This window comes from Neomonachus schauinslandi, chromosome 5, assembly GCF_002201575.2.
Source record: "Neomonachus schauinslandi chromosome 5, ASM220157v2, whole genome shotgun sequence".
Classification (NCBI taxonomy): Eukaryota; Metazoa; Chordata; class Mammalia; order Carnivora; family Phocidae; genus Neomonachus; species Neomonachus schauinslandi.
This window is the reverse complement of record NC_058407.1, coordinates 41070884-41142773: the sequence shown is the minus strand read 5'-3', so window position 1 is coordinate 41142773 and position 71890 is coordinate 41070884. Positions and strand designations below refer to the sequence as shown.

Genomic DNA, 71890 nt, shown 5'->3' with positions numbered 1-71890 from the left:
AGAGAGACACAGCGAGAGAGGGAACACAAGCAGGGGGAGTGGAAGAGGGAGAAGCAGGCCCCCCCGCAGAGCAGGGAGCCCGATGCGGGGCTTGATCCGAGGACCCTGGGACCATGACCCGAGCCGAAAGCAGATGCTTAACGACTGAGCCACCCAGGCACCCCCTTAGCTGGATGTTCTTGCTGATCTTCTGGGGGAGTGGCCTGTTGTATTGATTCTCAGTTTCTTTGCCTGAGCAGAATTGCACGGCCCTTGCTAGAGGGATCAGGCTAAGTAAGCTGCTCCAGATTGCTCTCTGTGGCTTTCATTCCCTGAAGGGTTTCTGCCACTTTAGAGGATGAGAATGAAAATTGTGGCTCCCTGTTCTCCAGCCCCGGAGCTGAAAGGTAGTGGCCCCCACCATTCAGTGTGCCGTCAGGGAAAAGCAGTGAATCACTTTTTTCTCCCTGGTTTCTGTCCATACTCTGTGATCACCCAGCCTGTGACCAAGTGTTTTTATCTTAGGCACATGACCCCGATTCGAGTCTCCAAACTCTGCAGACTCCTGCAGTGTGCACCTAAGCTGCTCCTCCCAGGTGGATGGAGGAGGGTCTCACCCCTGCTTGCTGGGCCCCTGCTGGGAGTGGTCACCTGATTTTGCAGCAGTTTATGGTTTATGGCAACACCGAGCTGAAACCTCACTCCTTGGCTCGTTGACTACAGCTGGCTTCCCCACTCTGAATCTTGGGAGCTCTGCAGCACTCAGACACCCCCGTTCTTTCTGTGACTCCGGGGATCCTGAGACCACACTGTCCCACCTAGGATTCTGCCCTCTTTCACCACCTGAGCACCTTTCAAGCAGGAATGTCCCTCACCCGAGCAGACGTCTAAACATTCTGATTTTGTGCTCCACTGCTCTATCACTTTCTGGTAGCTGGCTGATGGAAGCCCCCCCACCTGCCCCGCCATGGTTTATCTTCCAATATATTGCCTCAGATTCATTTCTCCACACCTCCTACCTTGCAAAAAAAAAAAGTCACTTTTCTATTTGTAGAATTGCAGCAATTCTTTTCTTAGATCTCAGGTTGAGCTCACAAGTGTTCAAATTGATTTGATAGCTATATAACTGAATTCCAGGGACCAGATGAAACTAGGGTCCTCTCCACCTCCACCATCTTCCTCCAAGTCTATAAATTAGAATTTAAATTATAACATTTTTCTGTGACTATAAGGCTTTAGTTATCTATGCTTTTTAGTACACAGTTGATTAAAAAACACAAATATATTACAAATGTTGATCAATAATTATTAAACATTATAAAGTAGTGCTTTATTTGGAAATCTGCATCTTAGATGGGGCTTTAAAAAATCAGTTCACTTATTTATGATGAAAATTCATTATTGCTAGAATAAGAAAATGATCAGCATCAATACTACAGGTATTTATCATTTTTTTCCCCCAGTTGTAAGCCTCAAGAAACTTCATACACAGAAATAAGTAATGAGGCTGGGAGAAATTTTATTAGGCATTGTAACCCAATTCTTTAACTGATTTCTGAGTTACTTGCCAAATGACAGTTTGTTCTATCTATCTATCTATCTATCTATCTATCTATCTATCTATCTATCATCTATCTACCTATTATCTATCATCTATCTATCTATCATCTATCTATCTATCTATCTATCTATCTATCTATCTATCTATCTATCTATCTATTTAGAATCAGTGACAACTGGCTTAGTTTTGCTTCAGTGGTGTTGACAGTGAAAGAATTGGAAGCTCCCTGACCTGAAAAAGGATTTGGTACCCAGTCATTAGAATTATTTACTTTCTCAGCACAGATACCAATATTTAAAATAATCTCTGTGATGGACTTCCTATAGATTTTATACTTCAACCAGTGCACCTTTGTAATCTTTAGGTGGAACGTTAACTCTTCTTCTTTAATGGGAGAAAGGGCTTAGAAAGAGGAGGTGGGAACAGAGTATTATAAAAACACAACACAACGTAACGCTTCATACCAGAGTAACAGTTGGCCACAGATTACCAAGGCTATCAAGTTTATCAGTTTTAGAAATTACCAAGATTATCAGTTATGATGATTTAAAAATGAATACAAATGGAATTTGAAGATGGAAGGGAAGTTGACTCCCTTAAAAATTATTTGCATATATTCCTATCCCTTGAAAACTCATTACACATCCCAGTTTGAAATCACTGGTTTATCCCAAAATCCACTCTGTGATGATGCTTGCCTGAAGTCTGATACCAAATTGGGCTGTGGCAGTAGGGGCTGAGGTGGGCATAGTTAAGTTTTCAAAGGTGCTGAATTAATAGTTTAAATAACTCTTTCTTATTTTGTTTAGTCTTCTGCATTAAAAAGAAAGAGAGAGAGAAATGGTGTTGTGAGATGTTAATACTGATTTTGAAAGCCCATGCTATGGCGACTCCTCATTTATTATGTTTTTTTAAATTGTGACAGGATAGCCTAAATTAAGCTAATTAACCCCAAATCTCAGCGATTTGGGTACAAGTTTTATTTATGCTCACGCAGCATGGTCATTGCAGGTTGGCTATAGCTCTGTTCCTTGCTTAAACTGTGACAGCACAACTCCTCCTTGAGACATGTGGTTTCTTGGCAGAGGGAGAAACAGACCTAGAAAACCATGAGCAGTCTCTTAAAACTTTTGCTCCAAAGGGACCCTCATCACTTCCTTCTATATTTCTTTGGAAAAGTAAGTGTATAACCTCTGCTGAGTCCAACACGGAAAGGATATACAAACTTCCTCCAGGAAGGGGCAGCAGATATCCTGACTGGTGTTATCACCTCCTGCACCTGTGAAAACCCCAAATCCAAGAACCACTGACTTATAGTAAAGAAATGGTGATCATTTTCTAAAATTATTATATTAAAATATAAATATATAAAATATAAAAATACTTATTTTAGTTTTAAAATTATAAAATATTTCCAACATACAGAAAAGTAGATATTAACATAGTAAAAACAGGAGTACTTCTATTCTAAATTACCAACTGTTAACATTTGCTGTATTGACTTCAGATCCCCTTGTTAAAAAAGAAATAGGGGCGCCTGGTGGCTCAGTTGGTTAAGTGCTGACTTTTGGTTTAGACTCAGGTCATGATCTCAGGGTTGTGAGATGAAGCCCTGCGTTGGGCCCAACTCTTGGTATGGAATCTGCTTGAGATTCTCTCCCTCTCCCTCTGCTACTCCCCGCCTCGCATGCACGCTCTCTTGCTCTGTCTCTAAAATAAATAAATAAGTAGAATCTTTTTTAAAGATTTTATGTATTTATTTGACAGAGAGCACAAGCAGGGGGAGAGGCAGGCAGAGGGAGAGGGAGAAGCAGGCTCCCTGCTGAGCAAGGAACCCCATGCCGGACTTGATCCCAGGACCCTGGGATCATGACCTGAGCTGAAGGCAGATGCTTAACCGACTGAGCCAACCAGGCGCCCCTAGAATCTTTTTTAAAAGAAGAAACGAAACATTGTAGATGAAGTTGAAGTACACCACCAACCCCATATCATTCCGCTTTTAAACCCCTACCTTCTAAGAAGTAACTATCCTGATGCAAGAGTATATTTTTTGCGTCTATTCTTTTATATATTTATTACAAAAGTGCTTTAAAAATATACATAATGAGGGTTGCCTGGGTGGCTCAGTCGTTGAGCGTCTGCCTTCGGCTCAGGTCATAATCCCGGGGTCCTGGGATCGAGCCCCGCATCGGGCTCCCTGCTCGGCGGGAAGCCTGCTTCTCCCTCTCCCACTCCCCCTGCTTGTGTTCCTGCCCTTGCTATCTCTCTCTCTCAAATAAAATAAATAAAATCTTAAAAAAATATATATATATACATAATGTAAAATGTACATGTCTTTTACATTTTACTTTTTCCACTCAATATTATATATTTTAGATGTATCCCTGTTGATGCGTGCAGATCTAGTTATTTCATTGAAAGTATCCAGTAGTAGTATGTGATATGAATAGATTACTATCCACGTTGTTGGAACTTTGCTTATAGCTTTTTGTTGTTACAAAAATGGAACGAGAAACACCTTTATGTGTGTTTCTTTGTATAAGAGAAAAGTTTCTCTAAGATTTATGTCCTCAAAATGATTGAAACACTTCACTAGAGTGACCTTGCAGGGTTGAAAGAGCTAATTGCTTTTGCATACCAAGTTGAAGCTTTATGGATGGCAGCTCCGAAGGACAGACTTAACACGACATGAGGCCCAGTGTTACCTGAAACCATCTGGGCAGAGAGTCAGAGACAGCCTGACAAGACTTTTCTGGGCCTCTGAGACATGCACAAAGCAGTGGAAGACCATTGCCCTAGAAAACTAACAGTTTTCCTTGGGGTTGGAAGTGGTGTGTTGAATGTCGGTCTGAGAACCAGGGTTGGTTGGATGGGTGTGGTTGGATGAGGAAGATCCAGTAGGAGATACCAGGGAGGTAGAAGTGGGTCTAAGGAAGTCACAGTGGATGTCAACAGTGATAGAAGGGACCACAGAGCAGAAGGAAAAATGTACATCTCCGCTGATGTCAGTTTGAACAGATGAGGACTGAGAAGCAGTTTGTCCTTCCCCAAGCCGTGATGCCGTGTGGCTGCAGGGAGACAGGGAGGACCGTGGTGAAATTGCTCTTGCAGGCTGCATCTACTTCCTGCTTGTTACATTCTAGCAGACGCCCAATTTTGTTCAAGTGTCAACCCCGCCCCTGCCCAGCCCATGTGCTTCAGTTGCAGGGATAGGTCTAAACGGAATAAAGGTAATCCTGCACCCCATGCTAATAATTGGTCTAGAAATGGACATGTTAGGCAATTTGGGCCAATAATGAGGAGGGATTTTCTGGAGGATCTCTGCAAAATTTCTTTCTTACTCCTCTGGAAGGCATTTCAAAGATTTGTTTCTTCTCTTCCTCTGAACTTGGTTTGTGTGGAACTGTAATTGCTATAGTCTGATAAAACTGGCATATGGAATAAAGAACAAAAGGGATCAGAGTGAAAATGAGCTGGAGTTGTCCTGCCTCTATACTTCCACGGATGTAAGCACCAGGGCCCCTTGTTGTTGAAGCCAGTCTGAAATATGTGTTTTGTTTTTTTAAACATTTTATTTATTTATTTGTCAGAGAGAGAGAGAGAGAGAGAGAGAGAGAGAGAGAGCACAAGTAGGGGGAGGGGCAGAAGGAGAAGCAGGCTCCCCGCTGAGCAGGGAGCCTGACGCGGGACTCGATCCCAGGACCCTGAGATCATGACCTGAGGTGAAGGCAGACGCTTAACCGACTGAGCCACCCAGGCGTCCCTGAAATATGTTTTTAAATACTTGCCACTGAAAGTACTGCTTCTAGAGAGTGGTAGGAAGTGTGTGGTGGGGGAAGGGGACTGAATTGACTGATATTATTCTGAAATTCACTGAAATTAATTTGTGCCACAAAGAATGAAGGCTTAAAATAGAAATTAATTTCAGTCACAGAATTTATACAAGCAGTCCTTGCTTTGCACAGTTCTGATATGCACACATGTCAGTTACCATGGTTTAGTTAAATAACACCGGTCCCCCTGCCCAATAGCACAGCTCAAGTTTCAGTTACTATAATATGATATATTAACCTCGAGTAATTGCATAAAGTACAAACTTGGCTGCTTCAGCCCACAAATCACTACATAAAAACCAGATGCCCAATGTCTAGTGTCATTCCTTTCAAAGTTTGTTGTTCACACAGAGTCTCTCTGTTCACGCAGACAGCAAAGCGTAATCATAGTGTGTCTTTTTCCCAATTATAGAACACATGACATTTTAATAAAATGAATACTCAAAACAGAGAGTTTGTCAGCAAAGATGAAAGTGAGGCAAAGAAACAAAAAGTGATAACGCTTGAACTGAAATTTGAATCGGATGTCCACATAGTTAGGAAGAAATAGTGGGCAGTGTTGATGTTGACGCTGCCACCAACTGAGAGACGCTGGATATGCAGTTAGAGGCACTTAATGAAGGTAAGCTCATCAGCATAAGTGATGATTATGGTGAAAAGGCTGAAGATGGTCCAGATAAAGTGCTGCCTGCAAAAACTGTACATTAAATGAACGCTTGGAGATATTTTATGGAATTAAAAGTACAAAGGGGGAGCTTGGGTGGCTCAGTCGGTTGGGTGTCTGCCTTCAGTTCAGGTCATGATCCCAGGGTCCTGGGATCGAGCCCCGCATCAGGCTCCCTGCTCGGTGGGGAGTCTGATTCTCCCTCTGCCTGCCGCTCCCCCTGCTTGTGTGCACTCTCTCTCTCTCAAATAAGCAAATAAAATCTTTTAAAACAACAACAACAACAAACTTTTGTTTCTTGTACTCACCATTTTCTTGTTGCGGTTGCACTTGAAGCTACCCCGCTCACAGGGTGTCCTATTATGTACTCTTAAGCTTGATTCACCTGCTCATTGAGCATGATGCTAGGCTATAGATAAGAAAAACTTAATTTCTGCTTTGGAGGGTCTCACAGTGTGGTGGAGGAAACCAACTCATTCTTCCTGAGGGACATTTGAACTGGATTTTGGAAGATGCATGTGCAACAGCCCAATAGAGAAAGAGAAGTGAGAATGGGAGTTGGGTCTTTTAGGAAGAGAGGATGGCTGGGGCAAAGGCATGGATGCAAAAAGGAATATGAGGAAAGTGGGCACAGAGAGTGACATGATGGATAGAAGTGGGTGGAAGAGAAGGAGGGAGGAATGGTGAAACAAAACTGCTGGAGTTTGTGTAGAAATTAGGAAACATTCTAGGTATTTCCAGCAGAAAGTTTTTAATACAGGGTATTTGGTGCTTATAAAATCACTGGAAGTCAGGGAAAACAGACGTGTTCAGATTATGTCACCACAGCTGCTACCCAGAGGTTGGGCGGATGCTGTTTTCCCCCATGGTTGGGAACATGAAACCATGGCCAGTATTACAGCTGGCACATGGTCTTGGACTAGACAGGAGCATCAAGTATGGTTGCTGCAGAATCTGTGCTTGAGGAAGAATAGCCCCAGCTGCTCTGCTCTCTACCAAGTCCTGCATGAGAGTATATTATAACTGACAGGATCACAGCTGGAACCTGGTAGCAAGCGGATGTGAGAAATGTAGTTCCCAGGCTTTCAGAACCTGTGATAAAGAACCTGGAAGAGGAGTAGAAGTGAACGTGAGGGTCAATAGACCATTTCTAGCATAGCTGTGTGGGCAAGCTGGGGCCAGACTGTGAAGGGACTAGAAAGCCACCCTAAAAGGGTCAGGAAAATGCTGCATGGGATGCTCTTGAAAGCTCAGAAGCAGAGTTACAACAATTCAATTTATTTTATAAGCATTGGTGGCATGGTAGAGGCCATTCTTTTAAACTAAAAAAGAGGGGCCCCTGGGTGGCTCAGTTAGTTGAGTATCTGACTACTGATTTCGCTCAGGTCATGGTCTCAGGGTTGTGGGATCGAGACCCGCATTGGGCCCCGTGCTTGGCTCAGAGTCTGCTTGGGATTCTCCCCCTCCCCCTTTAGCCCCCCCTCTGTCACTCCCCCTGCGTGTGCTTTCTCTCTCTCTCTCAAATAAATAAAATCTAAAAAATAAATAATAAACTAAAAAAAGAAAAAACACAACAAGCTATACTACAATTATGTACTCAACAACTCTTCGGTACCTAGAACCATGCAATGAAAAAGCCTTCAAAGGTATTTTTTTTTTTTCTTTGTAATAATTTGTGGTAACTCATCCTCCAGTGCTCTTTCCCATTTTTTATTGGTTGCACATTTTGTGGAAGACACTGTGAATACAGATATAAATAATCTATGGTCTCTGACTTTAAGAAGCTAATATTGATCCCTTCTCTTTTCAGTGAAGACTAAGAAAGTTTTAGAGAGTTTGGTAGATTAATTTATTGCTTCTCAAAGTAACTTTTGCCAAACTATAGTTTTGTACATTACTCTAAGAGAAAAACAAAAAACAAAAAACGGTCCCACTATCAAACCAGTTTAAAAGTTTTGTATAGGGTGCCCGGGTGGCTCAGTCGTTAAGCATCTGCCTTCGGCTCAGGTCATGATCCCAGGGTCCTGGGATCGAGCCCCGCATCAGGCTCCCTGCTCAGCGGGAAGCCTGCTTCTCCCTCTCCCACTCCCCCTGCTTGTGTTCTCTCTCTCTGTCAAATAAATAAATAAAATCTTTAAAAAAAAAAAAAGTTTTGTATATATACTCTGTTTTTTGAGCCCCAATGCGGGGCTCAATGCGGGGCTCGATGCGGGGCTCAATCCCAGGACACTGGGATCATGACCTGAGCTGAAGGCAGACGCTTAACAACTGAGCCACCCGGGCGCCCCTATATATTCTATTTCTTCTTGCAAATTTAAGTCTAATAAATCCTGTAGTAAAAATAAGTTAACGGTTTCATTTTGTTTAATTGGGACCACCCACTTTTATTTGACTCCATATCTATTAAGAGTTGAGTTCTTCAGGGCATAGTTGGGGAAAGACTGGATGCTTGTACTGAAGAGGCAGGTCAACGGAAGACTACCAGCAGGCTATTTACAAAATGGGATGGAAAGAAGAAAACTATTTTAGCTTTATTATTTCTTAATTTCTTCAGCATTTTCAGGTCCGAAAGTACATTGACCTGATCAAACTGATCTAAACACAAATGATAGCTGTCAGATATTACTTTTATGAGATAGTAAGTGCTTAACAATCATCTAGGAAAATGCAAATCTTGGACAATGGAAGTTTATAACTATTGTGACAGGATGTTAAAGAGCTTGTCTGTAGCACCAAATTCCAAAGAATCGATAGAGCAGGTTTTGCAAATAAGTTACACAACTATTGAATCCCTTCACCATAAGCCTCGAAGGGTGGAGCAAATGGAAATAAAAATGGATTTTGTGATTTCTTTGGAGGATTATGCTGTGGCTCCACACCTCTGCCTCCCTAGAACCATGAAGGGAAGGTGGGGAGTGTTGTTGCTTGCCTTTCACTCTTTTCTGGGGTCTGACTCTGGGGTTTGACTCTGGCTGATGTAGAGGTTGCGGGTGAGCCAGCAGCTCCGGCAGCAAAAGGGAGATGCTGCTATGAGTTTGGCTGGGGCTTCTCTCCAAGAATCAGGGCAAAGGACACAGCAGGTGGGCTAATGGCAGACAGAGCCAGCCTGGGATTGTTGTAAATCCCGCCCAAGAGCCTGTGTGGAATGGACTGCAGGAAAGCCAGAGACAGAAGAATAGTAGCTGGAGGAAAATGTATTGCCTGCATCACAGGAAGTTCAGGCAAATGTCTCCACGCTTTGACCTTGCTGGGGTTAGAAATCTAGGCAAGCACGCCGAGGAAGGGGAAATGCTCAGTAGAAACAAAGATCCATCCATGCCCTCCTTGCTCAGCTTGAGCCCCAGGTGCAGAAGTTTTAAATGCTCATTTGCATAATAAATTGAGACTGTCTTTGTAACTTAAAGTGTAGAATTTCTGTTATTGACAGTAACTAGAGAAGTCACAGCACCTGACCTAAAGTTCATACAGGGGCGAATGGGTTACCCCTGTTGACCAGGCCTAAAAGGAACACCAGGAGACAAAATTGCTTTCATGATTACCTCATGAGTCCTGCTTGTTCAGTGTACTTACACCATTAAAGACCGACAAGGAGGGGCGGATGGGAGAAGATATTGGTAGATGCCTGTAATAACAGCATGACCCCGTATTATAATATACCGCTAAAGGTATGCTAGTGAGATCCTAATACTGGTGGTTGTGTAGAAGCAGATTTATCCTGAGTTATCTCATACAGCTGGCCCTTGAATGACATGGGTTTGGACGGTGCAGGTCCACTTACATGGACTTTTTTCGATATATACAGTACTGTAAATGTATTTTCTCTTATGATTTTCTTAACATTTTCTTTAGATTTATTGTAAGAATACAATATACAGTACTTATATAAAATGCGTTGTTATTGGTAGAGCTTCAGGTCAACAGTAGGCTATTAGAAGTTATGTTTTTGGGGAGTCAGTTATGCTGGACTTTTCCTGCACAGGGGTCGGCGCCCCTTAAACCCCGTGATGTTCAAAGGTCAACTGTATATGCCTTGTGAGAAGGGAGGCTATGGACTGGGACAGGAAGTGATGTGTTGGAAGGAAGAGGTCACGGTAAGATGATTGGCGAGAGCTGAATTAAACAGCCCTAGCGAAAGGGCAAGCCCTGTTGTACGGGGTCCTATAGCTCCTCTGTTCACCGTTTTGGGGGCTGCTGAGTTCCCAGACTGGGTTTGATGCTGGATTTCAAAGCTAGTGCTTTCCCTAGCACCTCACAATTTAGCGGGAGGAACCAACACCAACGTAACCTAAATGACTCTGCAAGTATAACAAAAGTAGGGAAAATCAGATGATGTCTGTTTGGAGGTTAATTTGAAAGTGAGGGTTAACGATAGAATTTGGCTCTGAACTAAGGGTAGGCATTTGCTAGAATGAGAAGCATTTAACCTTGCAGATGTCATGAAAAGTTGGGGAAGTGGTCTCCATTCACCTGTGATTCTTAGAAGTGGATAAGCCTCAGAATCATCCGGAAGCTCCGAACCTGAGATGCTGACTCAGTAGAAATCAGAAGCTCCAGAGCATCGTCTTCCTACCCTTTCAAGCTCCTGTGTAATTCAGACACATTAAGTTTTGGTGTTTGGGAACTACCGGGAGGTCTCAATAAAAAGATCTGGTTTGGGTTTATGAGGGCCTGGTTTGCTATGCTGCAACTGTTAAAGGTTTTGCTGAAATTGGTACACATGGCCTACCAACAAATACAACCAACATCCCTTGTGAAATGAATTAATTTTTATTGCTATTTTATAAAGCTTAATATCTTTCTAAAAGAAAAAAAAATCAGTTTACATGTAGTAAAGTTACAAGTAGATAGCTATAGATAATATAGCCATGAGAAAAAAGGGCAGAGCTAAATAGTATGAAGACAAAAGCAGTAAGCAGCAATAAAATTAATACCTACAAAAAACTAGCAGTGCAATAAGATTAGCTGAAAGCAGCTTTACATTGAAAAAAAAAAGGTATTTAAATACAGAAATAGCACCTTACAAAAAAGAATTGAGAAATATGTAAACTTGGTAGGTAGATTCAAGTATAAAAGTTATACTCCCAACTCTTGTACCAGAATGAAAGGGTTTCACAAACCCTGGACAGTGTAGGGCACACACACGTCCCTCAGTGCCAACGCAAAGCTGAATTTCCTTAGCAGGATCCCCAACAATTATTTCTGTCTGTTACTAAGTTATACAATGATAGACTCAAGATTGCCATTACTTCTTCACTACCCCGAATACGCAAGTCTAGCTTAGCAGCTTTACTACCATCAGTTGCTCTATCAGAAGCATACGGTTTTCCTGACAGAAACAACCCCTGCATTATTTTATTTTTATCTTTTTACACATCACAAAGCCACATTAAAAAGTGGGTACTGAATACAAAAGGAATTGGTTCTGTTTTCTTTTCTGTTGCTGAGTATGGTCACAGAGTCATAAAATTCTGATTTATGGGGTTGCTTCTTAACACCCCTCAAGAACTGTGGATTCTCTGAGGTTTATATGGTCATATCATGAACAGAGTGAAAAAAAAAAAAAAAAGGATAGCAAAGAAGTTAAAGTAGTAAGTGGCAAGCATCCAAAAACAGTGTGGGGAAAATCAGATTGTGATTTCATCTAAATGTAGACCTCTCAAGTGAAAATATTTTGTGGAAGTTTTTAGGCATGGTGGATTTAAACATGCACGTACCCTGTGCGGATAAGGATGCTGTGTGTCCTATACTTTCACTGAAAAAGGCATATTTTTGTTTCAAGGTGAACTCCTCATATTAACTCTGGGTAACCATTACTGGGAGGTTGTTGATGATTAGAACCATAATTTTATCTGTTTAACACTAGAAAAGATTGTAAAAAAAAAAATAAAAGAAAAAAATGCCATCTTGTAAACTTTAAAAGTTTAGCGTTGATAAAAATTTTATATAATAACAAATTTATTTAATCAGGCTACCTACCTCAAGTTTTCAAAAATCTTGTGGGGGTAATAAGGCTAATAGTATCCTGTAGTTAATATAAAGCTACTTTACTCAGACTCCCAGAGTCTCTTAAATTAATATTTTTATTTCATATAACATTTTATTGGGTCCAAAAATAAAAATAAAATAGAATCGTACACCAAGATTCCAGATCTAAGACAGAAGCTTAAAAAAGAAAGGAATGAAGAAAGGAAGGAGGAAAGGAAAAAAGGGAGAGAGGAAGGCATTTGCTGGAAGAGACAAGAATGAGGTACATCAATAAATCTAGGAATACAAAGAGCTAGTTTGGCTACTTACTGAAATCCTAAAGCAATATTGTTTAACAAAGGGGTATTGCATAATAGTTTCCAGAATTGTACTCATGCTAGAACAATGAATCCCTGCACTCACCGTTCTTATTTTTCAGAAACGCTCCGAAAAATAACTGGTTTGAATACTCTTGGATACTGAACATAATGCGTTCGTTTTCCCTCTTACCCTTCCACAAATAAAGAAAAAAGCCAAAGGAAAAAATAAAATGATCACCTATCAGAACTGTATCAATTTCTACATCATTACTCTTCAGAATTCTACCAAAAGGTCCCATCCAGGTTCCAATTTTCCATATAATCAATCACTTGCTACCATCCTGATTTATTCAATAAGACAGCAATTCTTTGAAGGCATCCATACCTGATACTCTACAGTTAACGTTTAAATAAAAAAATCCACGGGGCACATACTGAAGGAAACTGCACAGGGTAGGATTTTTACAAATGAACAGTAAAACCTCATTGTTCACACAGGTCAGCTCTTAGGCAGCTAGCATGCATCTTGCTTCTCATGCCCAGACAGGCTCAGCACAGTTCATTATAGCAAGTGGGCCATTCACAGTTATTTTGGTCGTAACATTCGGTCATGCATACATATTTATCCACATTATTAGTAGGTTGTAAAGTAAGTGCAGGGCAAATTAGAGGAAAAAAGCACAAACATTCAAGTCGTCATACCCTGAAAAACATGTATTTTGCTGTAGTTGTAAACTTTTTGCACTAAATCCCATTTCAGGAACAAAATAAATAATACCATAGGATTCACAACTGGAGTCGGCTTCCTGATGAAGCCTAAGGAAGCAGTAGCTTTTTTAAACTGCAGAAAAGAAGTTTCTCTCACCACAGATCTAGACTCAGGGCGAGGGGGAAAAACCTGCCAAGAATGCTCACCCTAGTTAAGTGCTAGACAGCTCCCCCAGTAGAAAAACCACAAGGCTCCAGTAGCCTGTTCAGATCGACTTCCAGCAATAAGAGGATTCTTGAATCAAAACCACAAGTCAGTCGGTGCTTTCACTGTGACACCACGCACAGAGTCTGGACTCTAACTGATATTAAATGCACAATTAATAACAATTGCTTTCAGGAAAATAGATGATTCATGATGATGGGAAGTTAACATTAGAACTGGTAGGTGAAAGAGAGAGGACGATGTGTGCAGATGACGATCTGCGTCCCGCTTTGCATTCAGCATCAGGGCATCACCTGGGACGGGGAAAGTCAGGTGGGTGGCCCCCCACCCCAGCCCGGCACGGCGGCAGGTTAGTCAGCCTCGCTGCTGGGGATTTCCAGTCTCCTCTGCGCTGAGCTGGTGTTTCGTGTCGGATTCCTTTCTCTTCTCCTAAGGACGGGGTCTCCGAGGCTGCCAGGTGTCTTGAAAAATGTCTCACGATGTGTGCATCGGATGCTCTTGGGGGTCCCAGGAACGGGGGACTAAAAGAGCAAGTAAAAACAGAAGTGAAGTCAAACTGTTCTCGGTCTCCGAACTAAGCCCTTTCTTGACCTCTGTCAGTATGATCTTGATGCAGGCGTTCTCCTTCTTTCCGCTTTTCTGTCCCACTCATCTGCTCTATCTCCTCTCCAACAATTCTCACAACTGGAAATTCACTTCTTTGTTTTGTGTGCAGAAAGGCAGCCTAGTGAAGAGGTTGGGAGCGTGGCACTGGCACATCTAGCTGGGTGACCTTGGGCAGGCTACTTAACCACGCTGTCCCTCGGTGTTTTCATCCATACAATGCGGGTGACAAAGTGACGACTTTCACAGGGCTGCACCAATTAGAAAAGGTAGTATTTATAGAGCACGGTGGACTACGCAAGCAGTAAGTATGTGCGTCCTGGCTCTTTTGTTTACTTGCAACTATGTATCTTCTTGTGTTAAATGTTGCATATTGATCTCCTTAATGTGCCCTAAAAGAGCAGGGACCATTATTCTGTTTACTGTCCTATCTTCACTGCCTGCATGAGTGCCTGGCACATAACTGGTGATCGGAAAGCATGTCACATTATCATCACCTTAGTTTAAAAACTAGCATGTTTAATTTCATCATCTAGCAAACTTGTGAGCCTCTGACTAACTTGTCTAAAATATTTTTGGCCACAACGCAAAACTCTTTCTCCATGAGAGAAAGTAACCACTCTGAACAATGCCTGAGGCATAAGAGGAAATCAACACATGCTTACTGACTGAACTACAAATGGGAGTTTGGGGGAAATATAGTACTGATTAGTTAATATTGATTATAAAATTCATATATGTACATTCGTGTGTTTGAGTATGTGTGTGTGTGTGAATATATATATATATATACATATATATATATATATATACTCTCCTAAACATTGCATTTTGAGAAATGACAGATGCTAGGAATCTTTGCGTTAGTGTCCAGACTTCTGTTTCCCTGTACAATGAAAATTCAGGGTGCTCTCCTTTTATTCATCTAATGAAATGAAAACCTGAAGAAATCATCTGAATATTCAGCATTCATCAATAGTCCCTTGAACTATCCTTAAAATAAGTCCCTCTAATTTTAAGGAACAGATTGACAACTAAAAAATATTTTTGTCTTTAAAGCACAGCATCTCCTGCCTCCAGCCTCCATGCCTTATAAAGTAAGCAGATAACTTCTGGGTCTACAACAGAAGCTGGATAGACCCTGACCTGGAGCTTCTGTCCTGCAGTCATGGGACTAAAAGCAAAGCTCATGAAATGCATACTGACCCCATCACAGAATGATGATCTTCCTGGGCTCACAGCAGGACTCACCTGTTGTAATTTTACTACGGAGACAGGATGCCCCGCATACGCAGGGGATTCAGGCTGGATGATGTTGTGTGATCTTGGCATCTCTGGACTCAGATTAAGTGAGTGGGCACCCTGAAGCTGAGGGTCTGCGGAGGGGAGTGCTGATGATTTTGGATTAACCATGTTTGCAGGGCCGATGAGAAGATGAGCTGTTGATCCAAGGCCAGGCAAGCCAAAATTCACAGGTCCCGCATTTGGGAGAGCACCAGGGGCAGAGGAAAGTGGCCTGGGCATAGTGGGAGAATAGAGAACGGGGAAAGGGCCCAGCGTCGGAGATGGTAAGACCATGCAAGGAATGCTGAGGGATGGCAGCTGACCTGAAGGGGGTCCCACGGCATGGGGGTTCTGACTGCCAGATAAGAGCACATTGAAACCATTTAATCCTGAAACAGAAGCAGACCAAGGTGACCGTCAACACAACAGGAGGTACCATAACAGTTTCACATTCCCCTGCTGCCCTTCCAAGTGGGAACCCACAATGAATGGATTCTACCTGACCAGGCCAACCCCCTTCCCATGCTCTCCCCGCTCTGCACTGCTTCTCCCCAGCAGTGGCCACCAGTGAAGTCCCACGTCCACTTGTGTGATAATGTGGTGGATGCCTCTGGTGGATGCTCCTGAGAGGGTCAATTAATGTGTGTTCCACTGAATGCAAATTGAGGAGGGAAGTGAACTTGGATTGGAAAGATTTTATCTTTTGTTTTTATAAACTTCTAACAAATTTGTATTTCCCTCAACTTGGATCACAGGCAACAAATCCAACAGTATTAATAGTACCTTGACTTTGTCACTAGTAAAAAGCACACATATATTCATATAACACTATAGCTACAGCAGATTCTTATTAGATCGTGAAGCGCATTATGACTTTGAAATTATGAGAACACTGGAACTACTGTCAGATCTTTTTATTACTATAACTTAAAAAATTTTTTTCTAACGGTATTTCAATATAATTGGCTTCCCTTATTATCCTATGTATTTAATTCTATGCGTTTTTTTTTTAAAACATTCTGAGGAGAAATCCATGGGTTTTACCATAGTGTCAATAGGTCTTTGGCCCAGAAAAAGCTAATACTCCCTGTGCTGGGCTGTCATTTTCATTCAGTCGGGACTGAGCCTGTTTCTTGTTTATCAGTGTATCTGCACCCCTGTCATGCTTACCTTAAATCTGCAAAAAGTATTTGCTAATGGAATAAAGAATGTTTTGTAGATAACTGAATAATAACACCTACCTAACCTGTAAGTGAATGGAAAATTCAGGAAAATCGATTTAAGTCTCTCTGCATCTAGAGCAGCTTTATGTACACAATGTGTGTCTGAGAAATTAGGGATCTCTTCTATTTCAGCTTTATTTCGAAATCCTGACAGCGTCTGAGTCTTACTGTCAGGCACTGTTATCCGAAGTGCTTTAGGTGTATTACCTTATAAAATTTAGTTCCGTTTTGAAAGCACCCCCGCAACACCAGTGCCTTGTCAGTCCTGCTGTACCAGTGGGGATGGCTGAATACTTACGTTCATGCAGGTAATAAGGGGCCCTAACGCCCAGCCCTCTCCAGACCTGGCCCTCGACCACAATGACACGCTCAGTACCTCTGGATATTCAAGACACCACGCTAGCTGTACATGGTGGCCAATAGGTTCATACTGTTCCGTAAACTGAACCAATGCCAGATTCAGCTGAATTATAATAATAGAATGATCTTTTGAATTGTGCTTTGTTAGCAAATAAAGTTTAATGCATTTAAAAAAAATCACTTGCCCTAATTATTTTCATAGTGTCCTTCGAGGTGGCCGAAGTGAAAGCAGCCTCTACCTTCATTTCATAGATGGGAGAAAAGAAAGGGCTGAGAGTAAAACGGTTCAGAGGCCGTGTAGACAGCAGCTCACTGACGAACCGCTTCGGTCGGGTGGCATGGACAGAAATGTAGAAATCTAATTGATGATCTGACCACTACCCCGAGGGGCCCTCAGACACAATGACACCCCTTACCAGCTGGCGACTGCACATAAAGGTACTGCAGCAAGGAGGGCTCTTTGGTGCTTTCATTTTCTTTTGAAGACTTTTCTATCTCTGTGTCTCTCGAAGGATTTCCCCACTCAGAAGAAATGAAGCAGTTGACCGTGGCCTTTCCTGAAGCCTCCTCTGCAGCCGAGACTTGGGCCTCCCTGTGAATGTCTTCGAGGGGCACTGAGCCGCTGTTACCCAGGGTCTTGGGGGAGGCAAGGTCTGTGGACTCTGAGGGTTTCTAAGCAGAGCCAACCAGGAACCAGAAAAGCAAGTAAAAATCCCAGCGGTAAATCTCGATAGCAGCTTTCTCAACATAGCTAACACGTAAACAAATAGGTCAAAGACCGCTGTGTGCCACACTGAATTGTATATGTCTGAAAATCAGCGTCCCGTCACGTGCTTCCAAGGGCTTAGGATTCTTAAGCACAGAAATGATGGAGGGTTTTTTTTCTTTAAGATTTTATTTATTTGACAGAGAGAGACACAGGGAGAGAGGGAACACCAGCAGGGGGAGTGGGAGAGGGAGAAGCAGGCTTCCTGCCAAGCAGGGGAGCCCGAAGCGGGGCTCGATCCCAGGACCCCGGGATCATGATCTGAGTTGAAGGCAGACGCTTAACGACTGAGCCACCCAGGCACCCCAGAAATGATGGAGTTTTAACAATGACAGACTGGCCGTGGTGTTTGGACGATGAGGTAAACTTCGGAGCTGCTAACACATAAAGGGGTGTGGATGCCAGTCTTTGAGTGGCCCAGTAAGGACTGCGGGACTGGCCCAAAGCCAGTCTTGGTTATCTAAGACCTATATATACCAGTCAGTCCTTCACTGCTGTTCTGCAACCCCAGGCTATACACAAAATTACAAAGATTCACTCTGGCAAGAGAAAGGAACAGAAGAGAAAGGGTCCTCAATAATATACTGATTTCCGTGAGTGTGCTGAGCGAACCCAGCACAGACTGCTGTCATGATGGTGCTTCTGCTTCCTGAGAGTTTGACTGGTCGGATCTCATTCACTTCTGAATGGCTACTAAGTGGGAGATGTGAACAGCTCATATTTTTGTTGCTTTCGTTTTGTAGCTGGGGAAACAGGATCTCTGAGCCGTGATAACGGACACAGACACCGCAAGACCAGCAGCACCCACACTGCCGACTCTGGAGTTCAGGTGCATCCTGGATTCAGATGGTTATGTTAGTGATCTCAACTGGTTAAAGAAAAAAAAGGAGAGCCACAAGACGGGGAGGAAACATACAAACATGTTAACAGTGATTGACTCTATGTGGTGGGATTATGGGTCCTTTTTTTTTTTTTTTTTTACACCTTTTAGCATTTTATGCAAAGCAGGAGTTTTATAAAAGTCTCTTTCCTTACGGTACTACTTTATGGCAAGATTTTATGGCAGAGCCAGTCCCGGGCTTAATTATACAAGTGATACCTGAAATATGTCACATTCCAGACTCAACAGCTTATTAGCAGCTGTGCATCTTTACTGGGAAGGAACTCTGGGTTAACGGGCTGTCACGAAGCAAGCCCACCCGAACCCCCTTACCTTGGGCATGACAAGAGCTAGAGGGCTGTCTTCGTAGTCCCTGCTCTGTCTTTTAGTGGCTGGCTCCTCCTCCTGAGGCTTCCTCTCCTCCCCGAGGCGCTTCGGAACTGAGGGTGTGGACGGCTGCTTTGCTGCTGAGACTTCCGCGCTTCTGCTGTCCCTCTCGGACCCCGGGGATGGTCCCTCCTGCAGGCTCCCATACAGCATGAACAGTGAGGTGGAGGGCACGTACACCACGGGCTGGCTGGCCAGCAGGGCTGGTTTCAGGCTCTCCACATCCGAGGCTGCAGAAGCTGGTGAGGCACCCACTTGTCCAGTCAGACTGTTCTGCACGGGGAAGGCATGCAGGTCCGTTTGGGCCGCAGAAAAGACTTGGTGTGCTAAAGGAGTAGCACAATATTCTGAGTCAACAGACAGGCCAGGGAAAGGAGCAGCAGGGTCCAGGCTGCTTGACGGCGGCATCGCTCTCTTACTGGCAAAGGCTTTCCTCCTGCAGTAAAAAGGAACAGAATGGGTCCCATCAAGTTATCACAGTCCACCAGCTCCTGATTCTCTGCCTTCCTAAAGAGATGTACCAAAGCAGAAATGAAATAATGCTGCTCGAGCTGATACTAAAGTGTGCCCCCTGAGCACCTATTAGCTAACTCCAGAGGCCGATAACCATATAACCTGGACGGATGCTTAGGGAGGGGGTGGGTGAGCGCTTGGGGGGCTCTCAGGTTAGAGCTCACGCGGGCTCTCCCCTGCCTCCTCTACGTCTAATAGTTATCAGTCACATACTGATAGTGACTGCTACCCCATAGCAGGCCCGCAGATGCCTTATGACTAACATAATCATAACTTGACATAATTATGATAGTTACCCCCTGCCAGTTGATGAGGGAGGAAAAGTGAGGCTCAGAGACTAATCAGCCTTCTGAAGGTTAGCTGCCCCGCTTAAACGGGGCATTTATCTCCACTGTGAGATAAATGGAGTGGGCAGTGAGTGAGGAAATAAAGTTACCTACTAAATTATTTTCTGTCATTCTAGTCCCATTCTGCTCAGTATTCCAATTTTTAGGCACAACACATTCAAAATTAAGCCCCATTTAATATATGAGATTATAAACAATGTCTGGGCCTTTTATACAGAAAGACTTCTAAATATTAAAAAACATTTATGTTTTCAGTGTATTTTTGGAAACAGATGAGGAAAACCTGTTTAAGACTCCTTTAAGAACTAGTAAACAGAGGACAGGGATTTCTTTGAACCTTTTTGATGGAATCAGTAAGATCTATTTTGCCCCGTCTCTTTGTCCACGTGCTGCTGGGAATCAAATGGAAGGCCTTGGGCTGCAGAGATGAGTAAATCTCTGCAACCACAGTCCCTCTGAATGAGAAATCACTACTACTCAGCTCGGTGAAGCTCAAAATACCCACACTGAGTATATCCCCCACCGTCCTATCTCCAGTCATCCACCTTCAACCTCCTCATCTCCACCAATAGTAGTACCATCATCTGAGACCCAGGTGTCCTTTGTGAGGTCTCTTTCTATCTTACACTGATTTCCACTCCTTTCCATCTGCAGCTGACATGACATGACTCAGACCTGCACACACACCAGAATGGCTGCAGATGCGCCATCCCACCTGCTTCAAGCAGCAAGAGTGTTCTTCTCCAGTGAGTCTGCTGTAGGTCTTTATTGTCTGTCTCATAAACCCAAACTCTTCTTCTACCTGGCTTCCAAAGGGTTCTTTTTTTTCCCCCAATTTGACCTATTCACCTCTAACACACCAAATTCTTTTTATGAATGAGGTTTCCATTTGCTATCCTATTTGTACAAATCGTTATGGCTAAACTAATCAGTGTATGGTCCCCGTACTCCCTTCACCCTGCCTCACAATCTGTTTCTTCCCAAATCTGTCATTAAAAAGCTCTCTTGTGTAGACGAACCATGAGAGACGATGGACTCTGAAAAACAAACTGAGGGTTCTAGAGGGGAGGGGGGTGGGAGGATGGGTTAGCCTGATGATGGGTATTAAAGAGGGCACGTTCTGCATGGAGCACTGGGTGCTATGCACAAACAATGAATCATGGAACACTATATCTAAAACTAATGATGTAATGTATGGGGATTAACATAACAATAAAAAAATTAAAAAAAAAAAAAGCTCTCTTGTGGGGCTCAGTTGGTTAAGCGACTGCCTTTGGCTCAGGTCATGATCCCAGGGTCCTGGGATTGAGTCCCACATCGGGCTCCCGGCTCGGCGGGGAGCCTGCTTCTCCCTCTGACCCTCTCCTCTCTCATGCTGTTTCTCTCTCGCTCGCTCTCTAATAAATAAATAAATAAAATCTTAAAAAAAAAAACAAGCTAATGATGTAATGTATGGGGATTAACATAACAATAAAAAAATTAAAAAAAAAAAAAAGCTCTCTTGTGGGGCACCTGGGTGGCTCAGTCATTAAGCGTCTGCCTTCGGCTCAGGTCATGATCCCAGGGTCCTGGGATCGAGCCCCACATCGGGCTCCCTGCTCGGCGGGAAGCCTGCTTCTCCCTCTCCCACTCCCCCTGCTTGTGTTCCCTCTCTCGCCGTGTCTCTCTCTGTCAAATAAATAAATAAAATCTAAAAAAAAAAAACCAACCAACCAACCAACCAAACAAAAAACCCCTCTTGTTTCCACATTAGCATTTCCTCTGCTTCTTCCCATAATATTTGATTTCCTTCAAAATCAGACCCAAAATTTGAGTCTGATGGCCCGGGTTTGAATCTTGGCTCTGTCACTTCTTAGCCCTGTGACCTTGGGCAAGATATTTAACCTCTTCGGGTTTCTGTTTCCTTTCTGTAAAATGAAGATAAGAGTACCAAACTCAAGTGACTGTTGTTGTGATGAGATGAGTTAATACACATAAAACTTTCAGAACGGGACCTGGTGGCTCATAAACAAAATTAGCTACAGTGATGATAAGTGATTCCAGGAACTATAATCATCAGTTCTCAGGGCCGTGTTAGTACTGAAATGTCTTTTTTCAATGTATTTGTTTTTACTTTTTCCCCTATAAGCTTTCATTAGCTTAGGTGATACATTTTTCATACTTTTGTGTCTCTGATGGTACATCCATCACAATGATGGGCACAAAGGGGACACTTAGAAAGTTCTTAATAAACAAATGGCTAATTTAGGAGCAAGACTGCTAAAATTTACCTTTTGATGGGTGGCATTTCAATGGAGTCAAAGTTAACACCAGAAATTAGAAAAGAATACACTCGGGGCGCCTGGGTGGCTCAGTCATTAAGCGTCTGCCTTCGGCTCAGGTCATGATTTCAGGGTCCTGGGATCGAGCCCCACATCAGGCTCCCTGCTCAGCGGGAAGCCTGCTTCTCCTTCTCCCTCTGTCCCTCTCCTTGCTCGTGCTCTCTCTGTCTCTCTCTCTCACTGTCTCTCAAATAAATAAAATCTTTAAAAAAAAAAAAGAATACACTCAGTTTTTGAAGACTACTTACTGTGAACTGTCTTCTATCTTCTGTTGGTAAACAGCTGCCAGACTTCCAATTTCGAAGGAGTAGCCACTTGATCCTATAAAGGAAAATAAAACTCTAACAAAATATGGCAGGGGACTTATACACACCAATTATATACAGATGGATTCATTATTCACTGCTCAGGGATTATAAGATTATTTCAAATCCATTCTGGTTTTGATTCAAAGAGAGAAATTTCCAGAAGCTAGCTCTTAATGGGGAATTCAGGTCTCATCAATAATTAGAAAACAAAACAAGTGTTGCTTTGTAAATCTGATGAATGTCTGACATGCATCAAACAGACCAACCTTGGCAAACTGGGTGATCTTCACTGGTGGACTAGGATGAATTTCAGGCATGGGGCCATGTTCGTTCCCTGGGAAGCCTGCAACTCTTTTACCCCCAACCATCATTTCACTTCAGGCCAATGGAAAAAACAGGCAGGGCCTAGAGTCACCTTATTTTAAAATGCCTGAGTAGGGTGACTGTTATAGGACGGCTGACGGATTCCCCAGGATATGGAAAGGCAGATACCTTGTTCTTCTTTATAAGGGCTGCTGGGTTCTGAGTTCACTTTCCTCTGGATCCTCTCAGAAGCCTGAACTGTGCTGAAAGAACCATGTCGAGCCAGCCTCTGTTTTGCACAGACTTGAATCTGGCCATATGTTTCCCTTTTCAATTCTGGTAAGACAGATGCAGAAACATCCACTAGTTCTTCATCTAAATAAATGAGAGAATTGGTAGTGTTGTTACATAGCTATAATTCAGGATAATTTTAGCCTTTTAAAGATAGAGCTTGGAGAGCCTGTAATTGTAATGGAGCTACCCTATAAATTAAAAACTAAGACAATCAAAGGAATTTTAGGAGCCTTGTCTCAAACCCCAATTTCTTCTGATGTACTAATTTTTTTTAAGAGTTAGTAAAAGACTGTAAAGTGAAACTGAATCCATATATATTCTAAAATTATCTGAACTGCAACAAAAGTAGAGCAAGATGTTCTCCAACCCAAATTAGAATGGACCTGACATTTCAGATGCTTTCTTTGTGCAGAGATATCAAAGGAAAACACAACCATGCTCAGCCCAACACGCACATTTAGAGATTTTAACATTAACGGCGATTGGCCTCTTAGGCCACAGCTCTACGGCAATGGGTATAAGAATCTATTATGCTTTATTATGTCTTTCTTATGCAGTAGGAGGCTCGGTTACCAAGTGACCAAGGGAATAAGGTCAGCAAAAACCTCATGGTTGAAATGTTGCAGAACAGTGAGAATAGGAGCACCTTGGAGGCCCATTCTATGCTTAAAGGAGCCTGTGTAAAATCAGGACAGAATTTTTTAGATAGAACCAGGCTTGTATTTCTACAGAGAAATAGTCCCTGTTGCTCAGTCATTCCTACCCTGTTCATCTGTGTGATTTTTCTAAGTTCAAAGCATGCACGTTTTAATTATAAGACTAATTTAATAAATGGAAAGGCTCAGCTAGACTTACATTTTCTAAAACACACAAAAATTTTTAAAAAGTCACCTTTACAGTTTTCTTTTTCTCATAACAAACCCCCCCCCAAATGGTCTTTTTAGAAAATCAAAAAGAAAATGGGTCAAGATAGTAACAGGGAACAAATTTACCCTCCTTCCTTAAACACAGTATCAGACAAAACATTATAAAACAATGGCTTTCAAGATACTGGACAGCAGGAGACAAAGGGCAGTGATCCTTAGAGACAGGAATCAAATGAGGTGAGACCTATGATTGCTCTCACTTACTGCCCAGAGAATATTTCCAGGTTAGAGTATAGGGAAGGGAACCTGGACAGGGACTGGAAGTCTCCCCAAGTTGAGGGTGGAGCTGGAAGCCAAGGCAAGCCAGGGCCGCTAGAGTTTGCAGGGCAAAACTCCAGAGAGGAGAGCCATACAAAAAGAACGCTGGAGATCTGCAGAAGATTCCCCCCCACCCCCACCCCTTAAGTATCTAGTGGAGTACTCATGCATGTGAGGAGACTACCCACGGTCAGGAAAGGAACCACTTAAAAGGAGCAAAAGGAATAGTGTCTGCAGCTCATCCAGGGCTGGGAATAGTGCCTATTGCCAATAGCCAGGATGGAAAAATCTCCTAATTCATGGATTACTGGTTAGAATATTAAAAAGGGTATTATTGCCTCAGTAGTGGGGATAATGCATTAAAGACTAACTGCTGATGATCCTGTCTACCAAAGCTTAAAAACAAGACCTGAAAGGTTCACTGTCTCCAAGTAACTTCATTGCATTGCAGAACAAAGCTGAAAAACATTTTTAGAAATACTGAAATATCTAGCACCCAACAATATGTAAATCTCAGTGTCTGGCATACAATTAAAAATTATCAGGTATACAAAGAAGCAGGGAAATATAACCCACAGTGAGGACATAAATCAACTGAAATGGATTCAAAAGTGACACAGATGATAGAATTAGTGGACAGGCACATTAAAACAGGTATTATAATTGTACTCCGTGAATTCAGGAAACCAGAGGAAAGACTAAGCATATTAGGTAGAGACAATGAAAATATTAAAACTCAAGTCAAGTCAAATTTCTAGGGGCAAAAATTGTAATGCTGGAGAAGAAAATACAGCGGATTAATGGCAGATTAGACACTGCAGGAAAAAAAAAGTGAACTTGAAGACATAGCAATAGAACCCATCCAAAATGAAACACAGAAAAGAGAATGAAAGAAACTAAACATCAGTGAACTGTGGGACAATTTCAAGCAGCCAAATATTAGCACACCTGGAGTCTCCAAAGAACAGAGGAGGGGACAGAAAAAAATATTAAAAAAAATAAGGGCTGAAAATTTGCCAAAGTTGATAAACAATTTCAACCCATAGATCCAAGAAGCCCAACAAACCCAAGTATGAGACATGAAGAAAAGTACAACAAAGCACACATATCAGATTGTTTAAAACCAGTCAGAAGGAAAATCTTAAAAGCAACCAGAGAAAAAGACATATTACATATGGAAGAACAAGATGATGATAGATTTCTAACCAGAAACAATCCAAGTTAGAAGACAGTGGAGCGACTTCTTTAAAATACTGAAAGAAAAAACCTTCAACCTAGAATCCTTTACCCAGTGAAAATATCTTTCGAAAACAAAGGAGAAGGGTGCACATTTCCAGTTACATGATAAGTACTGGGGATGTAATGGCCAGCACGATGGCTGTAGCTAATGCTGCTGTATGTTATACATGAAAGTTATAAAGAGAGTAAATCCTAAGAGTTCTCATCACAAGGAAAAAAATTTTCTTCTCTTTTCATTGTATTAATATGAGATAATAGGTGCTAACTGAACTTATTGCAGTAATCAATTCACAATATATGTCGAATCATTATGCTGTACACCTTAAACTTATAAATGATATATGTCAAGTATACCTCAATAAAGCTGGAAAAAAGGCAAAATAAAGATGCTTTTAGACATAGAAGAGCTGGAAGAATTCATCACTGGCAGATCTGCACTATAAGAAATGTTAAAGAAAGGCCATTTAGCCAAGAAAAATGATACCAGATGGAAAGAAACCTACATCCACAAAACGGAATGACAAGCACCAGAAATGGTGCCTACATGGGTAGATATCAATTTTTTCCCCTTATTTAATGTCTTTAAAAGACAATAGACTGTTTAAAGCAAAAACGGTAACAATGCATTGCAGAGTTTTTAACATACAGAGCAGTAAAATGTTTGGCAACAACAGCACACAGGCCAGGCAGGAAGAAATAAAAGTATGCTATTGTAAGGTTCTTATACAATATAAATGGTATAATATCATTTGAAGGTGCCCACATGGCTTCACTGGTGAATTCTACCATATAAAGGCATGTACGTGAATATTCATTTAGCTTTATTTCTAACACCCCAAAACTGGAAATAATCCACTTGTCCACCGACAAGTAAATGAATAAAGAATGATATATCCATACAGTGGGATACTCAGCAATATAAAGGAATAAACTATTGATACATGCTACAATATTATGAATCTGAAAATATGCCAAGCAAAGGAAGTTTGATAAAAAGAGCATACACACTACCAGTCAGTTCTTGTTATTCATGGCAATTATATTCTATGAAGTTACCATGAACACTGAATTAGTACATACTGGACCATTGCTCTTAGAGGAATACAGGGTTAGGTTCCTGCAGTCTCTGGTCCCATTTTTGTCAAATGATCAATGCATAACCCTGTTTTATATGTGTTTCCGTTTAAAGATGCCTTATTTAATATATATAGTTGATCCATTAGCATTGAACTCTTAGCCAACAGCACTATAACGCATGCCTGAGTGGAGCTCCTCTAACATAATTTCCTCTGTCATGCACATCACAGCCTTCTTGCACTCGGAATCATTAGCACTTCAGTACAACGCTTGGGAACCATTTTAAGAGCAGAATCCTCAACACAAAGCACAAAAATGTGAAAACACGGCACTAAAAAGACCACGAAAAGGACAATTGTTTAGAGTATGAGAGTCATGTAGAAACAAGTATGAGAAATAAGAGGGCAGAGTGTTGCCTTGTTCAACCTCAGCTGGGAACACGGGTGCGCTGTCAACCAAATTTTTTTGCCATTTTGCATGTCTGCGAATGACTAAGAAAATTCTGTGAGTATTGATTCTGGAATTATCAAATAATTTTAGTATGTAAATTTGCCAATATGCACTTTGAATAATGAGCATCAACTGTATATAATTCCCTTATTAAATTGTTTAGAAAATGTGTACAAATCTACAGGGAAAGAAAGCCAATCAGTGGTTGCCCTGGGGGTGGGTGGGGGGACAAGGAGGGAGGAATTACAAGGGGACAGGAGACTCTGGAGGGTGATGGGTTCATTATCTTGACTGTGGTGATGACATCCCAGGTGCACACAATGCAAAACTTACCAAGTTGTAATTTTAACGATGTGCCATTTATTCTATGTCATAAGATCACAAAAAAGCTGTGAAAGGATGAAAAGGCCATGATGGTGGGAAGGAGAAGAGGAAAAGACACATTTATTAAGTTTACCTGTGAGGAATCGCTACTGGAGGAGTGAAGGAGAGTGAATTAAGGAAATCAAAGGTAACTTGAAGTTCCAGATTTGATGGCTGGGTTGAGGATGACAGTAATATTGTCAGTAATGAAACTAGATATACAGAAAGATGAGGTTTCTATTGGATAGAGAAAGTGAGTTCACACTTCAGTGACACTACCCCCTTTGAGTCCCTCTTCTCTTTCAATCTATCTAAAGCTCCCATATCACTTCTGCCTATAACATTTCGGTCAGATTTCTGGGTTTATTTTGAAGGCTTCCAAAATGTGGTCCCAACCGATCACATTTTATGTCTCATTATTCCCTATCGCATGCCCTCCACTTCAGTCAGGGTGATTGTTCTCTAAACGCACACCAGATTTGTTTTTAGGTATCTGTTCCTTGAACTAAAAAGCGAGTCTCCTTCCCTCCAAAACCTAAGTCTTGTCCGTCAGAACGTAACCCATATCCTCTCTGAGTTCCCAAAGAGTCGGGACCACCGTGTATTCTGCTTAATTGTTCTCTAATTTTCAAATGTATGCTAATTATACCTTTAATAGAAGCTCACTAACCAGCGAAAGTGAGTAGAGGCACTGGATGTGGGTACTATCGGGTAATCATGGATGAATAAAGACCGAGTCTACTTTTAACTCACTAGGAATCCACCTCTTCAGAAAACAGCTGGACCATTCCTTAAATGTTAAACATAGTGCTACCATATGAACCATCGATTCCACCCCTAGATATGCCCATGACAAACGCAAACAGATGTCCATATCAAAGCTTCTACCTCAATGTTCAAAGCAGCATTATTCATAATAGCCAAAAAGTAGAAAAAACCCTCATGTCCATCAACTGCCGAATGAAGAACTAAAAGATGGCGTATCCATACAATGGTGTGGTATTTCTTTTTTTTTTTTTTTTTAAGATTTTATTTATTTATTTGACAGAGAGAGACACAGCGAGAGAGGGAAGAAAAGCAGGGGGAATGGGAGAGGGAGAAGCAGGCTTCCCGCTGAGCAAGGAGCCCCATGTGGGGCTGGATCCCAGGACCCTGGGACCATGACCCAAGCCGAAGGCAGACGCTTAACAACTGAGCCACGATGGTGTGTTATTTCACAATGGAAAGCAAGGAGGTACTGATACACGCTCTAAGGTTGAAGGACCTTAAAAACATTGTGCTCAGTGGGCACCTGGGTGGCTCAGATGGTTAAGCGTCTGCCTTCGGCTCAGGTCATGATCCCAGGGTCCTGGGATCGAGTCCCGCATCGGGCTTCCTGCTCCTTGGGAGCCTGCTTCTCCCTCTGCCTCTCTCTCTCTGTCTCTCATGAATAAATAAATAAAATCTTAAAAAAAAAAAAAAAAAAAAAACATTGTGCTCAGTGAAAGAAGTCGGTCACAAATGACCATATATTGTATGATTTCATTTACAAGGAATCTCTAAAATAGGTAAATCTATAGAGATGGAAATATATTAATTTGTTTTCCTGGTGCTAGAAGGGAGAGGTTGGGGAGAAGTGGGAAGTAAGCGCTAATGTGTACAAGGCTCCTTTTGGGGACGGTGACTTCGTTTTCCAAGTAGTTGCGGTGATGGTTGCACTCTGACTGTCCTAAATTCAAATTGATGAATTACGTGAATTATACCTTATGTGAATTATATCTTCATACAGTTGTTAAAAATTAAAAAAAAAAAAAAAAAGACCGAGTCTGGCTTCAAATGCATAGAGCTGGGGCAATGATGGCATGACGTATCAACCTCACCAAGTACAACAGGACAATAGTAAATTGCAGTAGCTCCGAAGAGACACTCTTTGCTCTGGGTGACCAGGGAAAACTGCATGGAGGAGTTGACATTTGAGCCAGATCTTGGAAGTTGAGTAGAATATTTGCATGTCGAAAAAGAAGAGGGCTTCACAGGTGAAAAGGCTGGAAGCCAAAGGCGGAGGAGTGGAAAATGGCAAAGGTGCACAATTCATGGAGGCGGGGACGGTGTCATACACGTCTTTAAACGTCTCATGGCATTTAGTATAGTAACTGTGCACGGTCCACGTGCAGTAAGTACGTGCTGGGTTGAATTAGTTTTACGTGATTTTAAGTGGCTTCATCTAGATCCCAAGTGAATAATGTGTTCTAAGTGAGGTAGAGAGCTATATCTTTTATAAGCCTGGGTTAAGTGGCAGGAATTTATGCCACTAATACCAAAATTGGGAGGGTAATTTAAAAATAACTTTAATGGCTTTTTTTCCCAGGCAGCATAGCTATATGTAAAGTAGCTGGTACAGTAGGATCCAGTCCTCAATTGCTCAGATATTCCCTGTCAAATAAGAATATAATACCCTTTTTGCTCTAGTTTAGTAAAACTATGACATTTGTAACCTGTTAAATAAATTACCAAAAAGGTGTTCATTACATCCATACCATATGTAGAAGCCCTCTTTACCACATATTAGTTTTGTGATAGTAATTGATATAATTTTTATATTACCTGGCATTTCAAAGAAAAACAATGCTTTATTCTGTTAATGCAGAAACCACCAGAGTTCATAAGAATGGTTATTTTTAGTCCTCAAGCCCAAACTCCCAGGAACTTTGGAATAAAATGAAAAAAGCTAATGAGCTATAATTTAATAGTTACAGAAACTCCCCCGTTATAAGCTCTCAGGATTTCCCTTCCTGCGGTGAGCTGCCGCACACACCACTTACAGACTAACGCTCATTGTTCCGAGGGATACCACTAGTCTAATTTTGAATGTGACATGGGTTATGGGAAATGAAGATCAGTCTCACTGTGTAGAATATACATGAGTTGGAACAGGAATTGGGGATCATAAATAAAATAGATGCCTAGCAAAACCATGGGACCTTACCACTGGAACTGAAGTCCACAGGCCCGATCCATTTGAAGGCTGGTTTACGGCCTCTCTCTTCTGTTACATGCACTTTCTTTATTAGAGCCAAGCTGGTCAGAACATTGGCTATGTCATAGAGGCGTCGTACCTTTGCTTAAAGATATAAAACACAATTATGGTCACGCCGTCTGTGACACCATTACATTTTAGTTGACGTGACAGGTCACTTTTCTCGGCCACCACATAAACCTCCAGCAGAAAGCCATGGGGTGCAGCAGAGGCCGACAGCTCTGTCATGCAATCACCTGGGATTTATGTATCTGATGTGTCTGAAGACACTTTCTAAGGGAAGGTCAGTGTGTCTTTCCTCTTCCACAACTTCACACCCCTTGTAAGAGGCACCTGGTGACAAGCGGGGAGTGCTGAGATGGCAAAAACACCAAGGGAGGGACAGGGGCTGTAATTAAAGGCTTAGCGAATGTAATTCTGCTATGTGGCACGTCAAAAGCTTGCTCTGGGTTTCTCTCAGCAGGAGGTGATGGTACCAGCTCGAGCAGGCAGCTGGCCTGTGAAAATGACAGGGATCCCCCAGAGCTTCCTGTGAGGCTGCGCTCCTGGGCACACAAGAGGGTTTGGGGCTCAAGGTTATGAGGTTCAGCTGTGCTGACAACAAGACAGGCAGTTCCTCATCCGAATCCTGGTGCTTGGCCGCCTAGTGGTGGAGGGGTGGGACGGGCATTCCCTGAGTCTTACAAGGTTTGGGAAGAGACATTTGAAAATGCAGGTACTAGAGGAGAAATTCGGAAGGGGTGGTAAGGCATTCAACAGGCAGGGCAATACCCACAAAGTAATTTCTATTCAAGAAATCGATTTATAGGTAGGAAACCCACTTGACCTTGGGGCTACGATCAAGCAGAGGAGCTGTGATTATGGTCCAGAAACATCAAACATTCACCCCAGATGCAATCTTCTTCCCAATCCCGATAGAGCTGAATTTCATCTAGTCACTTCTCCCACAGGGTGGCTATAATTCCAGTGGAAACAGAAAAAGCAGAGAAAGTTGGGCTCGTGGCTTCCCAGGGCTTGAAAGGGCTACTGCTAGCTAAGGGTATTTGGCTTCACCCAGGCTTGACAGAAAAAGAAGAGGCCCTGGGTGTGCAACTCGGAACCTCTCTCCCTGCCCAGCAGCCCTGTCCCACCACCCCTACCCTGCCCTGCCCTGGACATTCCTCTGGTTCTTACCTGCAGACACCTTTCATCTCCACCCATCAGGACAGTAGGCAGGGGGTGAGGAAAGAAGGGGAAAGAAAACTCAGACATTCCGTCTTGGATGCAGCACTACTAAAGAGAAATGCAAAGTATCTTACAGCCTCCCTGACCTCCATTTGTGGGATGGCATTCCTCTTCCACCATCCCCTCTAACTGCTGAGGAAAAGGCATCTGACAGAACTTTCATGGGAATTCTAGTATTTACTAACTTACCTCTCATGGCACCAAGAACCTTTATGAGTGCAGGAAAGACTGCACTTCTTAAGAAAAAAACAATTTTTTTTTTTTCCAATCTCAGAGGCAGAAAACAACAACACACGAAATCCCATCCTTTTCGTACTGATAAGTGGGCTCAGGTGAAGATACTTACTTTTAAATTTACTATGGTCCGGGGTATCCTGGCTTTCTTCTATCAGTATTTTGGCAGCCACATCAAGAGTAACAATCTTGGTTTTGGAGACGAGGAACAGCATGACAAACTTCTGGCTCATAATTCTCAGAGACTTGTCTTTTCTACTGTTTGCAGATGCTACAAAGGGAATGAGATGAAAGCATCAAAACATGTGATTTACTACATGGAAGATGGTACTTGGGGTTTGCCAGAACTACGAACTCTAACAGCAGATGCAAAGATCACTCTGGTTATAGGCAGAAGCCTACTAGACACACATCACCAAGAGATGGCTCATAAAGAAATGAGATTGATTTCCTTTCCTTTCTTTTTTTAAGTAATCTCTACGTCCAACGTGGGGCTCCAACTCATGACCCTGAGATTAAGAGCTGCAAGCTCTACTGACTGAACCAGCCAGGTGCCCCAAGAAAGGAGACGGATTTTCTTATGGCTTGTACAACTCCTCTCCAATAGGCATCTTTGAAACCACTCATAATGCTTTATACTCCTACTTCATAGGATACAATCCATGAGGTAGTTTTCCTGAAGCAACTTTTTGAAAAGATCAATGTAGAAGAAAAAAAAGGAGAGGGTAGACTTCAGGGATTGTTTTCAGAACATCAACTCTTCCCAAAGGGCAAGAACTCTTGTTTTTATTTCTCTGTGCCCACAATATCTCGAATATGTGAAACACAGTAGGCGCTTGCCCCTTCCATCGCTTTTCAGGAGGAAGTGAAGAAATAAGCCAGACATGAACAGGAGACACTGATCAGATGTGTGCTGCTATAGACGGCAGGCAAACCATCCCCGACAGATGGCTGTCTCCTCTGGTTATTAGGATGAGAACTGGCTCATGGGGTGGCGCTAAAAGGCATGAGGCAGTAAATCTAATGAAAACCAGCCCCACATTTCCATTCCTATTATATTTGCAAGTGAAATGTGAGTGATACTTGTACTTTATCGTCTTAGCAATGGGGATTAGGGTGAGAATGATGGAGATCAATGGTTAAAACAGAAAGAGGATACATAGGAGCTGAGCGGGGAAGAACAATGTAGATAAATATTTTAAAAATGCTGCATCAAATGACGGGAGGGGTTATCTATCTTTCTTATCAACATGTTCTCCGAACGGGGTTCTTTTCTAAGTAATCTACTCTAATGTAATTTAAAAAATTGAATTCCCCAGGGGGCCTGGGTGGCTCAGTCGTTGGGCATCTGCCTTCGGCTCAGGTCATGATCCCAGGATCCTGGGATCGAGCCCCGCGTCGGGCTCCCTGCTCAGCGGGAAGCCTCCTTCTCCCTCTCCCACTCCCCCGCTTGTGTTCCCTCTTTCGCTGTGTCTCTCTCTGTCAAATAAATAAATAAGATCTTTAAAAAAAAAACCATTGAATTCTCTGAAAAGATAACTTCTTTCAGAGTAAAATTTCCTTAAAGGCTCACAAATAGACGTCAGCCTGGGGCCATCAGCCTGAAACGAGAGCACTGTCCGCAATCTATGGTCCAAACATACCAAATACCAAGTGAACTGCCACTAGACAGGCTTGAGGTGAGGCTGAGGGGGAAGCCCAGTCGGGGAGCCATCTGTCTCCCTTTCTTCAGTAGATCCAACAGGAGGGCATCTCCCTCCAGGGCTGTCAATCTGCACTTCCCACCTTAGCAGTGAATTTCTACGGAAGAGACCATCCCTCCCTCTCTGCCATTACTTGTGTGGTTACTGTGAACTCACAAGAGGGATAGTCGGGTTCCGAGAAATCCAGTAACTGTGGATCTTGAGATTCTGGATAGCTGTCTTTTTTACGTTCTCCAAGTTTATAATCCATCAGATCTAGCTCCTTCTGCTGGAGATGTGCCATCTGTTCTTCATATTTCTGCTCCTCTCCCAGTCTCTGGAGGCTCCTCAGGGTTTTTGGCAGGCTGTGCCGGCCATGCCAGCCATATTGATTCTTGGCCACCCGGCTGACCAGATGCAGCGATTCCAGCACATTTACAATGTCATAGATACGTCTCCTTTCAACGCCTGTTTGGAAAATAGAAGTTGACCGTCATCCAGGCAAACATTTTTGAGTAAAAATTCCTTGAGGGTCTGGACCGTGTCTGTAAACTACTTTACATGATGCCCATTATAATGGCCAGCAAGTGCAGATGCTCTAAAAGTTCAACCTATAAGGATGCAAGCAACAGAAATTATTTTTCTTTCTTATTCTGGGGATCCAACCCTTAACAAGAGCTAGGATAAAACATCCACCCAGACATGGATGAGAGTTCCATCTCTCTTACATAAACAATAGTATGTCTTTTCTTTGGACCTGTTAGGTAAGCCACGCAAACATTTCAGCATGTTAAAACGGGTGGGATTGAGCATCACATGTACTAGTGTGTCTAATGGACGCCTGATGAACACTGTTTGGTTGATTTGGACTTGTATTCCTAATTATGCAGACTATAAAATAAACTGTCCAATGTATGATACCTCATTTGGACAATTCTATCCTTTCCTGGAGTTTGAATGATGTGAAATAATTATCTTGTTAACTCTCTTAATGGCCCAGTTAGGAAAGCAGATGGCAAATATTTTGTTTCCTATTTTGCACTGGAAACTCAGGTGTCAAGAGCTTGGGCACCCTTCTCAAGTTGCTGGGGGAAGCTACAGCCACGGCTGAACAACACATGAGTTTCCTTTTGCTCCTCTTGGCCACCGATAACTGTCCCTCTGTTCCCATTCACAGGCGTTTGGCCCAAACAGCCCAGCGATAAAGCACAGAGACTCTTCATGTCCAATACAGGCTGACCTCAGAGTTCATCAATTGTCTACCTACTTTCCCAACACTCTCAAAATACCCAGGATTATGAGCGGTCTATCACATTTACCAAAAATATGTACAGCAGTTAAGCCCGGGGGCTTGGAGGTCAGACTGCCTGGATTTGAATCAACTCTGCTCTATCCCTTACTAGTTGTGTGATCCTCGGAAGTTACTTCATCTTTCTGTGCCTTAGTATTTATCTCATAAGGTGATGAGGATTAAACGTGGCCATAAACGTAAAGGGTCTACAATAGGGTGTCACTTTTATCTACTGTTTGTATATTATTCTTAAATACTTCCTGCACAGCATTGGAAATACCCCAAATCCCTGCTAGCATGAGAGGTCACAGTAGAAACAGATTTTAAAACTTTCCTGACTCATCCTGTTGTGCAACAGGCCCTTAGGCTTTTGGAACCCACTGGCTCTTTTGCTCTCATCTAAGTCCCCATAGCAAAAGCCTCCAGGCAGCTCCCAGAAAACTGGTCCAGCTACAAAGATGCCCTCTTTCTGCTCACTTGCCAGGAGCTGTTATATAATCAGAGCAGACAGTGAGCGTAGCTTCTGACCCTTCCAAGATTTAATAGAAAAAACTGACCAAATTACAATGAAAACTTTGGAGGTGAAGTAAAGTTCTTTCCTACGCATGAAGACGCATTTCACAGTCAATCAGAACATATCAGCTCCTGACCCTGAAAAGTTCTTCACCCTCAGATGCCTGCTGGAAGGTGCAGCCCCTTGTCCAGATCTGCCTGGCTTTATTCCAGTCTGTTTTCATATATTAACACATCTTGTTTAGAGTGTAACATTCTATAAACCTTCCCATTAGAAATGTCATGTGAATGCAACTGAGACACCCCAGAGCCAGCCATATGCTGGGCTGTTTTGTTATTTTGTATTAGATACAAACTGTTAAATCTCCATCTAGTGGAGAGAGATCCTAAGAAGGGAAAATAAAGGAAGATTCTGACCACTTGGAGGTAAGATGAATGTTTAATATGCACAATGGGTGTTTAATAGGTGGTGCTGATAAAAGCCAATGTGGCAGCTGCCTGCCTAGATAATCATCTTTTCAATCTGGACTGTGTTTAACTGTCTACCGGCTGGTGCACTGAAAAGTTCCATTTCACAGGTCTCCAGATCTTCGGGTTACTCTGGGGCTTGCTCTGTCGGGAAGGTTTTTCCTGGTACCCAGTCTTCTCTTTCTTTTGGATCAACACAATCCTATTAATCCTAGTCATAGCATTAGTTATGTCCCCCCAAGGATTTAGCAGTCATTACCATGCTTTCCTTAGTCCTCGATGGAGTTTATTGAGAACATCTCTCAGCCCAATAAACTCATTTCTAAATCTGTGCTATTGTCCATTTACTAAAGTCACTCCTGGTTCTTTAACTTCTTCTAAAAAAAGATTTTATTTATTTATTTATTTATTAAGAGAAAGTGTGCTCGAGCAGGGGGTGGGGGGCAGAGGGAGAGAATCCCAAGCAGACTCCCCGCTGAGTGCTGAGCCCAACCCAGGTCTCAATCCCACAACCCCGTGATTATGACCTAAGCCGAAATCAAGAGTTGGATGCTTAACTGACTGAGCCACGTAGGTGCCCCTAGTTCTTTAACTTCTTACCTGTAATACCCATGGTCAAAGCTACATGGGACCACAATCTGGGAAATAATGCAATTGAAATGTTCTGAACATTCTAGGTTAACGTATGTTCTTATAGCTTGTGACCTGGGATACAGTAGGGAATTTAGACTCAACCCCAAGAAATAGTTACCCCTGAAATAGCTTCCGAGAAGAGACCCTGTTTTTGAACCTCACAGGAAGAGAGATGATAAGTTCATTTTGCAGGTCTGGATGATCATGAGGCATTAGGAAGCTGTTTGCAAAATCTCTGGAATTCTGCTCCAACCAGCCATAACATGGGCATCTGTAACTCACATGAGAGTAGGAGTCCAGCTTCCTTTCTGAACCCCCAACCCCCAGATCTGTAACATAGCCTTCTGACACCTAATCTTTTGTCTTCACACTAACATCAGTGCAAGGTCCCTGGATGGAAGTTGGTACATGGAGAAAGCTGGCTTCATGAACCCCAGCGAGAAGGACACTGTGTGCTATTGTTTTACCCTTATCCTCTGTAAGACTAGTTTCTAGGACCCTGTGCCTCGAATGGGTGTATCCTAAGCCTCTATCCAACTGGGTCACCTTCCCCTTCTTGTTTCATTGGCACTGATGCCAAATACTGTATTCTACTTCTGGGCTCCCCAACCAAGGCACCATACTTCCTCTTCCTAAAGGTGGAGAGGACAATTTGGGGAGGGCGGAGAGAGATCTAGTAAGAGCCGAGTAGAAACTATTCCACATAACAGTAACAGTTACCCATGCTAGGCCCTGAGTTAGGCATGTCACTGAGATTATCCCCAACTTTGCTAAGTTTCTGCAAGGTAGGTGCTATGATCCTTGTGTTATAGACAGGAAAAGGTTAATTAACTTTTTAAAACTCTCACGGTCTGTAAATTGGAGAGCTGGGCTTCAAATCCAACCCCATCTGACCCAAAGCCCAGCCCATGGTCTTTCTATCACAACCCATTGCTTCCTCATTATCTCCATTTCTGCTAAAAATATTTTTAGCCATCAGTTTGAATAATTCAGATTGACAATCATCTACTGGGGCACATCTCTCAGGGCTATGGGAAGAAAGAGAACCAAAAAAATAAATTAAAAATATAATCTATCATACAGCCTGTTTAGCTGATTATTTCTTTTTTTCTGTATGTACAACCTCCTTATTTTTTAAGGGGACACCCTCTACCTTCAAATCCCTGTGATTTCTGCTTATTAAAGATTGTCAACAGTATGTTTACCCTGAGACGAACTGCAATCCATGTCCACTAGGGGTCTCTATTCTGAGGCCACTGTGCGTGTTTACAGCCCATACACCACCGCACATTACACACACCCAAGCCATGTGAACACACGCACTCCTCTTTGTTATAAGGTTTCGCTGTTTGAGTTATGTCCAGATGTGCTTCTCCTCGTTTGGTAGGCTTGCTGTGGATATCACAGTATATGGCTTCAAACATAATGCTCTTGCTCTCAAATCCTGTTTGATCACAGAAATAACACCAGGTCTGAACTCTAGAAGCATTATTAAAAATAAACAGCAAGGCATTTTTAAATGTTTTTTGCCTGTCTGAAATAATCTGAAATTAAAAATGAGATATTAATTTTTAATGAGTCTTTTTTACATATATTTTATAAGGTCAAAAAAAAAATTTCTGTTTGACCCTCAGGCCCAGAAGACTCCCTGGAATCCTATGCATAAGGATGAGAAATTTGATGACAGGAGGAAGCTCGACTTGCTCCTCTGTTCTTACCATTCAGAGCCCACCCTTTACTTAATGAGAAGCTATCTGAAGACTTGGGCCTGCCCAAGGAAACCGGTTTCCCACTGTGACTAGAGATAGGCCTGCAGGTAATCTGATGATACATACCAAGACTGACAGCAACTTCATCTAGGGAGATGGTTGTTTTCTCAGTTGACAAGGGATAACTTGGATAGCGAGCTAGAAACTTCTGGCACAGGAGTCCTAGACTTTTCTGTTTTCTGCTTGGCCTTTGCTTTTCAAATTCGTCCACAGCACTGTCCCCAACCACATCAAGCTACAAAGGGCAGACAAAAGGGAGGGGAGAGATGTCATAGTTAACATCCTAATAGAGAAATTACATGAAAAATGCAAGAGAAATGCATAGAGAAATGAGAGTTATTGGCAAAGTGAGGGGGACATCCCAGTCCGTATCATGCTAGATTCTGCTTAAAATATATTTCCTAATCCAATTTTCTTAATGTTTTACTGATTGTTTTCTTTGGACTGAATTTTTTCTCCTTTGAAACTTGAGGATGAGTCTTTTGGTTAAAAGCTTAAAAAATGAAAAATGAAGTTGTTAATGGCTTGTTACACCCTTGCTACTAATGTGTTCACTAGATCAGCATCACCAGGAGCTTGTTAGAGACATAGAGTCTCAGGCTGTATCCCAGACCTGATGTATCAGAATCTAGATCTTGGGTGATTGCTACTGACATAGAAGTCTGAGATCCACTGGCCTGCATTGTGTCACCAGTGTTTTATTTTTTACAACTGACCAAGGGTAGATGGAACTGAACAAGGGCAGTTAAGTCTTACTCCTCCTTATTCTTTCTTATTGCAAGTACGCTTAAGTAGTATCCTTGTCTCATCAACCCATATTTGAAAAATGCTCAATTCAAGCCCAAGAAAGTAAGAGGCTTTTCAATGAACAGATTCAAGGAGAAAAGTGATATGATTATCTCAATGGCTTTCAGAAAAAGCCTTTGCTAAATTTAATACCCATACATGATTTTCAAAAATGCCCTTAGAAAACTAGAAATGGAGAACTTCTTTAATAAAAAGTGTATCTATAAAAACCCAACAGCAAACACATGTCTTAATGGGAAAATCTTGGAAGCATTCCCTTAAAATCTGGAAAATGATAAGGATGCCCATTATCACTGTTCCTCTTCAACACCATATTGAAGATCCTAGCCAGTGCATGAGGACAAGAAAAAGAAAGTGAGGCAAGGGATTAGAAAGGAATAAGCAAGACTTTCATTCTGCAGAAGATACGATTGTTTATATATAAAACTCAAAAGTATCTCGGACAAATTATTAAAAATAATAAGCGAATTTGCAAGGTAGCTGTAAAGGCAAAACAATGTATCTCAAAAATCACTTGCATTGTCATACAGTAGTAAATGAAGTGACAAGACATTATTTACAATAGCAATAAGGATATAACAAATGTTTTTAGGAACAAATCTAGCAAAAATCTATTTGCATAAAATATTAAAACTTAGATCTTAGAGAAATGCACTTAAAACTTAGAGAAATACACTGTCTTCATGGATAGGAGAGCTCAGTACCATAAACAGGTTTATTCTTCTCAAATTAATCTACATGTAATGCAATTCCAATTAAAATCCAATCTGAAGTATATAAGGAAAAACAAAAGGCAAAGAATAGCCCACATACTCTGAAGCAAAATAAGTTGAGTCTTGCTTTACCTGAAATCAAGGCTTATTACAATCTGGTATTGATGTAGGGATACACAGATTGGCCAATGGAACAAAAGAGAGCCTAGAAAGAGATGACAGAGATAGCCCTGCCAACTTGGGAGAACAAGAAGGACTGAATAAATAGCTCAAGGACAACTGATTACAACAAGCAACTTAAAAAAAGATAAGCACCAGATCGAAATGTAACACATTGAACTGATAAAGGTTTATTTTCAAGACTATAAAATAAACTCTTACATATCAGCACGGAGAAAAAGAACCTAATAAAAATCAGCAAAGAACATGAAGAGACACTTCACAGAAGAGGAAAAAAAATGTGGTGGCCAATAAACATGTGAGAGAGGCTTAGCCTCATTAGTAATCAAGGAAAAACAAATGAATATCACAAAAATACACAACTGCATACCCATTAGATTGGCAGAAATTAATAAATTTGACAGCGTCAAATGTCAGAGAAGATGTGGATCAATAAATGTTCATACATTATTGGTGGGTGAAAATAGCACTTGGGAAAGCAATTACTTTGTGAATAGTTGCATATCCAATGACTTAATAATTTCACTACTAGATGTATACCCTAGAACAGTAGTCCTCAAACTTTTGGGTCATAGAGTCCCTTTATATTCTTAAAAATTACTGAGGAGTATCTTCCTTAAATTGAGTCCTTACTACCTTTGGATAGAATATCTGATCATATAAAATATACTTATCATGTACATAATATTTTTAGCACCCAAAACCAGATTCAGGACATCTTTTTCTCTTCTCCTGTCCCAATTTCTTCATTTTGGTAATTTTTATAGCATAAAAAATCCCCAAGAGGAGGAAAAATGGAGAAATAACTGACTTTTCTTAGCAAATCTGGGAAGAAGTTTGATGGGAGAGTGAAAATTATTGGCCACTGATTTTTTTTTTTTTTAAAGTATAGATATGCTGTTTATTCAATAGCTCTGGTTCCCCAGAGGACAGAAAATTTAAAGATGATTTAACTTTAAGGCCCCAAACCAAAGAATTGAACATCTATAAAAATAATGAAATTTCCCAAGTCTAAAATAAACTATTGCCCTCAAAATCGGAGCAAAATTACAATTTGCAGCAGCATAAAAAAAGTCCAATCTTCTTCATTAAATCAAAATTATTAAATAGTTTTGCTTAAATCATTGTCTTTTTTTTTTTAAGAACACTGCAAGTTCTTTTTTTTTTTTTTTAAGATTTTATTTATTTATTCATGAGAGACAGAGAGAGAGAGAGAGGCAGAAGGAGAAGCAGGCTCTCCGCAGAGCAGGGAGCCCGATGCGGGACTCGATACCAGGACCCTGGGATCATGACCTGAGCTGAAGGCAGATGCTTAACTGACTGAGCCACCCAGGCGTCCCAATGTCATTTTTAAAATGTGTACTGGGAATAGTCAAGGGAGTAGCATACAGAAGAGAAAAAAGCATTCATTATGAAAAAAATGAGACAGAGTAAGAATTCCATTTCAGCTATAAATAAGATATTAGGTTTTGATATATTTTGGTATCTATAAATAGCAGGGATTTGTGGATGAAAGATACTGCCTACCTAAAGGTATTTTACCATTACAGACATTTGACATGCCATTAAATCACCCCAATAGCAAAAAAAAAAAAAAGAAGACATGAAGTTTAATACTGCTTTTGGCTCAGTAGTAACTGAAGAATTGAGAATTCTATGACTTAAATAATCAAGTAAAAATTTAAAAGTTCTATAAAGCCTGAGGAGTACAGCCTGTTTACCTGCAGAGAGTCTGTAAAGGCATCATCCTTGTTTTCAATGGGTCTGAACAGTCCCTTTTTCTTCTCCCGGTCTCTTATGTCCGGGCTGGCGGCGCTAATGAGCATCTTCAGGTTAGCTGTGGGGGTCCATGGTTCTGCCTGCTGTCTGTCAACAAGCTTAACTGGAGTAATGGGATTTCTTTCTGGAGTGAAGATTTTTTGCTTTGATAAATCAATTGGTTCATTTTTTATTGGAGTCTTCGGGGCCATCCTTGAGCGTTCAACAAATATATTTTCCTATTTAAAAAAAAAAAAAAAGAGACCTTTTAGCAAGAAAGAGAAAGAGCAGGTATAAGCTAAGAGCATTTTGTTCCCATGATTCACCAAGACATGAAGATACAAAGAGACCATATGTTCAGGGCTGAAAAATATCAGGCTAGGACTAATGAAAATAGAAGGATTTGTGGAATCCAAGAGTGGTTCAGCGAGAAAATGATCATCATCTACTGCTTTTTAAAAAATTTTATTTAAGATTTAATTTATTTATTTGAGAGCGAGCGAGCGAGCGAGCAGGGGGAGGGCTAAAGGAAGAGGGGGAGAGAGAGAGTCTCAAGTAGACTCCCTGCCAAGTGTGGAGCCTGAGGTGGGGCTTGGTTCCAGGACCCCGAGATCATGACCTGAGCCGAAATCAAGAGCCAGATGCTTAACTGACAGAGCCACCCAGGTGTCCCTCATTTACCTATTTTAAACATACTTCTCATGCATCTCTGTGGACAAAGTCATGAGTGTATCTGTCACTGGTAGATGCTTGTAATAGTTGGGGATGACAAGGGCAACTGTGGGTTGAGTCCATACTGCTTCTTTATTTACAGGTTTGTACTAACTAGTGCAGTACAATTTTGCTTTTGTCGTTCAGTGTTCACCAGTGCTAATACAGCGATTAGTAGTAGGACCAAAAAATGGAAAAGTATCCAACAAAATGCCGCATTTCAAACCAACCTGGAGGGCTGTAATTCCCCTAGAGCAGTGCTTCTCAAACTATCCGTGGTGAAGGGCCAGGGTTTTTTATTTCCAAACCCCCATATACTGATACGTGGTTTTACTTCATAGGACTCACATGCAACTTCCACCACCTGTGACTCTCCATTTGCATTTGTCACTCAAACAACCTACAGTCCGTTCAACAGGAAGAGACCTCTGATCATAGGCTTAGAGCAAATTGCTACAGAGCTTTCCAAGTGCTTGACTCTCAAGTTCTGCTCTTAATTTTTTGCAGTTTAGTAATAATTTGTAGACTAGCAGAATGTAGCAGACCACACTTTGAGTAGACCATCTCAGATAATTATAAGAAAAGATCAATGATGGATCCATTATGTTCCTTAGTCCACTATGAAGAGGGACTAAGTATACGAAAGCCACATTTGGAACTACCAAGTAATGAAAACAAGTTTCTTTCCCCGGAAGTAAGGATTTGCCATCTGAAAATGGAAAGATTCTGCTCTTTCTGCAGCAGAATTCCCCTCCAGGCAATCGTAACTTACATAATGATGAAGGCGGATGCGTTAAACATTTGTCATTCCTTTTCCTATACACGTATCACTCTATAGCAACTGCATGCTTGCATTTTGGCTGGGCAGTGGTTTAAAAAAGGTGCTTTCCTATAAATGAGCAACATATGAAGAGAGGCAAAAAAGATTGGGAGCAACTGGAGTTTGTGTTAGCAGGGCCAACTCTTGTTCCTTGGATCAGCAGAAGCTGCCAGCTGGCCATGGTGAGGCTCTGCCCCAGTGTCACTGGAAGAAAGGGAGGTGGGGACGGGGGTGGCAATTTCCCACCACAGCGGCAATAAGCTGCCAGCCTGGAGACTTCATCTACGCACATCTCTTGACACGTCCCTACTAGTGTGCAATTCTGATGAAGTCTTCTACAAGGGAACTCTGAAGGGAAAGTATTGAGTATTTACTATGGTCCACACCCCATTTTATGTACTTTATGTCCGTTAACTCATCTAATCCTGTGACCTAGGTGCTAGTATTTTTCCAGTCTACAGATGAAGAAACTGAGGCACAGAGAGGTTAAGTAACTTGCCTGAGGTCACATACGCCCTTCAGTCAGTATAAAAGTCATTGGTATGCAAGAAACAGCGACCAGGAGACGTTTCTGAAATCCTGCATCTAGAAATGAGCTTGTCCTGGGTGCAAACCGGGAGGAAGTTATCTTTACCACAGCTCCCACAAAAGGTACCCAGCAGGCCACTGATCCCCACTGGCACCTACGGAGAGGCAGGAAGGGGAAGGAGCTCTGCAGGCAGGCTCTAGGGCCGCTTACCTGCCTCGGCTACTTTGCAGCAGCCTGAGTGGGAGCAAGCTGCTTGTCTTCACCGTATTTTAATTCTCTCCACTGAAAATGAAGTTCATAAACATACCAACCACAAGGACTATTAGAATACTTCCTGGCACATAGCAAGCTCTCAATAAAACTTAGCTGTTACCTGTTCCCCTCTGTCCCATTCTTTATTACTGTTCATTCTGGGCACTCAGAGCTAATATGATATAGCACGTCATATTGCTATCTAACTTCTCAGGTGCGTATCTTGACTCATTAATGAGAGTGTGCACTTCCGGAGGTCAGGGAGCAAGTTCCACATGTCTCCGTCCTCACAATTTTTGGCACAATGCCTTCCCCTTACAGATGCTGTAAGAACACGGTGCCTTGATTATCTAGTTTTCCAAAAAGCATCCCTGTGGCAGAGGGTGTGGCCCAGGCGTGCTGAGGTGGCCAGAGATCCACCCTCCTTCCGTACTGTCTCTAGGGTACCTACCTATTCTCGCAGGAATGATGAGCTCCTACTTTTTCCCTAAGGAGGAACAATTTAGATGCGTTATTTCCTCCAACACTACAGTTTAAGTCAAACTTAAAGCAGGAGGGGAGTTAGGTTACCTGCTAGGTTATGAATGTAGCATACCTCCACGAAAAGGGAAAAAAAAATGCCATGCAAATTTGCATTCTGAGATCTCAGATGGGCAGAAAGTCAACGGTACTCTAACCAGACCCTGCTTCATCTGTCTGTCTAGCCTGCAGTCCTGACACCGTGCAAGTGGAAGGGGAGTTAGAATTTGCAAATGTGGTTTTTGTCTCAGCTCTGTATCTTTTTGATCCTGGACAAATTGCTTGTTCCGTCTGGGCTCAAGTTTCCTTATCAATAAAATAAGGGATTCCAACTAAAGTTAACTACCTCCGAGGCTTTCCAGCAAGGCTTCCCAGCTGTGTGGTGGCCACAGGGCTGCACTGAGATCTCTTCAGGAACGAATGACTCAGGATGGCTCTGAGGGGTCATCCTAGAACTTCCAATTGGGTAAAGTCCAGACCTCCCCTGAGACCGTGTTGCAGATCTGCTTCTCCCTCTGTCCAGTTTTGCTGCCTTCCCCTCCCACCCACAGGCCCGGATCCCCAGAGCCCCCCCTAACAAACCTCCTGTGCACTGACTCCATGTCGGATCTGCCTGCCAAGAAATCTAAGCTGCAAAGCCCAGGAAGTCACCTCCACGGTCAGAGAGGGCCTGCAGAGATGTAACCCATGAAACAGGCTCTCCAGTTCTCATATGCAAATGGAGACCACATTGCCTGGCTTACTTGCCACAAAAGTGCTGGGAAGGTGGGATCAGATGAGGAAGGTGAAGGCAGTTTGTAACTTGTGAGTGCTATACAGATGTGTGTGATCATGAAGTACACCAGCACGTCGACTCTGCTGTATACTGCCAGAGAAAGGTTTTGTAGTTAGATCTTGGTTCAAGTCCTGCTTGTGTCTCAGATACAGCTTTGATCGTGTTCCCTCAAATAACATATACAATGATCAGCCTTGTCCAGGCCCTTGGCAATATTTTGCCAACTGCTTTTCCAGTTCCATCTCATGCCTATTCCACATTTCGCCCAAACAGTACACTTGCTTTTCTTCAAACTTGCCCTACACCATGACTTTGTCTTTAATGCTATCAGTGAAGCTTCGCCCTTTGAGACCCTACCTATGCTTTAGGCCTAGCTCACTGCAAAGATGACACATTAGGAAGTGTCTCCTAGCGATCGACCAACAACTCTCTTTCCCTTCAGAGCACACTTTCTAAAATGAGTAATCCATACCAACGGCTTTCCCCTGCCCATCTCCCAAGGGTTCCTCAAACCACCAGGCTGTTCTGATCCACTGCTTTCACCCAGGTCACCTCTCATTTGCCAGATCAATAGCAAAACACCTCATTTGACCTCACTGCCGTGGTTGAGACCGTTGACTGTTCTTTGCTCTACGAAACACGCAGCCCTTCTGAAATAGCACACTTTCTCTCTTGGTTCTCTCCCTACTTCTTGGACTATTTCTTCTCAGTCTCCTTCCTTGGTTCCTCTTTTTCTGCTCTTAAAACCTCCACCCTCCACTCCTCTCTGTTCGCTCTCTCTGGGATAGTTCACCCAATCTCATGTCCATGGCTTTAAAACCAACCTGTATGCTGACAGTTCCCAAGTTCGTATCTGGCTAGGACTTTTCATGAATTCCAAAATCATGCAACCAGTGCCTCCTGCACATATTTATCTACCTATAATCATACAGGAACAAAGATTTAGTCCAAATCTAACTTACCTTTTTTCTTCATCACTCCTAAAAGTCATGGGTGACATTTAAAGAAAACCTGTGCCCACTAAGTCTGGGCATTGTCTCCAAATGTACCTGCTTATTTCTACTCCTTACCAGTTCCCTTCCTCTCCACTTGCTTAAGTTAGCATTCATTCCTTCAAGCCCTCGTGAGGCATTATCTCCTTCACAAAGCACTCTGACAGCTCAATCCTTAGTGCTCACCCCTGAGTGCCAAACCATCCATTTTCTTTTGTCCTCCCCAAATGCACTGTAAACAACTTGTTTATTATCTCATAACTGGACTCGGTAAACTTGGGTAATGAAATAGAAAACTGTTATATATTTAAAAAAATTTCTCTGTAAGTAGCAAGAAGGTGCGTGCATAATACAGTACTTACAACTGTTGACAAATGTGCAGAAAGTCAAAAAAGAGAAATCCTCTCAACTCCAGCTGACCCACAAAACACTGTACCAGGCATCCCTCAGAGGGTTTCAAGCAACAATTCAGCACCACTAGCTGTGAATATCTTGAACATTACTCGAATGCCTACACCTCATGTTGTTTCTTCTGCCTACAATGTCCTTCTCGCTCACTCTTGTTTTTTTGTAGGTTGAATGTCCTCAGCCATTGAGGCTTAGCCCAGATGTTACCTCCTCTGTGAAGCTTCCCAAATCTCCCAGAATTCCCTGTGAATTTATTTCTTCCTCCTTTATTTTGCCAAACATTTTGTCCCTGCTCCTACAACGGCACTTACCAAATGACAGTACAGTTGGTTAGTTTTGCATCTGAGACCCTGAAAGTCTCTCAGGTAAGTGAGGGCAGGGCCAACATGTTTGGCTTTGGGTTGTCAGTTCCACTGAGGACAGTGTAAACAGTATGTGTTACTGGGTTACAAACACCTAAAGAGGGAGGTGCTATTTATTAGCTCCAATTTACGGAGGAAAAAAACAGGTTGAAAGAGGTGAGGAAACCTAAACCGCTGTGTCCCAGCACCTGGAACATAATATTTATTGAGTGACTGTATAAATATATTAGTTCAAGGTTACGGAGCTAATAAATGGCAGAGCAGGAAATCAAACCCAGATCTCTGTTACTGCAAATCCCATGTTCTCACCATCCCTAGAAACCCTCCTTCCTTTACTACATTGCAAGGTGAAAAAGACAAAACCCCTCCAGTATCTGGGCAGAAGCACTGTTCTCATTCCTTTCCTTCTCTTTGAGAGGTAAAATCATCTCTGCTCATACATTCCATTTCAAACATTTTAACTGCTTTTCCTGTCTCTTTTGAGTGATTTGAGTTTTTCTCAGCATGCATTAAAATGGGAAAGATCAACTGGACACAGCACTCACTGATGCTAACTAGAGTAGAGTGCCCTTGTGGAAGGCACTTGATAAAAAAATCACTGACCCAGAAGGAAAGAAGTGGACCCTGACTCAGGCTTTATATAAGTGTATACACAATCTTTCAAGGCTATTCCATCCGAATTATAAAGGAAAACAAAAAGTTTTGCTCCGAAACTCTCAAAGCCAAAACCCTCAATATACATTTTAAAGTCTGGGCATTTCCACCCTCATATGGCTTAGGTAATTTTTAGAAAGTCCTCTTGGAACCAATAATGTTTTGGTATACTTCTTTTCCTAACAAAAAATTTTTGAATGCTAGGAACAACAATCTACAAAAAATATACAATTGCACACCTATCCAAAATGAACAGTTGTCAAGTATTCTTCAAAGGTTCACATAACAGGTGCTTTGCAACCAGGCAGTTTCACTGTTGATGCGAAGCCTAAAAATAAGACTAGGAACCTAGAGAAGTTCAATGCCCAAGAAAGTTGCTATGCTCAGATTTGTATGCAAAGCTTCTATATCTGGGTTTGCTCTATCTATTTGGCTTCTGCCTAAAAATGCTTAGGCATTCACTAATGAGCTATTGTACCTTTTCAGTAGGGTACTGGCTGGTGAGTGTGGTTGTGCTGATGAGGGTATGGTGATAGTTTAGACATTACTATGGCCACTTTATTTCATTATGTTTCTTGAAGACTCAACCAAGGTCTTAAAAATCACAAGGGGTGGAAAAAGGGAGGGAAAGGCTTAGTACAAAACCAGCAGCAGCACTGTCAAATTATTTAGAGTATGCTTAGTGGGCTAAGTCATTTTATCTCCCTATATATGGGAGACACAGGTCATAATTTTGGGTGAATGGAACAGCCACTAGGAGCTGGATCATTGGTACAAAGAACATTTCATAGCTCTTTAATAGTCCAGCATTACAGTATAAGGTATAGACCTTATTTCTTGGGAACTAAGGCTTCACGTTCCTGTGCAGCATTAGCTAATTCCACTCTTGACAACTATAAGTATTATAAACTTTTGATTGCAGTGTCCAGCATATCTTTGATTCATGTAAATTGGTTCCAACATTACATCTAACTTAGCCTCTTTCCACTGCACAATTGTTGAGTGGGAAACTCAACAATAACGGTTTGAATGCCTTCATTGTAAAGAAAGTATATTTCTATAATGTTAATCAAAATTAATTATTACGTTTATAAGACAAGTACAAGTGTTATGTTGGAACACTTCATTGAATTAGACATCATCATCCTAAATATGTTAGCGCTTTAAGGTATTTAAGTGCACTTACCTTTTGCGCATTTTCCCCATCTTCAATTGCAAAATCTAGTCTGGACTGCCTGGGGTTGATCAGGTCTTTTAGTGTTAAACAATTTACCTCCATCTGTAATGCACAATTACATTAGAAAGTGATTTTACAGTTGGATGTTTTCTCCTCCAACAAAAATATCTATTTATTACCTGCTCACGAACATGAACTTCCCCGACCTAAACTCCTCCTAGGAATTTCCAGGAGTGTAGCCATCCCCCAACTCTAAAATGCACTTGAATGAACACGAGCCCTTAAAGTGTGCTTGGAAATTACTAAAAACCTGGGAAGAAAACAAAAATCGACAAAAATGGTAATTTTTTATGAAAAGCAACAGCACCAGACAAAGTTACCAAGTCAGGAGAGTGTAGGGCAAATCTGTCAGAAAGTACAGGGTCTCCTGGGTCAGTTAATTTTGGCGCAAAGAACTGGGAGGAATTCGGCTTTGAGGGGGTTTTGAATCAGGGGGGGAGGAAACCTGATCGCCAGACCAAACCCACTCAGCTTTTAGCGCAGCCCCTTCCCAGGTCTCCAAGCGGACCCCAAGGATAAACTCTCCCAATGAATCCCCCAGATCTCGAGGAAAGACAAGTCCCTTCTACTGCTCCACGGGAGGGAGAGCTGGAACCAGGACACCCCACGCACGCCTGATCCGGCCGCAGAAATACCTCGATCCCCGCCAGCAGGGGAGAGGGGTGGCAGGCTGGCAGCCTGGGCGGGGGTGTCCCCTTTCCCCCCAATTCCCGCCTCCTCGCAGAGCTTAGGGCCGCACGCTACTTACTCCCACTTTGAGAAGGAGGCTTCCTGCCTCTGGGGACCTCCACGACCCCACACCGGCGCGGGACCAGCGGGGCGAGGCGATCAGCAGACGGGCGGCGACATCGGGCGGGGAAAGTGAGGCGCGCAGATCCCCGCTCCGACTGCCCTGAGCTGGCCGGGACCCCGCGGCGTCCGGGCAGCGCCAGCGCTCCAGCCCTGGATCGCAGTCCCCGCTAAAACACCTCCTCTGGCGCCTTGAGACCGAATTTGAGAATCCACCAATCAGCGGCGGCCGGCGGGGCGGTCCCGGCCAATCCCGTGGCGGCACGGCCCGGGCTCGCCGCCCCTCGGAGTCTTGGCGCTCCCGGCCGCGCGTTTGGCCCTCACCCGCCCAATTGTTGCCGCCTCAGCCCCCTCCCCCTTCCGGGTACCTGGAAACCTCGAGCCCGGGAGCCAATTCCTGCCGGGGACGCGGGCCCGGGCGGCCGCGGGAAGCCAAGGTGGGGGCGGCGTGGGGCGGCGGGAGAAGGAGGAGGAGGGCTCTTTTGTTATGCATAAAAGGCCCGCTCCGGTCCCCTCAGCTTGCCGCGCTGGGAGACCGCGGGCACAGCCAGGGGAGGGGAAAGCAGATGGAGTTTGGAAAAAACGATATACAGACTCTGGACGCCGCTGCCGCCACCCCCTCCCCCTGCAACCTGCGCGGAAGCTAAGTTGTCCAGGCGTGTTGGGGCAAACTTCCTAACACCGCAGGCTGGTGTGACACGTGAACCATGGTTACCACTCTGTGCTGCGAGCAGATGGTACGCCAGTTAGTCCTGGAAACTAGACTGCAAGCAGAACCAGCTGTTTTTTCCTTTTCTGTCTTTCCTTTTTGTATTTTTTTTTGTAATTCCGGAAAAGTTTTTTGGTGGTGTTCCTTTTTAAGAACATCGCCAATAATTAAGGGCAAAAAGCCTTATTAAATAATTCTTTGCAACGTGCAGCAGCATTCTGGGTAGTCGAGAAAATTTCCTCAACATTACTGATTTGTATTAAATGTTTCACTTCCTTCAACTTTAGTTTCTTATTTGAAATAAGAATATTGATAGAGACAGGTGTGTGTGTGTGTGTGTGTGTGCGCGCGCGCGCGCACGCGCGCGCCGCGTGCGGTATTTTAGTAGACTATTGCTTAGAAGTTTTACATTTACAAGAAAATTGAGAAGATAGGAGGACACAGAGTGCCCTTATGTCCGGCACCCATTTTTAGCTGTTTATTAATACCTTATGTTTGTATGGTACTTTTGTTGGAATTAATGAACCAATAATGATATGTTATTCTTGAACTGAAGTCATTATTCAGATTTCCTTACATTTTTCCTAATGTTTTTCTGTTCCAGGATACCACATTACATTTAGTGTTCATGTCTCCCTAGGCTCCTCTTGGCTGTGACAATTTCTCATACTTTCCTCGTTTTTGCTGGCCTCCATGGTTTTGAGGAATACTGGTAAGTCATTTTGTAGGATGTCCTGCTATTGGGATTTGAGACAGCCTTTTTAAAGCATGTCTACAGACATTGCCCTGTGAGTCGTATACTTTACAGAAAGGTTATCATCCTTCTTATCCTTTCTGTATAGTGCGCTGCTCTCCACTCCTCACCTCGCAGCATTTAAGTGCAACATCTGCAAAATTTAGAATGCTCAGTCAAGCCCTTTACTTTGTACTCTATTTAGGTTGCTGATAAATACAGCCTAAAAAATCACTGTGAGATCATATCTAAAAGACGAGCATGGAAACATTAAACATATAGAAAAATAACAATAGTAATTTGACATTTTTATATTAGAAATGATATTTTGAATTGAAATCTATCTTCTAGGTAGAAGCATGAGGAGACAAGTAATAAAGAATAAAACTGCAATTTATTAAATTTTATCCTTCTGTAGAAGCAGAACATTTTGATTAGGAATTTTTTTTCTCCCAACTATATTAATTTCCTGTGGCTGCTATGACAAATCACCACAAACTTTGATTTGGAATAATAGGGATTTACTCTCTCACAGTTCTGGAGGCCAGAAGTCGAAATCAAGGTGTTGACTGAGCCACATTCCCTCTGGGGCTCTAGAGGAGAATTTGTTTTTGCCTCTTCCGCTTCTGGTGGCTGTAAGGAATCCCTGATGTATGGCTGCCTCACTCAGATCTCTGCCTCATCGGTCACATTGCCTGCTCCCCTTCTGTCTGTTAACTCTCTTGTGTATCTCTTACAAGGACATTTGTTACTGAATATAGTTCCCACTTGTATAATTCTGGAATGTTTCATCTTAAGATCGTTAACTCAGTTACATCTGCAAAGACCTTTTTTCCAAATAAGGTGACATCCATGGGATCCAGGGATTAGAACATGGATATTCCTTTTTGGGTTTTGTTACAGACCTTTTCCTTGCATTTTCAGAGTATTTTTTCTATTTCATTTCAAATGTAGCCACTATTCAGAACAAGGAAAGCTCGTGATGTAGCTTCAGACTCTTGTAATTTCATTGATTGCTTAAAGTAAGAGTGATCTTAAATTTGGAGGAAAACTGGAAAATGAGTGTTTGATGGGAAAATTCAGAGACATTACTCCAGTACACTTATTTACTTTGATGCTTTCGAGTCCCAGATTTTGTAGACGATCTGTCAATCTCTCAGTTATTTAGTTGACACTGATGGTGACTGGGAACTTGGGTGGAGCATCAAGAAGAGTCCCAGAAGGTGGCTTCTCAGTGTAGCCTGATCTTCCTTATGACATGGTGGCTAAGGCGGTTGGACTTCTTTGGGGACTCAGGGCTCCAAAATGAGTACCCAAGCCCACAAGGTGGAAATTGTATTGCCTTTTATGATGTAGCCTTAGAACAAAGATAGCATCGATTCTGGTACATTTTTTTGATGAAACAGTCAAAGATCCACCCATATTCGAGAGAAAAGGACACACACCCTACCTTTGTTTTTTTTCTTTTGGTTTCAAGTTTTTATTTAAATTCTAGTTAGTTAACATATATGGTAATATTGGTTTCAGGGGCAGAATTTAGTGATTCATCACTTACATATAACACCCAGCTCATCACAAGTGCCCTCCTTAATCCCCATCACCCATTTAGTCCATCACCTGCCCACCTCCCCTCCAGCAACCCTCAGTTTGTTCTCTGTAGTTAATAGCCTCTTATAGTGTCCTCCCTCTCTCTCTTTTTTTTTTCTTCCTTCCTCTGTGTTCATCTGTTTTGTTTCTTAAATTCCAGATGAGTGAAATCATGGTATTTATCTTTTTCTGTCTTATTTTGCTTAACATAACACACTCTAGCTTCCTCCAAAATGTTGTAAATGGTGAGATAGCATTCTTTTTGATGGGTGAGTAATATTCTATCCTATATATATACCAGAAAGAATCCATTCATCAGCAGATGGACATTTGGGCTATTTCCATAGTTTGGCTATTGTTGATAATGCTGCTATAAACATTGGGATGCATGTACCCCTTCGAATCTGTATTTTTGTATCCTTTGGGTAAATACCTAGTAGTACATTTGCTGGGTCATAGGATAGCTCTATTTTTAACTTTTTGCGGGACCCCCATACTGTCTTCCAGAGTGGCTGCACCAGTTTGCATTCCCACCAACAGTTTAAGAGGGTTCCCCTTTCTCTGCATCCTTGCTAACATCTGTTGTTTCCTGTGTTGTTAATTTTAGCCATTCTGACAGGTGTGAGGTGGTATCTCATTGTGGTTTTAAAAAATTTTTTTTATTTGAAAAAATAAATTTTAGAAAAATGTCTATTCATGTCTTCTGCCCCTTTCTTAACTGGATTATCTATTTTTGGGTATCGAGTTTGATAAGCTCTTTATAGATTTTGGATACTAACCCTTTATCAGCTATGTCATTTGCAAATATCTTCTCCCATTCTGTAAGTTGCCTTTAGTTTTGTTGATGGTTTCCTTTGCTGTGCAGAAGCTTTTTATCTTGATGAAGTCCCAATAGTTTATTTTTGCTTTTGTTTCCCTTGCCTCTGGTAAGGTGTGTCTGGTAAGAAGTTGCTATTGTGAGATCAAAGAGGTTGCTGCCTGTGTTCTCCTCTAGGATTTTGATGGTTTCCTGTCTCACATTAGGTCTTTCATCCATTTTGAATTTATTTTTGATGCATCCTACCTTTCGATGGAAGAAATGTCAAACACTTTGGGGCCATATTTTAAAATAAAAAACACCAGGTTTCATGCTGATTTTGCAATTCTACCTTTATAAGCTCTGCCTGGAAGGTCATTGACTTTGGAACAGTATTGTACTACCCACATGGCCGTAGTCCTCAGGGCTCCATATTGTGCTAGGCCTGTGGTTCTCAACACTGTCTGTGCTTTAGAATCCCTTGGGGAGATTTTTAAAAATACCAGTACCTGAATCCCACACCCAGAGACTTCTAGTTTACCTGCTCTGGTGTTGGGCTTGGGTATTTTTTTCCCAGGGAGATTTTTAAAAATACCAGTACCTGAATCCCACACCCAGAGACTTCTAGTTTACCTGCTCTGGTGTTGGACTTGGGTATTTTTTTCCCAATGCCCAGTGTCTTGTTCGTTACCATCATGCTGGTTGTATGTTTATTCATCAATATTTTTGAATGCTTCTGAATCCGTGGTTTCAGAAATAGATCCTCTGGTGCCATCAATGAAGATTCGGGCAGATGTGTCCCCCTCTGGAGTAGGTGCAGAGTTGCAGAGGGCTGGCTCTTGCCGGTTTGTGGTTATGTCACTGGTTTTTGGAAAGGGTTGAGGTGGTCAATGAGAACCCACGGGTGAGATAGAGGTTTAACAGAAAAATGACAGCAAGGGCTGTGATCTAGAAAATATACACAGATGACAGGTGACATTCTTCTGTGCAAAAGACTTACTGCATAGCCTCTCAAACTCGCAAATAGTCTTATCCTTTTGGGGTTCCATATCCCAAGATTTATTAGACTTCATTCATGTTGTTGGACAGTGTGAGCTGTCCTGTTACTATTTCAGCTTCCTCGGATGTTGTCCTTTTCTTCCACTCCTGCAAGCACCGTCATCTGGGTGGAGCATCTGTTCTCCAAAGTGCAGTCACAGAGGGAGTTAGAACCCGATTTTTCTCCATACAGGCAACAGAGGGACCTTGGCTTCGCATCCTGGCAATTCTCAAGTCTCTTGGAGTGGTTCAGTTTAATAGTTCTTAAAAGGAGGGCTGTCATTTAAAATGGCCTTGGTCTTCAGCCATTCAGGGGCCTGGGAATATGATACATTTGTTTCTCTAACTGCTAGCAAGTTCAGAGAAGGCAGAAGATTTATTCTTGGCTGACTATAAGCAATGTCAGGAGAATAAGTCCATGACTGGTTCCTGCTCATAGCCTTAGCAACAATAATTAAAAAAAAGATCATATTAGTACCAAAGGGCAGTTATATGGCTCCCATCTGAAATTGCATCCAGATGTCCAGCTGTTCTAAGAGAGGTGCCTAAGCTGCGATTACATGTCCCGTAGGGAACAGAGGAGTTCATTCTTTATCTTTACAGACTCCTTGTCATCTTTAGCACTGTGGAGCAAGGTCATTTTCCTTAGTGATCGTGTAATTTGTGCTCTCACTAAATGGAAAGCTACTTGGTGTGCATGTGTGTGTACATGTGTTGTTGTGTGTGCATCTTGAAGGCCAGGATGTGGAGAGGGGGCTTGTGCTGTAACAAATGTTCCAGACCATAACAGACAGGATGGATTTTGAGCTGGGTAAGGTGTTTCTGGGAATGTGACGGTGGAGAGTATATAATGGGGTGCCCCTTTACATGGTGCCCCATTTATGCTGCAGGCTTGGATGTGGTAGTTTGGAGGGATCGCGGTGGGTGGGACAGTAAAAATGGGAATTGACCACTGCCCTGGAATTGAGATTCTGGAGAAAATGAGGGACAAGCTTCACCTTAATTTCCAGAGCCTTATAGAAGGGAAGGACTTCACTTTGAGGAGTAGAGAGACAGGTTCTAGACCAAGGTTGGCCAGCACTTGCTGGGTAACCTGGAACTAAAATTTTGCCTACCTAGGCCCCAGCTTTCTCTTTGAAGTGGTAGGGCTGGGGCTACTGATTTCAACTCTTGATTTCAGCCCAAAGCATGACCTCAGAGTCCTGGGATCGAGCCCTGTGTCAGGCTCTGTGCTCAATGAGGAGTCTGCTTGAGGATTCTCTCTCCCTCTGCCCCTCTGCTCATGCGCGCTCTCCCTCTCTCTCTCAAATAAATAAATCTTAAAAAAAAAAAAAACAACTGGTAGGGCTGATTTGGAAGTCCTCTGAACCTGCCAATTCATTGTAAATACATTTGACACTTAGGTTATCATCTTAAAACCATTCGGTAATAAGTCCTTATCACTTAGTATGAGTATATAAGGATATTGTTGAAATCATTTTTTATTTCCATATTTGGTGAAACTGAACACATCTCTGCTTATTACATTATGTGATGTACATACATTAATAAGGAGAATGTTAACAAATATCAGGCCAAAGACTGACCTTTGTGACCTTTATCCTTCTAAGCTTAAAATTAAATGGCTGGATGTACTTTTTATACCTACCTAATGGCATTATATTCATAGCATTTGTTCATTGTAATCCTTTGCAGGACCACGTGAAGATGTTCCCATTGTGCACTAGAGGGGGGAGGTTGGTGTTGATTCAGGGTGGAAAGACGACTTTGGGGTTAGCAGCTCAGGACTAGAAACGTATGTTTAAATACTACAGATACTACCTTTCCTAACCCAGAGCCACCTCACCGCGTGCAGGGCCTTCCACCCTGGAAAAACTAGAGAAGTAGAGCCCAATGGGGGCCCAAATGGAGACGTATTAGCCCAGGCCTCCTCTAAACAAGCAGGGGGAAATGTTCATGTACAGGGGTTATGTATGGTCTCCAGGAAGTCCCTGTTAAAATGTAAACTGTTTCTGGAAAGAGTAATCATTTAACCAACATCGCCCACGTAGCCCATTAAGACATCTTTCCTCAGCCCACACCCGGGGATGAAAATGGGGGTAATTTCTCTGTAATATTTCATATAATACACTGGACTTTCTAGCCTTGTTCAGAGACTCACCCCTGCCTCCCCAGTGAATTCTGGGAGTCCCCAGTCCTACATACCCTCAAACAGGTCCTTCCCATCTTGTCTGATACCCAAGGCCTCCACGGCCATACGTTGGTTTCTTCCTGCCCCTACAAGTGATGCATGACAGCAGGTGTCTCCAGGGAGCTTGGCCACCCCTGGGCAGCAGAGCTGTTGGAGCTCAGGTCAGGGAGACTCTGTGATGCCATTGTGCCCCTCAGGCCAGGGAGAGACTCTGTGATGCCATTGTGCCCCTCAGGTCAGGGAGAGACTCTGTGATGCCATTGTGCCCCTCAGGCCAGGGGGAGACTCTGTGATGCCATTGTGCCCCTCAGGCCAGGGAGACTGTGATGCCATTGTGCCCCTCAGGTCAGGGAGACTCTGTGATGCCATTGTGCCCCCCAGGCCAGGGAGAGACTCTGTGATGCCATTGTCCCCCCATCACAGGTGCCAGGTGCCACTGCTGTCATCTCATGAAACCAGCCCTGGGTCTTCCCTGCTTTTAGGACAGGCCTTGCTGCTTCTGTGAGGTGCTACTGCTGTGGAGTACGGGAGACGGCCTTGGGGCCCACTCGCACCCTCCTCCCGCCTCCCAGCAAAGTCACGTCAGGCCGAAATAGGGAGTCTGAGAACAATCTCTGTTGTCATTGTTTTTTTACCTTCTTATCCTTGTAGACACCACGTTCTTATAATTCCTTCCCTCTCACAATAGCAGAGACATCGTGATTCGACCAGTGTTTGGTCTCTTTCCATGAATATTTCCCAAGATGCTCCTCTCTACTCCTTTGGTCACAAACTAACATGACCACTTCTTGGGCATATTCACCAATGGCCTCTCAGCTCTCAGATAAGTATATCAGTGTGGCTGTAGAGAATAGGACCCTGAAGTCATCAGCCCCAAGAAGAAAGAGCTCAGGGCTGCCGTAGTTGAGTGGTGCAGATGTGAGCGGAATCGGGTAAGACTGGGGCAGGAGTTGGTCCTTCTTCCCGGAAGGCTTGAGTGGGAGGTGACCCTGCATTCCTAACAAGGTAGGAGGAGAGAGTCTCCTCATAAAAGGAGAAGGATTCAGAAGATGGTGTAGAAAACAGCAGCTTGCCTGACCAACTTAATAGAATTTCTTGGGATGCCTAGATTATTATTATTGTCAAAGATTTAAAGATATGAATAAGATCTTCACTGGTTATCTAGAGCACGCCTATCAAATAAATTGTAGCTTCTGAGATGGCAGGACAGAGACTTTTGTCTTGTTCTTCTATTCAGCTGCACACACGTGTGAAGAATGATACCAGATGGGGCGCCTGGGTGGCTCAGTTGGTTAAGCGACTGCCTTCGGCTCAGGTCATGATCCTGGAGTCCCGGGATCGAGTTCCGCATCGGGCTCCCTGCTCGGCAGGGAGTCTGCTTCTCCCTCTGACCCTCTTCCCTCTCGTGCTCTCTGTCTCTCATTCTCTCTCTCAAATAAATAAATAAAATCTTTAAAAAAAAAAAAAAGAATGATACCAGATGGCACAGGAACTTAGAAGGCCCTACGAATTAGGACATACTCTTTTGGTCTACATTTTAAAGACATACTTTAATTAAGTGTTCTTTCTCTCTTCTCCAGATGTTGTCTGTTATAAAAGTACCATCAAAACTGATTGTGTTTTGGCCAAAAGAATGCCAAAAAAATTATGTTTCTTCTGTTTAATGTTATTTTTAAAAGTTGTAGGTCCTTATCCACAAGGGAGCATGATTTCCTTTTTTAAGTTTAAGTAAGCAACATGACAATATTTTTCTATCCTTATGTGTTTTGTTTTTTTGCAAATAATATCTAATATTTTATTGCATTTATTTTTCCCCCTTAGGCCTACACCAGTGTAGTAAAATGGTCCAATATCCTCTGTGTGTTTGTGTGTGTGTCTGTAATTCCTCTTTATTTCAGTTATTCAACATTTTTTTGGCTGATGAAATTATATTTCGTCTATCCTTTTGACTCAAGGAGGATTCCTTCCTATTTTCACACCCAGTTTTGCTGGGTTTCTTATTGTTTAATTATGTTCTCATGTGACCACTTGTTTTCTTAAGCTTGCTGAAATTTACTCTGGAAATGTGTTTTTCCCTTTTAATGATTTCTTTACTTGTCTCATGGTTGTTAAATATTTTATTGATGTTTGCAATTACAGGGACATAATGCTGGAATATCCACTTAGGGTAACTGGTGTTTGCTCTTTCCCTCAACTTTTTGTAATCTTGCGATTTTTTTTTAATAATGAAAATTTTCAAAAAGATTTCACCTTAGTGTCAACATAAGCCAAGCAAAGTTGCTAGTTGAGGAAAAATACAGTTATATAAATGATCTACCTTTTTTTTTCCCAGTGAGTCCTCTAAAGGAGGAAAACAATTACAAGCTCAGCTGAAGCCTAAAGGGGACATGTGAAGAGAGGAAAAGCAGATGATATTGCTTGTGGGGGATACCACATGTTGCAACTATAGGGCTAAAATTAAACATGTAAAAGAAGAGATGAATTAAAATTTGGACACTAGTAAGAATAATCTCGCTTTCACTATTCTCTAATGATTCTCTGGTTAAACATGCAATGAGAAAGTAAGAGAAAGAAGCCTCCATACAGCCTGCGAGGAAGCTTCACTGAATTTCATGGCTATAAAACTGACATCTTTGTAGTTTTCCTGCTTAAAGAGGTAGCTGATTTTTGTTTGCTTGCTTTAGAACAATCACAGTTGGCTGTTAGAAAGAAGCCAAAGCAACATTGTCTCTGAGGCCAGTGACAATCTCGTGGTTAATATAAAAGGTGGCACCGAAGATGCATATATTTCAATAGCATTAAATCTCAGTGAGGAGTTCCTTGTGGGCTGGGGACTCAGAAGGCATTCCTAAGACCTTCAATTAGTTTCATTTATGTTTTACACATTAGGTATTAATACCTGTACCCTTTTCACTCCAATAGTGCTGTTCCCTTTTCACTCCAGAGGACACCAAGCACTTTATGAGCTGCTGGGAACCAATTTCTACTCTTGATGCACATGTAGTTCTCTAATCTGAGCCACCCAGAAGCATAAATATTATTTATGCCTGAATTTCAGACATATAGCCTAAAGATATATCCAGAATCTAAACACTGATTACCACCACCACCACCACCTCCCAATTCCAAACCACCTCTAGCTCTCCCCCGGATTGTTTTCATAGTCTCAAAGCTGATTTCTCTGTTGTTGCCCTGTGATTTGTTCCTAAGCACCAGCTATAGTGATCCAAATGAAAATGTCAGATCGTGTCCTCCTTCCTCTCCCAATACTTACAATGGCTTTCCAACCCATTCAGAGTAAAAGCTAAAGTCCTCACAGTGGCCTACAAGGTTTTAAGGATCTGGACTCTTTTTACAACTCTGATCTTATCACCTTCAATTTTCCCCTTGTTTGCTTTGCTTCAGCCACACTCAGCTCCTTGCTAATCCTTGAACACATTTGGTATTCTCCAGCCTAAGGGCCATGCATTTACTGACCTGTTTCCCTCTGCCTGGAATGCTTTTCATCTAGAGATGTATCACGCTCTCCTTCACCTCTTTTAGGGGCACATTAATTAAGCTAATTTGAGCTTCTATAGCAAAGAAACTACAATTTCAGTGATGTATTAAAACAGAAGTCAATCTCTCACTCACGGAACAGTCTGATAATGGTGTTCCTGGATGCCAGGTAGATTTCCTGTCTGTGGCAATAGGCTCCTTCCATTTGTGTGCACTTTCTTTAGACAGTCCCCTGAGACCTCTGTTTCTAGCTGTCGGAAGGAGAAACAGACAGCAGACAAGGCATATAGCACTTCTACTCACGTTCTCTTAAGAACAGCTAGTTACATGGATACACTGGATTTAAGGGGAGCTGTGATCGTAATCACTGGTTCTGCAGCACATCCCAGTGAGAACCGAACACCATGGAAGGGAGTACAAACTCGTGAGGCAGCTAGCTATTTCTGCCACAGGCTGCCCCTTGGCCACCAAGTATCTGTGTGGATCCTTCCTAAAGGAGACAACCCAAAGTCCCACCCAAGTCTAGGCACTCTGGGTCCTGTGTTCCTTTGGCTCAGAGACCTGGGAATTCAAAAGCAAATTGTCTGCCCACCTACCCCACGATAATCCTTGAGGTTTGTCAAGAACAGGATAACAATAGAGACTCTTACTTGGAAAAGGGCAAGACTGGGAGATCCATAGCAGTAACTGGTCCATAGCAATGGGGAATCCGACTGGGCGGGCATTATGAAGGCTCCCTGCCTGGGAGGTGGAGAAGGTTCCTTCATTAGACTGTGGTTCTGCTTCATGGGAGGAACTTGCTTGTTCACTGTTTGCTGTGGTCCTTGGCTCTGCCCCCTGGGGTGTTCTTTTCTTGTCCATTATCCTTTCTGGTGCTGTCTGAGTTCAGCAGTAAGGAATCTGACTTCCTTGGAGCGTGCACAGCTTTCACAGCCTGCATCCTGCTGTTGGATATTTGAGGTCCCTAGGAGGACGTTTTAATCACAGGCTTTTTAAGGCTCAGATCACTGTGCTTTGGAAACGTTATTCCCTTGATTTCTTTGGAAACATTATTGCCATGATTTCTAGGCCATTCCATCTGCCAGTAACCACATCCAAAGTTCTTTCTTAAAAATTATTCTTAAGCCTGCTCTATTTCTTCCCCTCTTTGTCCCTATACATATTTCTCTCTTAACTTAATGGGGCTAACTTGAGGCCCCTTGAAGCAAGAGGCTTGGTGGGAAGAGAATACGTTACCACGATTTGTGTTTTAGCCTCGCAAACCTCTGCTTAACCAGAACAATCTCGCAAACCTCTGCTTAACCAGAACAATCTAATGGGCACTTTAAAAAAATTTTTTTTATTATGTTACGTTAATCACCATACATTACATCATTAGTTTTTGATGTAGTCTTCCATGATTCATTGTTTGCATATAACACTCAGTGCTCCATGCAGAACGTGCCCTCTTTAATACCCATCACCAGGCTAACCCATCCTCCCACCCCCCTCCCCTCCAGAACCCTCTAATGGGCACTTTTGCTCATTTCAGGTGTTATCTCCTACTGGTTGGTATCTAGAAGCAGTCTGCTTTCCAAACCCACAAGGCTCCAAACTCACCTTGATTTCTAGATTCTCTTCATTCTCTTTCATTTTTGCTTGCAAACTAGCTGATTCTTCCCTGAACACATTTCTTACTTGCACTCTGTTCAGTGCAGAGAGGAGCTTGCAGCATCATTGATAAACTGAATTGTGTCTCTCCAAATTCATATGTGGAAGCCCTAACCCTCAATGTGACAGTATTTGGATATAGGGGCTGTAAAGGAGGTAATTAAGGTAAAATGAGATAATAATGGTGGGAACCCAATCCAGTAGGAGTAGGGTCCTTATAAGAAGAGGAAGAGACACCAGGAGTACACACGCATAGAGAGAAGACCTTTTGAGGACACAAAAAAGGCAGCTCTGAAAGCCAAGGAGCAAGTTCTTACCAGAAACCAACCTGGCTAGGGTTGATCTTGGACTTCCAGCCTCCAGAACTGTGAGAAAATCAATCTCTGTTGTGTGAGCCACCCTGTCTGTGGTATTTTGTTATGGCAGCCTACGCAGACTACTACAGCGTCTGTTGGCATTCTTGTTCTTTTAAATTATTATAATGCTACAGGGTCACTGTGTTCCTGGTCTGTCTTACAAGCACTCCGTTGGTAGTTTTATAAGCATATGACATGAGTCTCTGATTTCCAGCTTCTAATGTCTCTCTTGTGCTACCTCTTACTTGATTGCTAAGCCAATGCTCTAATATTTTAGTTTTTTATTTTCTATACCAACCTCAAGGAATCTGTTTCTGTAACCAATGAATCTCAAACCTTTGGAAGGTGAACACAAAGGAAGTTTATTTTTCTCTCATGTAATGATACGATGTGGGTATTCCTGGTTGATGGGTGGCTGTCCCCCATATGGAGACATCTTATGGCTTCACCATATTCTAGACTTCCGCTGTCCAATGTGGTGCTGCATGTGGCTACTGAGGACTTGAAAAATGGCTAATAGCGCTGTAAGTGTAAAACATACTGGATTTGGAAAAAAAAAAAAAAGAGAGAATATAGAGTATCTCATTATTTTTTATCTTGGATATATGTTGAAATAATTTTTGGAAATATTGGGTTCAAAATGCATCATTAAAATGAATTCACCCGGGGCGCCTGGGTGGCTCAGTTGGTTAAGCGACTGCCTTCGGCTCAGGTCATGATCCTGGAGTCCCGGGATCGAGTCCCGCATCGGGCTCCCTGCTCGGCGGGGAGTCTGCTTCTCCCTCTGACCCTCCTCCCTCTCATGCTCTGTGTCTCCCATTCTCTCTCTCAGATAAATAAATAAAAAATCTTTAAAAAAAAAATGAATTCACCCATTTTTTAAAACATTTATTATTATGGCTATTGGAAAATTAAAAATAACATATATAGTTCACATTATATTTCTCTTGGGCAGCAGTGTTTGAAGCCCTCAGAGTCTTCTGCTTCCGTTGGCAGAAGAGGGGCGGGCCAGTGGAGGAGCCATCTCAGATTCATAAAAACCCTGGGTTAGAGGTAAGAGAAAGCCTGTCTGCTCAAATTCCATTGGAGAGAATCACTTATGTGGCTACGTCAAGATGCGGGAGGGCTGGGAAATGTAGTCCTGGCTCAGAGGCCCCCCTCTTTGCAGCAATTCTTCTCTAATAAGGGGAGTACAGAGCTAGGGGAGGTGTTTGCTCAAACATCACCTCCTTGGGTAAAGTCTTCCCTGACCGCTGCAACCACCCCCAGCCCCTTTCCCTAGCATTCCCTGTCTTCTTCCCCTGTTTTGCTTTCCTCTAGAACACTTTCACCATTTGGCCTAGTACATGTTTTATTTGTTCATTTCCTTTCTTTCTGACCATATGTAAACTCCTTCAAGGAATTACTTTTTTTCAATTTTTTTATTGTGGTAAAAAATACACATAAAATTTATTATCTTAACTCTATCGTTTTCTGAACCATTTTTAAGTGTACTGTTCAATGGTATTAAGAACATTCATATTGTTGTGCAACCATCACTACCATCCATCTCCATCTTCTTCATCCTGTAAAATTGAAACTCTATGCCCATTAAACACTAACTCCCCATTCTGCCCCTTCTCCCAGTCCCTGGCAACCACCAGATTTTCTGTCTCTATGATTTTGACCACTTTAAGGACCTCTTACGAGGAGAGTCATATAGTCTTTGTTTCTTTTTGTGACTGGCTTATTTCACTTAGCATAATGTCCTAAAGTTTTATCTGTGTTGTAGCATGTGTCAGAATTTCATTCCTTTTGAAGGCTGAATAATAATCCAATGTATGTATATATCACATTTTGCTTATCCACTCATCTAGCTACATGTTGCTAATTTAAATAATGCTGTTATAAACATGGGTGCACACATATCTCTTCAAGACTCTGATTTCATTTCTCTTGAGGATGTACCCAAAAGTGGAGTTGGTGGATCATATGGTAGTTCTATTTTTAATTTTTGAGGAACCACCATACCGTATTCCACAGCGGTTGCACAATTTTACATTCCTACCTGCAGTGCACAGGGGTTCCCATTTCTCTACATTCTTATCAACACTTGTTATTTTCTTTTTTTTTTTTTTTAAATTATAGCCATCCTGATGAGTGTGAGGTGGTATTTTGTGGTTTTGATTTGCATTTCCCTAATGATTAGTATATTGAGCATTTTTTCACGTGCTTATTGGCTATTTGTATGTCTCTTTGGAGATGTCTGTTCAAATATGACAGCATTCATTTTTGTCTGTATGTTCAATGCTGTGTCCCCAGTGACTGGAACTGGGCTGGCGTGTGTTAGGCACTTGAGGACCAGTGCTGACCAGTGAAGTGGTTGAGCCATATTGGTCTGCTGAGCCACAAGTAAAGCATCGAGGAAAGAATTTAGGGTACTTCAGTTGGCATAGTTCAGAAACTGATTAGTATAGTCAAGGTCAGAGATACATCATTTTTTATCAGTACACAGGTATGAACAAACCAGAGTTAGACATTATGGCAACGTCAACTTACATCATAGATTTTAAACTTGAGCTGACATTTGTTACCCTGGTACTTTGTTTGCTCTGCACAGTACTGAAAGTTTGTGTGGTTTTTTTTGAGAATTTTACATTTTTATTTCTTCATCTTTATGTAGTGGCTAACTTAAAAAAATCAGAATATTTTTACATTGAAAGATTTACATCAAGATTTCACTTTTTTAATCTCCTGTTTTTTAAGTTATGTCCTCTATTTATACTCTTTCAGTGGTTGTTATTTAATTTGTATCATCTCAGCATACCAGTAATAATAATTATAATAATAATAAATACTTGGTGGGGTTAAAAAGAACACAGAAACTAATTCTGGACAATAAATCTATGTAAGTCAGGAAGGAGGCTATGAGTTAAGTTTCTAAATTCCTTGTGTTATTTGGAGGGGGTTAAAATACTGACTGTAGACTTGGTTAGTTATTATGAATGCAAAATATTGCTTAAAAGTTAATCAATAAAGAGTAGATATGGAGTCCGTAATCTTTAATCAGTAGAAGGAAACAACCAAATAAGAAAGCAAACTGCAATCCCATTCCTAGGCATATAGCCCAAATAATTAAAAGCAGGGACTCAAATAGTTATTTGTACACCTAGGCTCATTGCAACATTATTCAGAATAGCCAGATGGTGGAAACAACCCAAATGTTCATAAACCAATGAATGGATAAATAAAACACAGTATATATATACATTGGAATATTATTAAGGCACGAAAAAGAATGTAGTTCTGCTCATCCTGTAGCATGGATGAACCTGGAAGACTTTTTGCTGTGTGAAATGAACCAGACACAGAAGGACGAAGATGGTATGATTCCACTTATGTGAAATGTCAAGAATAGGCAAATTCATAGACACAGAATTTAGATTAAGGTTACCAGGGGCTAGAGCAAGGGAGGACTGAGGGAGTTTGTGCTAACAGTTACAGAGTTTCTGTTTCAAGTGATGAAAAAGTTCTGGAAATAGATAGTGGTGGTGGTTGCACAACACTGTGAATGTAATTAATGCCACTGAATTGTACACTTAAAAGTGATTTAAGAGTCAAATTTGTGTTATATATTTTTTACCCTAATATTTCTTAAAAATGAAAGTAAACCAATAATTTGCCTGAAGAAAGAATAAAGAAATATACAAAAATACAACAAAGGAAAAAGCACAAGCATGATGACAGAAACAAGTCCAGGTAACAATTTATAGATTTTTTTTTTTAAAGATTTTATTTATTTGACACAGAGAGAGAGCACAAGTAAGGAGAACAGCAGGGAGAGGGAGAGGAAGAAGCAGGCTCTCCACCGAGCAGGGAGCCCGACATGGGGCTTGATCCCAGGACCCTGGGATCATGACCTGAGCCGAAGGCAGCCACTCAACCGACTGAGCCACCCAGGCACCCACAATTTATAGATTTATAGATTTTATAGATTTATAGAAAATCTGGACTCATCAGCTGAAAGACAGATACTGTTAGATATAAACATGCAAAACTCATTTGCATGTTTATAAGAGATGCACCTGGAACGTAAAGACTAAGAAAGGTTGAAAGTAAAAGAATAAAATTTTTTATTTTTTAAAATAAAATAATTTAAAAAGGTATACTGGCCAAAAAATGTTGGAGTCTGTGTTAATATTAAAGTAGAATATAAGACAAAAATTAGTGTTAAAGATAGAGTCACACAGTAATGATAAAAGGGTTATTTCAACGGGAAATTCTAACTTTACAGAACTCACTAAAATATGTAAAATACAGTATCAAATTTATAAAGACTCAAAATATAGAGAGCCAAATTGATGTAATAACACAAGAAGTGGACAAATACAATATTTGAATTGTAGACCAAAAGTTTAATGAATATATGGAAGACTTAGCAGCCTTGATTAATAGATACAGAGAGAACTGTTGATTTTTAGAACCAATGATTAAAGAATGCATATTCTTCTTGAGAACATAAGGAACAAACCAACCAACCTGATTATGGGCTAGGCCATAAAGCAAGCCTCAACAAATTGCAAAGGCAGGTATCATACAACTCATATTTTCTGTCAACAATGCAATCTAGTATAAAATCAATAACAATGTAAAAAAAGCAAACAATGCATTTAAACATTTAAAAATATGTATTTCTAAGTAACTCTAAGTCAAAAAGAAATCAATGGTAATGAAAATACTAATGAATAAAACTTGAGGGATGGGCAAGAAAGGCATTTAGAGGGAAATTTATAGTAATAAATGCTTTTTAAAGAAAAAGAAAGGTTGAAAATCAAGAAGGAAAGCATACAGTTAGAAAAAATAAATGGAGGGCGCCTGGGTGGCTCAGATGGTTAAGCGTCTGCCTTCGGCTCAGGTCATGATCCCAGGGTCCTTGGATCGAGTCCCGCGTCAGGCTCTCTGCTCCTTGGGAGCCTGCTTCTCCCTCTGCCTCTCTCTCTCTCTGTCTCTCATGAATAAATAAATAAAATCTTAAAAAAAATAATAAATGGAATAAAACCAAAGAAACCAAAGAAAATAAAGTATAAAAGTACAATAAAAGCAGAAATTAATGTCAAAGAAAATAAAGATACACTAGGATAAATAAAGCCTCAAGTTTCATGCCTCAGTATATATCCTACACAAGTTCTGACACAGGTGCACCAGATAAAATAGACTTAAGGGACAGAAATGCATTACTAAAATGGAAATGAACAAAAATAGACAAGTGAAAGTCACAAATAATAAAAGGAAGATAAAATCTGAGTAGCATTGCATTTTTTAAACAATTTGAATTTATAATTAAAAGCCTTCCCACAAAGAAAACTCTAGTCTCAGATGGACTTCCTAGTGAATTCTACCAAAAATTTAAGAAAGAATAATACCAGTCATACATAAAAGCTTCCAGAAAATAGAAGAGAAAGGGAGGCTTCCCATGTCATTTTATGAGGCCAGAATTCCCCTGAAAACAAAGGTATCAAAAGATAATGAAATTAAAGGCCCAAATCCCTCAGGAACACAGACAGAACAATTCGTAACAAAATGTTAGCAAATCCAACCCAGCAATAGATAAATAATAAAACACCTCATGACCAAAGTAGATTTATCCCAGACATGCAGGATTGGTTTAGCCTTCAACAATCAATTAATGTAATTCACCATATTAAAAGAATAATAAGGGTAGAAAATCAGATTATTATTGCCATAGGTACAGTAGAAGTACTTACAAAATTCAACACTTAATTATTTTTAAAAATCCTGGGGAAACTCGAACTAGAACACTTCTTCATCCTGATATAGGGAGACTGAAAAACCTGCCACTAACGTCATGTTTACCAGTGAAAGACTGGATGCCTTCCCTCTAAGATTGGGAGTAGGCAAGGGAATAGCTTTTACCACCTTATTCACCATTTTCCTGGAGATCTTCACTGTTGCAACAGGCAAGAAAAACAAATAACAGGTATATAGATTGGGGAAAAAGAAGCAAAACTTTCTATTTGCTGAAGATATGATAGTATATATATATATATTTTTTTAAGATTTTATTTATTTATTTGAAAGAGAGAGAGACAGCGAGAGAGGGAACACAAGCAGGGGGAGTGGGAGAGGAAGAAGCTTCCTGCTGAGCAGGGAGCCCCATGTGGGGCTTGATCCCAGGACCCTGCGATCATGACCTGAGCCGAAGGCAGACGCTTAATGAATGAGCCACCCAGGCACCCCTGTGATAGTATATTTTAAAAATCCTAATGAATCTGCAAAAAAGCTACTAGAATAAGTGAATTTAGCCAGATGGTCTGATACAAATTCAATATACAAAACTCTATTGAATTTTTTATATGAGCAATGAACAATTGGGGAAAAAAAACCAAATACTATGTACATAGCACAAAAATAAAGTATGTAAAAATAAATTTAACAAATTTATTTAATATTTGCACCTAGAACATTACCATTTATCGGTAAGGAAAATTAAAGAAGATCTGAACAAATGGGGATGTATATCAGGTTCATGGACTGGAGGAATCAGAACTATTAAAATTTCAAAATTTCCCAAACTGTTCTATTGATTCAGTTTTAATCCCAATCAAAATTACTGTAGCCTTTCTTTTGTAGATATTGGCAAACTTATTATCAAATTTCTATGGAATGCAGAAAATCTAGCATATTGAATACAATCTTGACAAATAAGAATCATGTTAAAAACTTACACTACCTAATTTCAAGATGCCATAAAGTTACAGAACCTAAGATAATGAATATTAGCATAATAATAGTCAATAGAAGAGAATAATAGTCTGGATATATGTACACAAATTAATTATAATTATATAGAAATATATAATTAGACATATATAATTGTGTAATTATATAGATATATAATTATAATATACACACAAATTGAATATAAACTGATTTTTGATTATGACTTCAAGGTAATTCAGTGGGTCCGTTGCTAATATTTTCAACAAGTGGTGTTGAAATAACAAGACATCCACAGGAATAAAATGAATCTCAGCATGTACTTTGCATTATATACAAAGATTATCTTGCGGACTCCTGGGTGGCTCAGTCGGTTAAGCGTCTACCTTTGGGTCCTGGGATCAAGTCCCGCATTGGGCTCCCTGCTCAGTGGGGAGCCTGCTTCTCCCTCTCACTCTGCCACTCCCCCTGCTTGTGTTCTCTCTCTCTCTGACAAATAAATAAAACCTTAAAAAAAAAAAAGATTGTCTTGAAATGGATCACAGCCTTAAATGTAAAAGCCAAAACTATAAAACTCAGAGAAAGTATAGGAGACAATCTGTATGACCTTGGAGTAGGCAATAGTAATAATAAAATGAGCAAAGGATTTGAACAGATAATTGGTAAAAAAAAAAAAAAAAAAAGATATACAAATGGTCAATAAGAAACACAAGAAGATGCTCAGGATTATTAGTAATCAGGAAAATGCAAACTAAAACTACAGTGATATACGACTACTCACCCCCTACAATGCCTAAAAAAAAATGAGGAAGATTAACAATATCAAGTGTTGAAGATGCTCCACAAAGATGTGAAGCATCTCTAACTCATACATTGCTGGAAGGAGTGTCAAATAGTACACACACTTTGGAAAACAGTTTTGCAGTTTAAGCATACAGTTATCATATTATTTAATAATTCCATGCATAGGTATTTACCTAAGATAAATAGAAATATATGTCAACACAAAGCCTTGCTCAAGAAATTCATAGCAAATTTATTCACAATAGCACAAAACTGAAAACATCTCAAGAGTCCATCAGTAAGTGAGTGAATAAACAAACTCTGGTATAGCCATACAGTGGAATATTGCTCAATAATAAAGAGAAAACACACAACAACATGGAAGACTCTCAAAAATATGTGCAGCAAAGAAGCCAAAGAAGCGTACGTACTGTGTGATTCTATTTACTTGACATTCTAGAAAATATAAAACTAAACTACTGGGAGAGAGAGCAGGTAAATGGTTTCCTAGATCCAGGAATGAGGGGGGATTGACTGCAAAGAGCCACTGAACATTTGTGGGTGAGGAAATGTTCTATATCTGGATAGTGATGATGATTACAAATTGTGGTAGTTATCAATTGTCAAACTCTTTTAATGGTCTACTTAAAATAAGTGTAGTTTATCATATGTAAATTATACTTTAATAAGGGCCATTAAAAAGACGGATGACAAAATCCATGTCAGATCTCAGCTTAGTCTAACACTGCAGTTCTGCTTTACCAGTGGGGCGTCTTTCTGGAAATATGGCTACTAATTTGGGTGCTATGGTCAGGCAGGCTTTGGGATTACTGGTAGAGGTACTCCCTTTCAGAAATTCCACGGATTATTCTTTTCATTAACATCTGTTTTTGTTTCGGTGACTATGATAGCTCCTGAGTTAGCTGAAGATACTAACTGGAATTTTATAATCGTTGTTTGTCTCCAATCTCTGATTTATTTCTATTTCCTCTGTGGCTGTAAGGATAGATAAAAGGTGGAAAGTCCTAACTGGTCAGTTATTTTGTTTTCCTTTTCTCCATTTTCCTGCCACTTAAGACCTTGCCTTGAAATTAGTGATGAAGGATCCCCTAATAGATAATATACTGACCTGGAATATAGTATTTGCTTCTAGGGTCAAATTACAAACTAGATTTCAAGTTCTAGAAAGAATAGAGGATATTAGAAAGTTAAAAAAAGCAATCCATTGGTCACTGCATTATTAATTATGTTTGAGAATTAATCACGATTCTTACATTTTTATTTGAACTGTTTCTGGTTCTCATTTTTCTATTATTCTCCACCATTGCTTTTACAATTAATTTATAATTAATTATATTCACAGTTCATTTCTTTCTTAAAAAGGTCCTGTGAAAATTAATCATGTGAATATTTTCTTCCACTTAAGTTTGCTTACAGTTTCTTTTTTTGTTTTTTTAAATCTTTTTTTTAAAAATATTTTATTTATTTATTTGAGAGAGAGAGAATGAGAGACAGAGAGCATGAGTGGGAAGAGGGTCAGAGGGAGAAGCAGACCCCCCGCTGAGCAGAGAGCCTGATGTGGGACTTGATCCCAGGACTCCAGGATCATGACCTGAGCCGAAGGCAATCGCTTAACCAACTGAGCCACCCAGGCGCCCTAAATCTTTTTTTTTTTTTAAGATTTTATTTATTTGTCAGAGAGAGAGTACAGACAGGGAGAGCGGAAGGCAGAGGGAGAAGCAGGCTCCCTACTGAGCAGGGAGCCCAATGCGGGACTCGATCTCAGGACCCTGAGATCATGACCTGAGCCGAAGGCAGATGCTTAACTGACTGAGCCACCCATGCGTCCCTTGCTTACAGTTTCTGAGACAGGTAACATTTTTAGTTTTCATATTTAATTTTAGTTCTGCCAAGAATTACAAAGTGCCTGCTATTTGCTGTGTACTGATTCTGGAACTGGAAGAGTAAAGTTGGTAACTGGACCTGTCCTCAGAGCCAGAGAGACATAGAAGTAATTTGATAAAATGCAGTCTTCATTCAAGAAGGACATTTAAAAGGCTATCAAAATCAGTTGAAAGAAAATTGATGCTGCCTTTTGAGAGAGAATTTGAGAGAGCAAGTAGCTATCAAAAGCTAAATTATCTAGAGGTGAAAGAAGGAAGGTCAGTTTACGCAGAGGGGAATGGAGTTAAGTAAAGAATTAAGGTATTTTTCGGAGGGAGAGATGAACCATGAGAGACTGTGGACTCTGAGAAACAAACAGGGTTTTTGAGGTGAGGGGAGTGGGGGGATGGGTTAGCCTGGTGATGGGTATTAAGGAGGGCATGTATTGAATGGAG

At 41.5% G+C, this 71890-nt stretch overlaps 1 protein-coding gene across 1 annotated transcript; it reads right to left on the bottom strand.

Annotated features, from left to right (window-relative positions):
- Positions 1–13605: 13605 nt before the first annotated feature.
- E2F7 (E2F transcription factor 7) lies at positions 13606–48746 on the bottom strand. The gene is made up of 12 exons (XM_021678555.1): positions 48654–48746; positions 41409–41684; positions 38054–38222; positions 33491–33781; positions 31744–31902; positions 30123–30257; positions 22740–22925; positions 22188–22260; positions 18705–19194; positions 17142–17397; positions 15110–15531; positions 13606–13776 (listed from the first exon to the last, which is right to left on the bottom strand). The coding sequence occupies exons 1-12, from the start codon at positions 48744–48746 to the stop codon at positions 13606–13608; spliced, it is 2721 nt and encodes a 906-aa protein (XP_021534230.1).
- Between the last annotated feature and the right edge of the window lie 23144 nt (positions 48747–71890).

Bases quoted from the DNA above. Each gene is read 5' to 3' on its own strand.
- E2F7 (XM_021678555.1), bottom strand. From the start codon at position 48,746: ATGGAGGTAAATTGTTTAACACTAAAAGACCTGATCAACCCCAGGCAG. The intron at 41,685-48,653 runs GTAAGTGCACTT...TTTTTTAAATAG, and splicing joins ATGGGGAAAATGCGCAAAAG to GAAAATATATTTGTTGAACG. The intron at 33,782-38,053 runs GTATGTATCATC...TTTTCCAAACAG, and splicing joins TGAAGTTGCTGTCAGTCTTG to GCGTTGAAAGGAGACGTATC.